The sequence below is a fragment of the Prionailurus viverrinus genome, chromosome A2, assembly GCF_022837055.1.
Source record: "Prionailurus viverrinus isolate Anna chromosome A2, UM_Priviv_1.0, whole genome shotgun sequence".
Lineage (NCBI taxonomy): Eukaryota > Metazoa > Chordata > Mammalia > Carnivora > Felidae > Prionailurus > Prionailurus viverrinus.
The window spans coordinates 56,545,644-56,606,591 of NC_062562.1; the positions used below are offsets into that span (position 1 = coordinate 56,545,644).

The following is a 60,948-nucleotide window of genomic DNA, read 5'->3' on the forward strand; positions in this document are numbered from 1 at the left end:
AAATGGAGTCTGGGGGTAACTGAGATAACCCACGGAAGTATGTTGAGTTCTCACTTGAGAAGACGTAGGGCAGAGCCTTAAGCAACGTCAATGTCTGATGTTGTGAGAAGAAAGCATCTAGCAAAACAGTAGCTGAAAAATTAAGTGGGAAACCAGGGCAGTGTGACCCCTCCCCCACAGAAGCCAAGGAAAAAGAGAAGGGGGTGCAATGTGATATCTACAGGCATCATTGGGCTGGAGCATATGTGGTTTTTTTTGGTCTGTCTTCGTGGCCTGCACAATATTTTAAAACATTTTGAATTAGTTGCTAAAATTTCAACTATGTATTTCTTTTTTTTTCAATACTTTCTTAAAAAGGTTTATTTTTATTTATTTTTAGAGACAGAGAGAGAGTGTGAGCAGGGGAGGGGCACAGAGAGAGGGAGAGAAGGAGAATCCCAAGCAGGCTCCACGCTGTCTGCATAGAGCCACATGCGGGGCTGGAACTAACAAAACAGGAGATCATGACCTGAGCTGAAATGAAGAGTTGGATGCTTAACCAACTGAACCACCCAGGCGCCCCTTAAACTTTTTTTTAAGTTTACTTATTTACTTTTGAGGGGTGGGAGGGGTGGAGAGAGGGAGAGAGAGAGAGAGGGAGAGAGAGAGAGAGAGAGAGAGAGAGAGAGAGAGAGAGAATCCCAAGCAGGCTCCACTGTCAGCCCAGAGCTGGGCTCAATCTCACATGAGATCATGACCTGAGCTAAAATCAAGAGTCAGACACCTAACCCGACTGAGCCACCCAGATGGCCCCAAAATAAGAGTATTTCTTTTGAAATCTCTATTCTAGTTTCCCTGGAAAAAAATGGAATATGGGCCATTCTGGGCCTGAATTCCTGTATGCCAAGAGCCAGATGCCATAAGTCATAAATGGCTGTCCCTATTAGCTGAGGTGTGAGGCCTGGCAGGTGTCATTCACCATCTGTCCTAGTCAGCCTGAGCTGCTATAACAAAATATCATAGACTGGGTGGCTTACACTGTAGACATTTATTTCTCACAGTTCTGGAGGCTGAGAAGTCTACGATGAAGGTGCTGACAGATTCAGTTCCTAGTGGAAGCCTGCTTCCTGGCCTGCAAATAGCCACACCTTCTTGCTGGGTGCTCACGTGGCATTTCCTTGGTTCTTATCCATGGAGAGATCTTTCTTCCTCTTCCTATAGGGCACTAATCCCATCATGAGGCTCCCAGCCTCATGACCTCATCTAAACCTCTTAATACCATCACGTTTGGGATTAAGGTTCCCATATATGAATTTGGGGGGGGGGGGGGACACAAACATTCAGCCTATGACACCATCTCAACTGCATTACTGCTTTTCTTCTAGTAGAGTTAAAAGAAAGGAGAGGTTTTCTTCCTTATTTTAAGATTTTATTTTTAAGTAATCTCTACACCCAACATTGGGTTCAAACCTACAACTGCAAGATCGAGAGCTCATGCCCTACTGACTGAGCCAGCCAGGCACCCTGAAAGGAGAGGATACCTTAAATGTATGTTTCTACCGAAAGTAGGAAAACAAAAGATAGACTAAGACAGTCAAGCACTTCTTGAAAAATGGGAGGGAACATATTTCTAATTGGACATGCCTTCTCTGCCTATGAGATCTATTTTTTTGTTTTTAATTCTTAAAAAAAATTTTTAATGTTTGTTTTTGAGAGAGAGAGAGACAGAGTGTGAGCAGAGGAGGTGCACAGAGAGAGGGAGACACAGAATCTGAAGCAGGCTCCAGGCTCTGAGCTGTCAGCACAGGGCCCTACGCAGGGCTCAAACTCACAAACTGTGAGATCATGACCTGAGCCGAAGTTGGATGCTTAACTGACTGAGCCACCCAGGCGCCCCAAGATTTCTAAGATAGTCCCCAGGGATCCTTGCCTGCTGGCGCTCATGCCCTTGTCTAATCTCCTCCCTATGAATGTGTGTGTGTGTATATATATATGATATATGATATATATCTTTATATATAGTTATCATACATACACCTTTATTAAGGTGTAAAGGTATATGTATAGTATATGTATATATTATACATGTTTAAAGTGTGAGATAATATAAAATATACATACATATATACATATGTATATATATATATATATAAAGTATGAGATAATAAAGATATATATGTATAATTGTGATAAAAGCACCTAACATAGACTTTATCATCTTAACCATTTTTATTTTTATCATTTTTTTTCATCTTAACCATTTTTAAGCATACAGTTCAGTAGCATTGGCTATATTCACATTGTTGTATGACAGATCTCTAGAACTTCTTCGTTTTGTAAACTGAAGCTCTGTATCCACGGAACAACGTCATTTCTCCTTCATCTCAGACCCTGGTAACCACCATTCTACCTTCTGTCCTTATGATAATTTTGACTACTTTAGATGACTTATGGAAGAGGAATCATACAGCATTTGTCTTTTTGTGACTGGCTTACTTTACTTAGCATAATGTCCTCAAGGTTCATCCCTGCTGCAGCATGCGTCAGCATTTCCTTCCTCTTTTAGGCTTAATCATATTCCATTGTACGTACAGACCACGTTTTGTCTACCCATTCATCCATCAATGGATACTTGGATTGCTTCCACCTTTTGGCTATTATGACTAGTGCTGCGATAAACATTGTGTACAAATATCTCTTTTAGATCCTATATTCTGTTCTTTCGAATATATCCCCAGAAGTAGAATTACTGGATCATATGGTAATTCTGTTTAATTTTTTTGAGGAATCACCATACTGTTTTCTACAGCAATGGCACCATTTTATATTCCAGCTAGCAGTACCTAAGCGTTTCAATTCCTCCACATCTGTGCCAACACTGGTTTTTCTGGGGGATTGTTTGTTTTGGGTTTTTTGTTTGTTTGTTTTTTCTATAGTGGCCACCCCAAAGCACATGAGGTGGTATCTTACTAAACGTGTGTTGTTTTCGGCAGCTGAGTTTTGGGGTGATTTTTACGTAGCAAGAAATAAGTAATATACCATTTCATTCTGTGAGTTGCAAGAAGGGAGTCTGGTTTCCAAAGCAGCTGAAAGGTTGAGCAAGAGAACTGAAACAAAAGCTCCCGCAGTCATCACATAACAAAGGTGGGGACCTTGGGCAGAGCAGACTCTACTCACTCGAAGGGTGGGGGTGGGGTGGGCAGGGCTGGGCAGCAGCAAGCCTGAAGGCAAAGAAGAATAAGGACAACTTTTTAAGTCGTGGTCTGTAAAATTTTTATGGCTTGTCTATGTTCTTTCCAGACAGGGTGAGATAAAGGGAAGATGGTAGTAGTCAGGAGGGTTTTATCCTTTTTTCCTTTTTAAAATAGGAAGGAATTGGTCATGTTTAAATGCCTATGGCACTTCTGGTGGGACTAGAACTGGAATCCAGCCTGAGTGGCTATCGAGCTTGCACATTTGCCAAAAGGTTTTGCTTGCTTGCCTAATTCTGAAGCAAAATAAAAAACAAGACAATGTAAACCAGCAATGTTCTAATTTTATTCCCCTTGACTGGCTATTTTGAGTGTTTTTTGGGTGGTAAATATTAAAGATTTAATTATTTCGAGGATTCTCCTTCTCTCTTTCCTCTTGGTGCCCCTGTTTGGCTGGGTCGCAAATACATGTTCAATCTGTCTCTTGGGCAATCCAGCTCCCTACCCTTCCTTCCCCAATGCACCAAGTCTTGTCAAGTTTCTTCCAAGCAAAGCACAATGCATATGCATAGTAGGTCCCCGATGACATTTTTTGCAAGAGACAACAAAATCACCCCTATGGCTGAACTTCCTGGGGGTTCCTGAGTCAAAGGTCCTTCACAAACTGTACCATAAACATCCTCCAGGGGGGTGCCGGAGCCAAGTCCTTGCACATGAAGTGTGTTCCTGCTTTATTCACACAAGTGTAATTTGTGTGCACTCCACCACATCATGCATGTGTATTTTAGCTGTTTAAGTAAAGACAGACTTGTTCTGGGGGCCTTCTGACTACAGAATCCCCAGACCCAGGCACAATCCAATGTTTACTGGGCCCAGGTGTTACTGTTGACATAAAGCAGTCACGGGGGTGGGGGTGGGGGGGGGGGAAGGCTGGGCCTCGGAGCTTATCACAGATACTCCCTTTGGATATACTGGAAGGTCATTATTCTTCCGTCTGATGGGTGAAGATGTTCTAACCCTTTCTATGCACTGTCACCAGCTGCTGATGAATCACTAATAAGTATTCAGCTACTCCACCCCTCCTGTGGATGCTTCTCCTCCTACCCCGCAGTGACAGGAAATCATCTCTCAGTAACCTTGAAGCTCTACTACAGGTCTACTGGGCTTGCAGTTGGCTCAGGGTCCCACACTCAGAGAAGAGCAGTACGGGTGTTAATTTGTTGCTTGGGAACCAAGGGTCCCCAAGAAGCTGAGTAGTGCCCTCAGACTCCCAATCTGGGGCTCTGTCATCACACACAAACACACACACACACACACACACACACACACACACATATCATGTGCTTGCACACAGACATTGATTTGACTTGAGATGTTACATCATGATTTTCTTTTCAGGAAACCATCAGTGATCAACGTGAAGTAATTTACTACAGAAAAAGAATAAATGTGGAATTGCTCAGACCAGGGCTGGAGTCTAGGCTCTGCCATTCATTCATTCGACTGCTGTTGCCGAGTTCTTACTATGGGCCGGATGCCAGGGACAGGGCAGTCAAGGAGCTGCCTTAGCAGCTAAAGGTGGAGAGATGACAATAAACAAGTGTGATGGTTAATTCTGTGTCAACTTGACTGGGTTATGGAGTGCCCAGATATCTGGTCAAATATTTTTCTGGGTATTTCTGTGAGGGTGTTTTGGAATGAGATTAATATTTAAATCAGTAGACCAAGGTGTGCCTGGGTGGCTCAGTCAGTTAGTTGTCCAATTTCGGCTCAGGTCATGATCTTGCAGTCAGTGAGTTCAAGCCCAAGAATCGTGCTCTGTGCTGATAGCTCAGAGCCTGGAGCCTGCTTCAGATTCTGTGTCTCCGCTCTGTGCCCCTCCCCTACTCACACTCTGTCTCTGTCTCAAAATTAAATAAACGTTAAAAAAAATTTTTTTTAAATAAATCAGTAGACCGAGTAAAGCAGATTGTCCTCCTCAATGTGGGTAGGCCTCATCCAATCAGTTGAAGACCTGAATAAAACAAAAATGCTGAATAAGAGGGAACTACACTTGCCTGATTGCCTTCAAACTGAGGGATCAGCTTCTCTTCTGCCTTTGTATTCGAATCAAGACATCAGCACTTCCTGAGTCTTGAGGCTACCAGTCTTTAGTTGGGAACAACTCAATCAGCTCTCCTGGTTCTCAGACCTCTGGACCCGAACTGAAACTAAATCATTGGCTCTCTTGAGTCTTCAGATTGTCAGCTCCCCCTGCAGATTGTCAGAACTTCCCACTTCCATAACTGTGTGAGAAAATTCCTTACAGTAAATCAATTTCTCTTTCTCCACATGCACACACCCTGTTGTTTCTGTTTCTCTGGAGAATCCTGACAAATACAGCAAGCAAATCAATGATCGATCTGACAATGACAAACTGCTGTGAGGAAAATAAAACAAGGTCGAGGAAAAGAGGAGGGTGGTACTTTAGCTATGGAGGTCAGGGCCACCTCTCTGAGGAGGTGGCCTTTCAGCTAAACCAGACTGAAAGAGCAACGGCCATGTAAAAGATGTGAGGAGATGGTTGGGCAAAGGCCCTGGGGTGGGCAGGATCCTGGAGAGCTGGAGGGACAGAAAGAATACCAGTATGGTTGGAAGGGAGCATGGTGGGAGAGGGAGGAAGTATGCAAGGCATTAGGGATTCACAGGCCGTAGGGGGGAGTTTGGATTTTGTTCCTAGTACAAGGGTAATGTTTTGGAAGATTCTAAGAAGTGTTAACACTCTGGCTGCTTGCATTTCTAGCTTGCTATATGATCCTGGGCAAATGAATGTTCCTCTCTGAGCTTTAGTCTCCTGACATTATTGTGAGGATCAAATGAGATAACGTAAGAGAGTAAGTTAGTACTCTGTCCCACCCAAAGAAGTGGCAGTAGAAATGTCAGTTTCTTTTCCTGGTTGTTCACTAGGGGCAGTGCTGGTAAATGTTGACACTAAAACAAGCCGGGAAAGTAGAACTGACGTGAACTTTCTGGAAGGCAGTATTGCCATATCCTTTAACAAGGGACTACCTCCCATGTGGCCCAGGAAAACAATGAGAAACAGAGACAAAATGAATACCAAAGATGTTCATCACAACATCACTTACATAGAGGAAAACCGGAAACAAGTAAATGTCTGAGCTAAGGGGTGGTTTAAAGACACTTTGGTACATTAAAGCTAGAGTTTTGAAGTCGCAGAGACATGGCTCTTCAAGGGCGCTCCCTGGATGACTTCTGGCAAGTCATCAAATCCTGTAAAGCTCAGTTAACTTGGAAAACGGAGACAACAATAGCACCCCTGCCACCTAGGGTTGTGATACGATTACATGGAAGTGCACATGTGACCCACCACTCAGCAACTGGCACCCATCAGGCTCCAGTAGGATGTGGGATCCCTTGGGGAAAATGCAAGGACCCCAGGTCAACTTTTAAAAAGCCAAAAGCTACATACATATATAAAATCGATAGCTGTGCCTCAGATTACTTAAATTGACCTACAGATTAATGCAATTTTAATTAAAATCCCACAGGTTTGTTTGGTTTGTTTATGGCATAAGCTTTATTTGGAGGATTTCTATGGAGGAGGAGAGGCCAAGAAGAGGCAAGGCATTCTCCAAAAAGGATAATAGGGAAAGCCTTGTTCTACCAGATATTGATATCAAGACTTATTCTAAGACTATGATAACTAAGACATTGTGGAATAGACACAGGGATAGACGGATTGACAGGGATAGAGAACAGGGAGCCTAGAAACACACCCATGGAAATGGGGCTTTGATATATGACCGGATAAATAGAATATAAGTGAAAGACTGAGACAGGACAAAAGTGGCAGTCCAGATCAGTATGGAAAGAAAGGATTATTCAATCAATTGTGCCGGGGCAGCTGATTATCCATACTGGAAAAAAATGAAATTGGCTTCTTGTCTCACACCATACCCAAAATTTTCAGATGAAGTCAGAAAGTAAACGTGAAAAGCAAAATTTCTTCTAAAGAAGAAAACATAAAACTGTACTGTTTAATACATCAGGCACTAACCACATGTGGCTATTTTAAATTATTTTTATTTTGGAGGGCACCTGGGTGGCTCAGTCGTTTAAGTGTTGGACTCTTGATTTCGGCTCAGGTCATGATCTCACAGTTTGTGAGTTCAAGCCCTGCATCTGGCTTTGTGCTGACAGCGTGGAGCCTGCTTGGGATTTCTCTTTCTGTCTCTCTGCTCCTCCCTGCTCGCATTCTCTCTCTCTCTCTCTCTCAAAAATAATAAAATAAAATAAAGAACACCTTTAAAAACATTAAATTATTTTTATTTTTTTTGTTCATTTATTTATTTTGAGAGCCAAATGCTTAACTGACTAAGCCACCCAGGCATCCCTCAAATTATTTTTAAATTAACATTAAGTAAAATGTAAAATTTAGTCTCTGGGTCACACTAGCCACATTTCAAGTGTTCAGTAGTCACATGTGGTTAGTGGCTACTGTCCTGGATATCACAGATAAAGGACATATCCATCACCGCAGAAAGTCCTATGGAACAATATTTGATATAGAAGAATATCTTTCCATCCTTGGGAAAGGGAAATATTTCTCTAAAAAGACAAAAAATGCTACCCACAAAGGGAAATATTGATAATTCAATTCATTAAATATTCACACTTCTATTTATCAAAACATACCATAAAGCAAATGAAAAGATAAGTCATGGGGCACCTGGGTGGCTCAGTCGGTTAAGCATCTGACTCTTGGTTTTGGCTCAGGTCATGATCTCACAGTTCGTGAGATTGAGCCCCGTGAAGGCTCTACATTGAGAGCACAGAACATTTTTGGAATTCTCTCTCCCATTCTGTCTCCCCACCGCCCCCCCCCCCCACTGCACACATTCTCTCTCTCTCAAAAAATAAAGAAACTTAAAAAAAAAAGAAAAGACATGTCAAGAACCGAGAGATTATCTGTAATAAATGTAATTGACAAAGATTAGCGCTCACAAGATAAAGAGAACTCCTACATATTGGCGACCAAAAAACAACAACAAAAGACATGAATGGGTATTTCAGAGACGTTTCATAATTGTCCAATAAACAGATAAAAGATTTTCAATCTCAGGGAAAAGCAAATTAGACTTCAGTCATATTCCATTTATAGCCACTAGATAGGCAAAAACTAATTTTAACAATACTGACTTGGAGAGGATGTGGATTCATGGTGTGACTATATAAATTGGTACAACAACTTTGGGAAACAATTGGAAATTATCTTGCAAGGTTTAATATCCTAGGCAATTCCTCTCCTTATATATATGCAAGAGGCATTCCTACATATATGCATAGAAAACAGGCACAAGAATGTTCATAGCAGCAATTTTGGGTAATAAAAAAAACCCGGAGGGGTGCCTGGGTGGCTCAGTCAGTTAAGCATCTGGTCTGACCCTTGATTTTGGCTCAGGTCATGATCTCAGGTGTTGTGGGATCAAGCCCCACATCAGGCTCTGCACTGACATCTGCTTGGAATTCTCCCTCCCTCTCTCTCTCTCTCTCTGGCCCTCCCCTGCTCCTGCTTACTCACTCTCACTCTCTTTCTCTCTCTCTCAAAATAAATAAACACTTTAAAAAAAAAAAAAACCTGGAGGAGAGCCTGGGTGGCTCAGTCAGTTAAGCATCTGACTTCAGCTCAGGTCATGATCTCGCAGTTCCTGAGTTCGAGCCCCTCATTGTGCTGACAGCTCAGAGCCTGGAGCCTGCTTCAGATTCTGTGTCTCCTTCTCTCTCTGCCCCTCCCCTGCTCGCACTCTGTCTCTCTCTCAAACATAAATAAACATTAAAATTTTTTTTAATTAAAAAAAAAAAACCTGGAAACAAATTAAATGTCCAGCATTGGGAAAACAAATAAGTATGTTGTGGTATATTCACAATGGAATATTATAAAGCCATGAAAAGGATAAACTACAGTTACATGATTTTAAGATAAATCTTCGATAATGCTGACTACATTAAGTCCTGGAATACTACTTATGGTGTGATACTATTTTTATAAAGCTCAAAAATAAACAAAACTTACAAAGTTCATTCTTTAAGCATGCATACATAGATGATTTTTTTTTTTCAAAAGGCAAGGAAACAATACACTAAAAATTCAGGGTGTTAGTGACTTCTGGGGGGTAGGTATGGCATGATAATGTAGAGGGATTCTGGTTATTGGTGATGTTCTAGATCTGCATTTGGGAGGTGAGTTCAGGAGGGTCATTGCATTATCATGCCCCCAAACTTACACATGCATTACATAAACTCCTTTGTATGCACCAAATGTAAATAAAGATGTAATAAAAAGGGAATAGTTTTCTCCTTTTCATTTTACTTTTCTGTATTATGATTTCTTCCCCCCAAATATATATGCTTTTTCTTCCTAATCAGAAAAAAAAAGAAATATATTACATTATCTGGGAAATGTCTCTTGCTAAATTCAGGAATCACTTATAAATAGAACTGTGTTAGGATACTTGGAAGAAATGGTGTAAGAAAAGCATATCTAAGAGGCTGACCAATTTCCCTGGTCATTTAATAACTATGTGTGGAGTACAAACCTTCCTGATGGTGGCTTCACCCTGAGATTTCCTTTCAGTTGATGGCTCGGAGTTCAGGAGAAGAAGCATCAGTCTTTGGCAACCTGACAACCTAGCTGTGAATGCCAGCTCTGTCATTCAGTAGCTGTGTGTCCTTTGACAATGTACATAACTTCTCTGAGATTTGGATTCTTTGTGACTGTAAGAGCACAGTGATGTTTACTTTGAGCTTTGCTTGGGTGGGTTAAGGATAAAGTATATGAAGTGTCTGTCTTCTGGTCTGCCCGCACTTATATTGTGATCCTCCTGCCCCAATAATGATCGCACCTTATTATAGTGTAGCCCTTTACAGGTTGCAAAAGTGTGTGGGGAATTACAGTCATTATCTGATCCTGAAAAAAGGCCTAACTTTATTAAAATAATACCTTACATGTATAGAATACTTGCTATGTTTATAAGAATAATATAATAGTGGGTGCTCAGTAAGTGCTGATGGAATAAATGAATGAATGCTTTCAAAGGTGGGTGTAACAAGAGAAAAAATAGTGGACTGCTCCTTTTGGGAATTCATTTTATAAACTTTTTTTAAAGTTTTATTTATTTATATTGCGAGAGAGAGAAAGCATGCATGAGTGGGGAAGGGGCAGAGAGAGACAGAGGGAGAGAAAGAATCACAAGCAGGCTCTGCGCTGTCAGCACAGAGCCCAACACAGGGCTCCATCTCACGGACTCAAGTCATGAGTTGAGATCAAGAGTCAGAGGCTTAGCTGACTGAGCCACCCAGGCACCCCAGAATTAATTTTATGAGGCTAGAAGCTGCCTCTAAGGCAAAGGTAGGCAGCAGGTCTGAATCTCCCTGTTAAATTGAGGGGAACTTCAGGGCAGGCCAGAGCCCTGAAACAGCCCCTGAGTCATTCTGGTGAACAGCCAGAGTCTGGCAAGGGGCCTTGCACTTGTCAAAAGACCCTGGCAGGGCCTTTTCCAGATCTTGCTTGTGAAAAACTAGAAGTAAAAAGAGAGAGTTGGTGCCACCTGGAGGGTGAGAGTAGGCAACTCAGACAAAGGCTAGAAAAATTCTTAGAATAAGACAGGTCTTTTAGTTCAGGGGTACAGGTGGGGTGGTGGTGGTAAGAATGTACCTTAAAAATAACCTGTGCTTTTTAAAAACTAAATTGTTATTGAGATAACTGTAGATTCATGAGCAGTTGTAAGAAATAATATAGAGAAATGCCAGGTGTCCTTTACCCAGTTTCCCCCAATAATAACATTTTGTGAAACCATAGCGTATAGATAAATGGAACAGAATTTAGAGTCCAGAAATAAAGCCGTACATTATTGTCAATTGATTTTTTTAATTTTTTTAAATGTTTATTTATTTATTTTGAGAGAGAGAAAGAGAGATAGAGAGTGAGCAGGAGAGGGGCAGAGAGAGAGGGAGACAGAATCCTAAACAGGCTCCACACTGTCAGCACGGAGCCCGACGCAGGGCTCAAACCCACGAACTGTGAGATCATGACCTGAATCGAAATCAAGAGTTGGGCGCTTAACTGACTGAGCCACCCAGGCACCCCAAGTGTCAATTGATTTTTGACAAAGGTCAACACCACAATTGTCAAAGGTCAAATTGACCAAACACAATTCAATGGGTGAAAGAACAGTCTTTTTGACAAATGGTGCTGGAACAACTGGATATCCAAAAAACAAAAAAAAAAAAAACAAAAATGAAGTTGGACCCCTACCTCACACCATATACAAAAACTAAAATGAGCCAAAGATCTAAAATTTAAGAGGTAAAACTATAAAATTCTTAGGTAAAAAAACATAAGGATAAATCTTCATGACCTTGGCCTAAGCAATGATTTCTTACATATGACACCAAAAGAACAAGCAACAAAAGAAAAAATAAACTGGACCTCATTAAAAAAAAAAAAACTTTTCATCTTCAAATGACATTGTAAAACAAGTAACAAAAAGACAAGCCACAGAATGTAAGAAAATATTTGCAAATCATATACATGATAAGGATCTAGTATCCAGAATATATAAAAATATCTTACAACTCTAGAATTAAAAAAAAAAACAATTTTAAAATGAGCAAAGCATTAAAATAGACAATTCTTCAAAGTAGAATGCATACAAATGGCATGTAAGAACCCAAAATATCATGAACCATTGAGGAAATGCACATCAAAACCACAATGAGATACCATTTCACACCCACTAGGATGGCTATAATCAAAAGACAATCAAAAGATCAAAAAGACAATAAGTGTTGGTGAGGATGTGGAGAAACTGAAATTGAAATTGAAATTGCTGGTGGGACTATAAAGTGGTGCTGATGCTTTGGAAAACTAACTGTTTAGGGGCGCCTGGGTGGCTTGGTCGGTTAAGCGTCCGACTTCGGCTCAGGTCATGATCTCACGGTCTGTGAGTTCGAGCCCCGCATCGGGCTCTGTGCTGACAGCTCAGAGCCTGGAGCCTGTTTCAGATTCTGTGTCTCCCTCTCTCTCTGACCCTCCCCCATTCATGCTCTGTCTCTCTCTGTCTCAAAAATAAATAAACATTAAAAAAAATTAAAAAAAAAAAGAAAATTAACTGTTTATAATGTTAAACTGTTATCATATAACCTAGCATTTCTACTCCTAGGTATACACCCAAGAAAAATGAGAATACATGTCACATAAAAACTGGTATACAAATGTTCATAGCAGCATCATTCATGAAAGCCAAGAAGCAGAAACAACCCAAATGCCTGTCAACCAATAATGCATGATAAATGAAATGTGGCATATCCATAAAATGGAATATTATTCAGCAATAAAAAAGAATGAAGGACTCACTCATGCTATGACATGGCTGAACTTCAAAAACATTATGCTAAGTGAAAAAAGCCAGATACACAAAAGGCCACATACTGTATGATTCCATTTATATGAAATATCCAGAGGAGGAAAATCCACTGAGACAGAAAGTAGATTAATGGTTGGGGAAGGAAGGGGAGTGAGGAATGCAGATTGACTGCTAATAGATACCAGGTTCTTTTAGGAGTGAGGTCTGCAATTAGCGGCGATGGGTACACAATTCCAAAGACACTGAGAACCATGAGTTGTATATTTAAAAAGGTGAATTTTAAGTAGTGTTACAGCTCAATTTTTTAAACTAGTAAAATTAATAAAACATAATATCACAACCAGTGTATTGAATATTGGTACAATCTACCAATGTTATTCATTGTTTCTCTTGTACTTTCAGTATTCTGTGTCTTTATAAAGGACTTAGCAATTATCATGAAGACTGTATATTAATATTTAAAAACAATAAAAACCGTACAATTATATATATAAGCCCTTCCTTAGAGCCCATACGATTATCTATACAAGCCCACCCCCTACAATTCTCATTCTCGGAAAGGTATTTGTAAAAATTGTACATTTTGGCCTCGGTATACGGTTTTATAGAATATTAAAACATAAAATTATATTTTAGCATATCGCCTCCCAAATCATCAGAAATATCCCTTTAGAGAGGGTGTGGAATATTTCATCGGATAGATACACCATAATTCCCTCAACCATCTCATTTTTGCTGGTCATTTAGAATGTTTCCAGGTACTTTGCTGCACACTGCCGCAGTGAGCAACTTTATTTTCTTGAGGATGATTTCCACCAGATAAGGGGTGGGTTACTGGTTAAGGATTTTGAACATCTTTCTGGCTCTTAACAATTTCGTCTTGGCTCAAGATCCCCCTCCCCTGCTTCCTCCAAGTCCCCAGCCTCCGTCTCTGCAAAGCCAGACCCTAGAGGCTGGCCCCTCCCCCTTAGTCCCCTCCTCTCGCTAAGCTGTTACCTCCTCTTTCACTTGTGGGCCTCAGCCCCAGACCCCTGCCGCTCGTGTCCACTCCTGGCTCACCAGGTCTCCTTCTCCCCCGCCCGGTTTCGAGCAGCCCCCTCCTCAGGCAAGCCGATTGCCTGCCATGCGTCAGCTCTCGGCCACCCTGACTCAGGTTTGCCGTAGCCAAATGCAGTTTGGCACGCTGGCACGCACCATCCTTACCTTAGCTTCAGGGTGTCCCGCGCAGATGCCCAGGAAGACCTAAACTGTGGGTGACGTTTCGTTTTCCCCTTTCAGCCCATTCCAGCCTTCTGCGCTAGGGCGGCGCATCTAGTAGGCGCTCGATAAGTATCCAAAGTATTTTAAAAGCATATTGAAGTTCCTATGCTGGCTTTTTACTTTCGATCCCTGAAAGTTAATAAAGTACAAAACAATTTGCACCAGGATTACATGTGATGGGGGATGGGGGTGGGCAGATAGGAATTATAAGAGAAAGTTCATGCATTCATTCAGTTAACAGGAATTGACTTGAGCACCTACTGTATGCCAACACTAACCACGACAGTGAATAAAAGACAATAAAATCGATAGTGTAAAAATACAGTGTGTTATATGGTGGTTCGAGCCAGGGAGAAAAAAAATCAGGCGAGGTAAGGAAACAAAGTGAAGCCACCCAGAAAAGGTGAAAATAGTAACAGGTAACAATTGGGTGTCTACTGAGGGCCTCACCTTCGAAAGCCCCTTTAAAATAACGCCACAACGCAGTGAGGCAGGAACGACCGCTCCCATTGCACAGATAAGGAGGACGTAAGGTGCAGAGTTGGGGTGGTCAGCCCCGAGTCTAACGCCTCCGCCCTTCCCCCCGAGCCCCCAGCCCTGGGCCCGCCCCTCCCCGGCAGGGAAAAGGTTAACGCCGGGCGCAGCGACGGAGAGTGTGCGCATGCGCAGAGCGCGGATTGCGCTTGCGCGGAGATCCGGGCGACGTGGCCGGCCGGAAGTGGTCTGTGCGGAACCGCTGCCGGACAACCCCTGCTCGCTGAACACGGCTAGCGCAGGGCTGCTGCTTTGGGCCCCGCCAGCACCACCATGCTGAAGAAATTTGATAAGAAAGACGAGGAATCGGGTGAGAGGGCGTAGGCTTGGGGGAGGCTGGACCCTCTTACAGGCTCTCTGCACCCTCCTTGGGTGCCTCTTTCGGGGCCTCTGCCTAGACCTGAAGCCGAGACTCAGTGAGGGGCAGGGGCTTATTCCAAGGTCCGCAACTGGTCAGCGGCGGGCCTCCGAGTGCCCGAGCATGCTCCGCTGCCCCCACTCGTAAGCTCGGACCACGATTCGCTCGGTGACCTTGGGAGGGTCACTCTCCTGTGGGCCTCGGTTTCCCCAGTTGTCAGGGGAAGGGGCAGGGCCTGGTGAACCACTGTGACTTTCGCCGGGTGACCTCTTGGGATTCGCCGGGCTGCGTTGCTACTGGCCAAATGGGGCATAATCTGTGGAGCCAATGTTCTGCGCTGAGAACCCTCTTTAATGTAACTACTCAGCAAATATGTATTGATCGCTTACAGTATTCCAGGCACTGTACTGTGTCCTGATACTGCAGTGGAACAAATGAGACACTCAGTGCCTGAGCTGGGAACATTAAAATGGTCACAGGCGAAGTCAGAGAAGATAGACATCAACCAGATAATGACACATACAATTAATTACAAATGTGACATTTGCTGTGAAGAAATCCTAGTCACTAGATGATGGTTCCCGCATATTGTAAGGGATTCAGTTAAGTACAAGTTGCATAAATGAATGCAAGACATGATGCTATGAGAGGCACAGAGGACTATATCAGGGTTGCTAGGTGACTTAAGGAAGTGGTTTGAGGTAGAGTGGTAGGACCTATATGCAGGTTGTAGAGCTTTGATTGCCATTCTGGAGTAGTTTGAACTTGACTAAGCAGACGGTAATGACATCTTTCCCTTCTCTATGTTTCTGTATATGCAATTCAGGCTTACAACCTATACTCACTCTTCTCCGTTCTCTGACTTTAGGTGGAGGCTCCAACCCATTCCAGCATCTTGAGAAGAGTGCAGTACTCCAGGAGGCAAGTGTCATTTGTCATCTGCCATTCCAAGTGTTCACAGTCAACGTGCTCAAAATACTATGGTTTAAAGAACAGTAGGGGAGAAAAACCTGTTCCTGGAAAGACAGGAACGCTTTGCTCCTGGAGAGAGTTCAATATGCTTGCAGTTGTTGTTGTTCTGTGTTTCTCTTTCCAGGTAACACATGTTTATTGAGTATCTGTTAGTAAGTCAGCATGTCCCTAATTGATATTTAGGGCAGATTTCAGGAGTTCTTAATAGATGAATTAGGGAGAAAGCAAAACAAAACTTTCCTTATGAAAATAAGCTTATCGAGGCAAATGTATTTATTTACCCTGGGACTTCTCAGAGCTTGAATGTACTTGAGAGGCAGTCAATGGAAGGGAAATAAACTAAGTCAGAAGGTAATGTTCTTGGTTGCTTCTTTTTAGGCCCGTGTATTTAACGAGACACCCATCAACCCTCGAAAATGTGCCCACATCCTCACCAAGATCCTTTACCTCATAAACCAGGTAAGAGAGTGAAGTTTGGGGGCAGGGAACATGGTGCTGGGAGTTGTTGGGGGCGTTAGCATAAGTCACATAGCCCTTAGGGTATTTGATAGCTCCTGTGTGGATATAGCCCAGCTCTGGGTTCCCTCAGGGTCTAACTCTGATGTGTTTCCCCTTGATGGAGCCTCTGTAGGGTCTGTGGATGTGACCTGGGCTGATCTGGCAGGAAGAGCCTTCTGGCCTCTCTGTCCCAAGCTGAGACTTCGTTTTTTATTAAAACAGGGGGAGCACCTAGGGACCACCGAAGCAACCGAGGCCTTCTTTGCCATGACCAAGCTCTTTCAGTCCAACGATGTAAGTGCCCACAGTCAGTATGGTCTACCTTTGTGTGGATTGGAGTTTTCCTGACCTTGGCTTTCATGTTGAGTCAGTGGTCATAGGCTTTTCCTCTCTCTTTCCCAGCCCACACTCCGTCGGATGTGCTATTTGACCATCAAGGAGATGTCTTGCATTGCCGAGGATGTCATTATTGTTACCAGCAGGTGAGTCTTCGGGTCTGTGTGTGGCTCCTTTGACGGGTGCCATTGACACAGAAGCCATTTTTACTCATGTGTATCAGGTGATGAGACTTTTGTTTGACATAATGTCAGGTGCCCCTTCCTCTTCTGTCTCCCTCACCTTTCAGTTACTGCTGCCCCTCCATGGCACTCTAGAGTGTGCAGTTTCCCTAGCCTTACCTGACGCACAAACCCTTCCTTGCCTTGATTCCTCTCAGTCAACTGAGCCAGGGTGGAGCTTACGAAAGACTTTAGTGAGTGCCAAGAGAGAACACAAGAAAAACAGACATAGAGAATGCAGGGGGTATACAAACAGGTTCACTTCCCAAGTACTGGTTTCTGTGTTAGACTGAGTTATTCAGGGGAAAGGTGTGTCTAAAATATAATCCTTGTCCTTAAGAACTGGAGCTCAGGGGGTGCCTGGGTGGCGCAGTCGGTTAAGCGTCCGACTTCAGCCAGGTCACGATCTTGCGGTCCGTGAGTTCGAGCCCCGCGTCGGGCTCTGGGCTGATGGCTCGGAGCCTGGAGCCTGTTTCCGGTTCTGTGTCTCCCTCTCTCTCTGACCCTCCCCCGTTCATGCTCTGTCTCTCTCTGTCCCCAAAATAAATAAAAAATGTTGAAAAAAAATTAAAAAAAAAAAAAAGAACTGGAGCTCAGTTCTCTTCTTGCCACAGTTTATGGGGGGTGGGGAGATGCTATACATTCCATTGTAGGTTGGTTTAGAAAGCATTTTTTGAACATCTACCAGTCCCTGTGCATAACTTTGGGAAGCTAGCAGCAAGTAAGGTAGACATGGCCTCTGCAGTCCCAGAGAAACAACCAAGGAGACAGGCATTAGAATATATAACAGAGTTTATCCGGGGAAGTATGATAGGCTGTGAGAACAGACCAGAAGGATATACAACTTGAATTTGGATCAGGAAAGGCCCCCTAGAACTGTCTGAGCAAAGTGCTGAAGGATGAGCAAGAAATAGCAGGACAGTGCTCAGTTCAGCAGCACATATACTAAAATTGGAACAACTCAGGGAAGATTAGCATGACCCTTGCACAAGGATGACAGGCAAATTCGGGAAGTGTTCCATATCCCCCCCCCCCCCCCAAAAAAAGAAAAGAATGAAAGAAGCCACTGAAAACTAATCTCTTCCGAAAATGCTTATTAATAGCAGGACAGAGATGGAGAAGGCCAGGAGTACTCTAGGCTGAGGGGAATAGCAGATGTCAAGGCCCGGAGAGGAGAGTCTCTGTTAAGGAGTTTACGCTTGATGGTAATGGGCAGTAGGAAGCCTTGGGAATGTTTTAATCCAAGCAGGGGAGTGACCTGGTCCATTTGGAGATTGATTGATTGATTGATTGATTGATTTTTGAGGGGGGGGGGTACAAGTGAGAGAGGGACTCACCCAAAGTGGGGGTCGAGCTCACCTGATGCGTGGCTCAAGCTCACCCGATGTGGGACTCGAACTCATGCATGTGGGACTCGAGATCATGACCTGAGCCGAAGTCAGATGCTTAATGACTAAACCACCCAGGCGCCCCAGAGTCTGGAGTTTTGTAAAAAATCTCTCCTGTTGCTGCTTGGAGTTTGACCGGGAAAGAGTAAGAATACAGCAAGAACGCTAGTTACACTCGTGTAGTAGTCCAGACAAGGGGGTGTGACTAGAGCTAGGGAGGAGAGGGTGCGGAGAAGGGCTTGGGGAGGACAGGCCATGCTCCTGCGCAGACAATGCCTTCCCCTCCCACAGCCTGACAAAGGACATGACTGGGAAAGAAGACAACTACCGTGGCCCGGCTGTGCGTGCCCTCTGCCAGATCACTGATGTGAGTCTGCTGCCCCTGCTGAGCTGTTCCTCTTTTTCCCTGCTTCTTGGGCAAGGCTCAGTCATGATCCTCTGTGCATGCATTAGGTTGTCCCACGTCTCCTGAGCAAAGCACTGAGCCAGGTGGTGTGGGGATGAGGGTAGGGTGCAGGTTCACAAGAAACAGGTTTGCTTCCTTCCTTCTTGTCCCCACTCTTCCCCACCCATCACCTGCACTCCTGACGGTTGCCAAGGATTGATTGGGTCCCCTTCTGCCCCACTCATTGTCCCCACAGAGCACCATGCTGCAGGCTATTGAGCGCTACATGAAACAGGCCATCGTGGACAAGGTGCCCAGTGTCTCCAGCTCTGCCCTGGTGTCTTCCTTGGTATGTAGCTGGGGACCCTGTGGCTGGGGCCTGGGCATCAGATTGGGAAACTGAAGAAAATATCAGAGTTGCTTTTCAGTAGGAAAAAGAAAGTTTCTATATCCCTTCCCAGATCTGAGAGTCCCACCCACCTTCTCAGTGAAGAGTGCCTGGGGAACTCTTGACCCATCCCTTGGGGTGACAGATTGTGGGGAGTTTGGGCCTCATGGGAGATCTGCCACCAGGGCAGAGAGTGAGGGTGGGAGCCGTCCTTGTGTGCTGTGTCAAGAGAACCAGGACAACGGAGAGGCTCTGGGCCATGTCTGAGGGAAGACCCAGAGCTGGACTGAACTGTGAGCCAGGGCCAGGAGGCATGATGGCAGGGCACCCTGTCTGCCCGCCTCTTAATGTGCCCTGTTTCCCTTAGCACCTACTGAAGTGCAGCTTTGACGTGGTCAAGCGCTGGGTGAATGAGGCCCAGGAGGCGGCATCCAGTGATAACATCATGGTCCAGGTGAGGTGTGAGCAGAGCAATGATATTGATGATTCTTAGGCAAATGACCTGGGACTGGTGATTCAGAAATGGACGCTCACCCCAGAGATCCTGGTGTCCTCTAGCAGGAGCAGGCTTTCATCATTTGTCACTGGATTGTGGGGAGACTTGGGGGTTTGGGGAAACGATCCAGGGTACCACTTGGGATGGTTTAAGTTATGATCTCCTTACCGGCTGGAACTAAAATATTCAAGTGTCTGATAACAAGCTGAGTTGTATTTTGGGATATGAGATATAGCAAACTTGGCCCAGGCAGCCAGAGAGCCTTTGCCGAGCTGGCTTTTTTAGTGACGCATGTAAATGTCTTGGTGGGGCTTTCAGCTACTTAACACTTTTTCAGTGACCTAGTCCAGAAATTCCTTTTATCTCTGTAAGACAAGTTTCCTTGTCTATAAAATGGGAATGAAAGTTTCTGCCTCACAAAGCCGTGAGGATAATATAAAAGAGCATCTAGAACATCTGACTTGTCGGGTGCATACCTGTAGGCGCCCCCTGTGTGTTTATCTCTTCTCTTTCTCCTCACCCCTTGTGCCGATTCTCCTCTCCAGGGCCAGCCGTGGCCCCTCAAGATCTTTCCCAGTGTCAGAGAAGGCTCTCCCATACAAGGCACCCACAGTCGCATGACTTAGCCCTTGAATGCCACCCTGGTAAAGAAACAAAAAAGAGCAGAGAGAACAGGAAATAACTCTGTGTACCTTATATCTCCAGAAGGGTAATCCCTTGACTTTGGGCCCTCCAGACCTAGCTTTGCCAGTACCAGCCATGTGTCCTTGGGCAACTCAGTGAGACTAAGAGTATCTACCTTCAGGGGTGGCGTAAGGTTTAATTCTACAAGGTCTTGTATGAGGTGTGCTGCATGGCACCTTATAACACCTGTCCATGCTCAGGGCCTGGCACCCACTTTCTCTTGTTGAAGGACACCTGGTCTTCCATTCTTTCATCACTGTGGTCTCTGTTGTCCCCTCCACATCTGTACTCATGATGCCTGTCGGGGCCCTTGCTGAACTTGAGGGCAGGAGCTAGACTACACACAACACTCACGTGGTGTGGTGAGCATTGTCCCGGGGCCATCCGTACAGAGCATCTGGGGAAATTGTCACAGCCACTCTGCGAGGTAGCTACTGTGATGCCCATCTTAGACACGAGAAGGCTGAAGCCCAGAGAGATGCAGAGGCCTCTCTCGGGCCACACAGCTGGTAGACCTGGGCTTCACGCACCTGTACTCTGCCACGACCCCCCGCTCTCTAGTACCATGCTCTGGGGCTCCTGTACCACGTGCGGAAGAACGACCGCCTGGCTGTCAATAAGATGATCAGCAAGTTCACCCGGCATGGCCTCAAGTCTCCCTTTGCCTACTGCATGATGATCCGGGTGGCCAGCAAACAGCTGGAAGAAGAGGATGGCAGGTAACGAATGGCTCTTGTGCCCCTTGGCCAGATGGCACCCTATTCTGCGCTGGGCCATCCCCAACTTCTTGCCACCCGTGTCCTTTTGTAGCCGTGACAGCCCTCTGTTCGACTTTATTGAGAGCTGCTTGCGCAACAAGCACGAGATGGTGGTGTACGAAGCCGCCTCGGCCATCGTCAACCTGCCAGGCTGCAGCGCCAAAGAGCTGGCCCCCGCTGTGTCAGGTTACACACCTCCTTCGCCCCGGCCCCACACTTCCGTGCCTGCTGGGAACTGGGCCCTGGGCTGGGGGATTGGAGGAAACAAAGAAAGAAAGAAAGAAAATGCCCTCAGATAGGCCACGTTGGGGGGTTAAGAAGAGGAATCGGGACCTAGTAAGTACCCATTTGGTGCCAGGCACGCTGTGCCAGGGTCTCTCACACTCATCACGTTTGGGTACTTTGAGTTCCATCTTACCATTAAAGAGGCTGGGGCACCACTAAGAGGCAGAGATGGGGTTCAGATCCATGCTACAGCCTGTTGGGCTGGCTAGTGATGGCAAGAGGCCCTGGTGGAAGAACCCAAAATTTATAAAACCAGGTTTTATAATGCTCGCTAGGGGCCAGGCTATCTCAGGCAAAGGAGAAGGCAATTCAGAGGGGTCATTCAAGCCTGGATACTGGAGCCCGATAGCCTGGGTTAGAGTCCTGGCTTCCCTAGAGCCAAAGCACACGGAAGGCTTTGCTGCCTGACATGCAACCATGTACGATAGGAACCAGGGCAGTTGTTTAAGGCAGGGCTGAGGTAATTCTGCTGGTCTGCATGCATGCCCCAGAAGAGAGGAGTGGAGTTTTACTTTGGGTAAAAGACTCAGGCGTCAGGTGTGGGTAGTCCTGGATTTCAATCCTTGTTCTGCCATTTACTGGTACCTAACCTAGAGTTACTTGAGTTGTTTTACCCGTGTGCCTCAGTCTCTGTATCTGTTAAGTGGGGATAATAATAATAGCTGCTTTGTGGGGTTGTGAGAAACCAATCAGACAAGGCACAGCAGCTCCTTAGCACAACATCTGGCACATAGCAGGTGCTCAGTAAGTAGCGGCCGTCATTCATGAGATCCACTGGGCTCTCATAAGCGTATTAAAGCCTCTCTGCTCGTGAGCTCTTTTCCTTGGTTGGGGTGAGGGTGCCAGCAGGGATATGAGCTGAGCAGACGGTTTGGGTCAGAACAGCTTCATAGCCCTCATGTACCCCCCATGCCCTGCCTGACCCTTCCCCAGAGGCCTGAGCTTTTCTAGCTGCCGAGCGGCGAGGGAGGCCTGACATGTGGCATGTATCTCCCCACAGTGCTCCAGCTTTTCTGCAGCTCGCCCAAGGCCGCTCTCCGCTATGCTGCTGTCCGTACCCTCAATAAGGTGAGAGTTTAGGGGTGGACAGAATGAGCACTTTGCCTTTTGAGAGGGTCGGGAGGTGCTTGATCCAGCTGGAGGCATGTCGTGGCCCCTGACCGGAGCTGCAGAAGGTGTAACACTGATCACAGTTGCTTTCTACAAGATGGCGAGATGAGCCCATCCACAGGACCTCTGACCAGGCCAGAGTCATCCAGTGGAATGACGGAAGTCCCTTTGTATGTCTGTTCTGTCCTCCCAAAACAGGTGGCCATGAAGCATCCGTCAGCAGTGACAGCCTGCAATCTGGACCTAGAGAACCTGGTTACAGATTCAAATCGCAGCATCGCCACGTTGGCCATCACCACACTCCTCAAGACTGGCAGCGAGAGCAGCATCGATCGCCTCATGAAGCAGATCTCGTCCTTCATGTCGGAGATCTCAGATGAGTTCAAGGTGCCCGGGCATGCCTGCAACACCCACCGTTCCCGGAATGAGGAAGATGCTCTGTGCCTGCTCCCTCACGTTCCCCAGCCCCCAGGCCAGGATTGACCTGGGCCTGGTAGGGCTTGAGGACTCAGTGGAAGAGGTGGCACATCGCTCTTCACAGGTCTTGGCCTTGGGAGATGTGCACATCCAGCCTTGGGGTCTTTGTCCGTACGGTTCCTTCGTAAGGCCAGTGGCAGGGCATGGAGTGAGGGCTGAGAGCAAATGTTGTCAAAGATTTCTAGTTTTCTGGTATGGGCTGATGGTGGTGCTGTTGGTCAATTTGGGGAAGGAGGGAGCGTCAGGTCCTGGGTGAGGGAGGTAGGAAGGTAATGATGGTGATCGCAGACGTGTTGAGTTTGAGGTGCCGTGGGTACCAGGTGGAGTTGTCTGGTAGACATTCGCTAACATTGGGCTTGAGCTCGGACACAGACAAATGTTTGGGAGTGAGTAGCATGGAAGAGGTGGGTTAAAACCACGGGAGGAGGTAGGACTACCAAAGACACCGTGTGCAAATGGGAGAGGGCCCAGGCCAAAGTACCCAGGGAGGAGCCTGAACAGCCTATAGGTGGGATCGTGGGGGTGGAGGTAGGAAGAGAAGCAGAACAGGGAGGCTGGAGAGGGACCAGTGGACCTACCCTGAGGTCTGAGTAGAAAATCAGAGTTTGGGGGACCCAGAGGCTGGACCTGGGGCTGTTGGGACTGATGTGCCTGCTACCCTACTTAGATGGGCTCAGGGATCGCGTGCTCCCTGAGGGTAGAGATGGAGTTCCTCTCACCTCCTTGCCCTCTGGGTCCAGGGCCTGGCTGGGCCTAAGGAAGGACTTGGTTGGCACTTAGTGAACTAAGTAACTCAAGCCTGGAGGCAGGGGCTGCTGCTTATACACGTCTGTTTGACTCAGGTGGTGGTGGTCCAGGCCATCAGTGCCCTATGTCAGAAGTATCCTCGCAAACACGCCGTGCTCATGAATTTCCTGTTCACCATGCTGCGGGAAGAGGTAAGAGCAGGCATTTGGGGCATGCCAGGTCTCCTGGTGCAGGGAGTGACCTGGCTGTAAGCTCCATTCTCAGTTTGGAGCCAAGAGTCTCTTCTTGGAAGGTATGCATATCAACCCGTTGGCCAAGTGAATTTCTTGGTGCCTACAGACCTGACAATATAAACATGCACCAATTCCTAGTAATTACAGTAATAAGTAATGACTCACCACCCTGGCTTTAAAGTCACAGCAGATGCCCTGAGGCGATGCTTTGTGCTGGAGTCAGGAAAACCTGTGTTCTCTACTGGTGCCTAGTGTAGAAATTTTCTGGGCCATTCTGGGACCTCCAGCGTGGTTTCTTCTGCAATTGATGCTAATAATTTGACATTGGGTTCTATTTTTGTTTCTCACATGTCTTAGTGATTCACTTACACTACCTTCCTTGAATGTCTCAATGAAACCAGGTAATTCAGAGGAGCAGAAGCAAAGGGTTTTTGGAGTAGATTTGGTCCCTATATCTGGTTGCCCCTTCGCCCCAGCACAGAGTGGCCCTTGGACCAAGAAGCCCTTGCCTTGGGTGTCATTGGGTCTCCTGAGATTGGAGGAGGGCACTAATACTTAAGAAGCCTTCAGCTAATGGGTCCAGTACTTTGGAGATACTACACAGCATACACAGTCTTATCCTCATAACAGGTCTTGTCAACAGACATCAATTTCTCCCTGTAAAAATCAGGGATCTGAGGGGCATCTGGGTGGCTCAGTTAAGCCTCCAACTATTGATTTCTGCCCTGGTCATGATCCCAAGGTCTTGGGATCAAGCCCCGTGTCTGGCTCTCTCCCTGGCTCGCGCTCTTTTCTCTCTCTAAAATAAAATAAAATTCTTAACGAGACACAAAATGTTTCTATTTAACAGTCCACTGTTAGATCTGGAAGGGCCCCAGCGAGCATTCAGTCCAGGCCTTTTATTTTACACAAAAAATAAGGTAGAGCCCAGGTAGCCAGGTCCCTTACCTCCATGTTCTGTTTGGACTGCTGTCCTTCCTGGTCCTGGTTAGGTGTTGGGCCTCCCAGCTCATTTCTGGAGAGAGCAGCCTCCTCGCTCAGCTTGACCCCTCCCACTGCAGGGCGGCTTTGAGTACAAGCGGGCCATCGTGGACTGCATCATTAGCATCATTGAGGAAAACACAGAGAGCAAGGAGACCGGGCTGTCACACCTGTGCGAGTTCATCGAGGACTGCGAGTTCACCGTCCTGGCCACCCGCATCCTGCATCTCCTGGGCCAGGAGGGACCCAAGACCAACAACCCCTCCAAGTATATCCGCTTCATCTATAACCGCGTGGTCTTGGAGCATGAGGAGGTCCGGGCAGGTGGGTCTGAGCCAGGGCTGAACTGGGGCTCTTTGCTGCTTCTTGAGCAGATGACCTGTCAGAGGGACCTGAGCCTCAGTCCCCAGGCACTCTGTGTTCTAGCCTCACAAGCTCCGTGGTTTATAACATTGTGGGCAGGATCTTGGATGCTTGCGTGTCACCCAGTTCAGTGGTTCCTTAGCTCTGACTTGTATTGTTGGTTTTTGATTTTTGGTTTTTAACTTTCACTATATGTTGGTGTTTAACTTTTTCTCTCTTGCTTGCTTTTTTTTTTTTTTTTTTTAAGTGTTCAGGTATTTTTTCAATGGTTAGCTTTATTGAGGTATAATTCACATACTGTAAAATTTACTCTTTTGTATGAGTATGCACTTCAGTGTGCATCCATCATATTCTTAACTTTAAATTTACTGTTCTTCTCATGCCCCCACTGGACAGATTTTTCCTCTTTCAGCAATTAATATTCATTAAGTAATGGGTCGTTTTTTCATTTATATAATACAAAGGCTAACTGAATTGAAGCCATTTGGATACAGAAGGTGAGAAGCCTGTGTGTGGCTAGCTTCTGTGGCCACGTCGTAGTCAGTGCTGAAATGGCTCCTGGAACCCAGGAATGGGACTGTCTTCTCCTTGAAACAGCTGAGGGAGTTGAGGCCCAAAGGAGGTCCACCCAGGGCCACTCATTGCACTGCAGGCAGTTGTGGGCCTCCAGGCTGAGAACTGCTTCACTCAGGACCTCTTCTGCCCAAAGATTCGTTCCAAGTACTGGAACTGTCGTGAGCTGTCAGGTGGGTTAAGTAAATTATATTTGCTTCATAAACACAGGCGCTGTGAGTGCTCTGGCCAAGTTTGGAGCCCAGAATGAAGAGATGTTACCCAGTATCTTGGTGTTGCTGAAGAGGTGAGTATAGGCCAGAGGTCCCTGATGGGTGACGGTGTTCCCCGGGGGAGAGGTTATACAACAATGGATTGTAGGGGGAAAAAAATAGAAAGCGTTGTAAAGCATGGAAAAATATCATGCAAAAATCCCTCCACCTAGGTGTGCCTATTGTTGAGTTTTTTCTTCCTTTTTTTTTTTTAATGCCTTTCTTTTTTAAAAAAATGGCTTTATTGATACACAGTTTGCGAGCCATACAGTTTACCCATTTAAAACGTATAAAGGGCACCTGGGTAGCTCAATCAGTTGAACATCCGACTCTTAATTTTGGCTCAGGTCATGATCATGGGACTGAGCTCCATGTCAGGCTGTGTGCTGAGCGTAGAGCCTGCTTAAAATTCTGCCTCTCCTTCTGCTCCTCTTCCCCACTCACACTCTCTCACTCTCTAAAATAAAAAAATAAAATTCTGGGGCAGTAGGTGGCTCTGTGGGTTAAGTGTCTGACTCTTGACCTTGGCTCAGATCATGATTTCACAGATCATGAGATTAATTAAGCCTGCATCAGGCTCTGTGCTAGCCTTGCTTGGGATTCGATTCTCTCTTTCCGGCTCTCTCTGTCCCTCCCCCTACTTGTACTCTCCCTCTCAAAATAAATCAGTAAACATCAAAAAATAAATAAAACGTATAACAAGATGTTTCCTTTTTTTTTTTTTTAACGTTTATTTATTATTGAGAGACAGACACAGAGCGTGAGCAGGGGAGGGGCAGAGAGAGGGGGAGACATAGAATCTGAAGCAGGCTCCAGGCTCTGAGCCGTCAGCACAGAGCCTGATGCGGGGCTCAAACTCACAAACCGCGAGATCATGACCTGAGTCCAAGTTGGTCGCCCAACCGAGCTACCCAGGTGCCCCTAACATCATGTTTCTTAATATATTCACAGAGTTGTGACCATCACCATAATCTAAGTTTAAAACATTTCTATTATTGCCAATAGAAACCTGATATCCATAGTGTTTACAGGGCAGAGTAAATGTCTATTAGGCTAGGACAGTATTTTCAATGTGGGTGTTAGTTTCCAGCATTAAGAATCCTTGGTCCCTGTGGTTTTTTGCAGTGTATGGAGTTTGGTGAGGCTGTTTTCAGCTGTGCCTGCTTGCCTGTTTTGCTGGTTAACGGCGGGGGGGCGGGGGGGGGGGGGTTAAAAAAAAAAAGAAAGAAAGAGGGGCACCTGGGTGGCTCAGTCGGTTAAGCGTCCGACTTCCTCTCGGGTCATGATCTCGCGGCTGGTGAGTTCAAGCCCCACATCAGGCTCTGTGCTGACAGCTCGGAGCCTGGAGCCTACTTCGGATTCTGTCTCCCTCTCTCTCTGCCCCCTTCCCTTGTTCGTGCTCTGTCTTTGTCTCTATCTCTGTCTTAAAAATAACGTTAAAAACTTTTTTTAAGTACTAAAGAAAAACCCTATATTGATTAGTAGTCACTGCCCTCTCCCCAACACCTACTCCCCCCCCCCCTCCCAGCCCTAGGCAACCACTAATCTACTTTATTTCCCTATGCATTTGCCCATTATGGTCGTTTCTTAGAAATGCTGTCGTACAATCTGCGACCTTTCCTGTGTTTGGCTTCTCTGTGATGTTTTTTTCAAGATTCATCAATGCTGCAACATATATCAGTACTTCATTCCTTCTTATGGCCAAATAATTCATTGCATGAGCACACCACATTTTATCTATTCACCAATTGACAGACTTGGGTTGGTTTCCACTTTTCGGCTCTCATGAATAATGCTGTTATGAACATTCACGTACAAGTTTTTGTGTGATGTATGTTGTCAGTTCTCAAGAGGAGATGCCTGGGAGTTGAATTATTGGGTCATATTAAATTCTTCTTTGACATATGCTGCTGGATGTAGGAGATTGCCTCCTTCACTGGGTGGGCTTTAGGGAGTGGGCCCGGGGAATATGAATATGGCCACCTCTTAGGTAATGAGCTAGAATTTTATAGGCCCCTCCGTGTGTTTGATGCCTGGATCCCACAGGCATGTTCATCTGGGGACTTGCTTCCCCTTACTACCGTCTGATGAAACCCTGCAGTGTCCCCCTGCCACCCCTGTGGGGCCACAGTCAAGATTACCGTGGGTTCCCAAGGCGCCTGGGTGGCTCAGCCAGTTGAGCATGCGGATTTGGCTCAGGTCATGATCTTGCAGTTCGTGGGTTCAAGCCCCACATCAGGCTCTGTGTCAGGCTCTGTGATGAAAGCACAGAGCCTGCTTGGAATCCTCTGTCCCCCGTCTCTCTCTGCTCCTCCCCCACTTGTGGGCACTCGCTCTCTCCCTCTCTCTCTCTCTCTCTCCCAAAAATGAACGAACATTAAAAAAAAAACAAAACAAAAAACAGATTGCTATGTTTTCTGGCTGCAGGTGCGTGATGGACGATGACAATGAAGTAAGGGACCGAGCCACTTTCTATCTCAATGTCCTGGAGCAGAAGCAGAAGGCCCTCAACGCAGGCTATATCCTAAATGGTGAGTCTCCCTGGCTATCTTCGACTAGGCCCCCTCCCAGAGCTGTGGCCCTCCTCCCCACTCCAGAGCAGGCACACCCTCTCTGGGTAGGGAAGTGTGAGGCAAGACGCTTTGGGCTGGACTTTCATGGCAACTTCATGGCATCACTGTGACCTCAGGAGACTGCGAATCTTGCAGTTCACACCAGTGTGGGTGGCAGTAGCTCAGTGAACTGAAACACTAGTCATTGAAAAAAACCTCTCTTCCCATAGTCCTTTATATAAGTCACTCTTGTATACATTTATCACCATACCAGCCCTGTGAAGGAGGATCCAGATGAGAAAGTGGAAGCCCAGAAAGTGTTAAGTGGTTTTCTCAGTGGTCTAGGGTCATACAACTTAGACCCCAGGGCCACAGGCTTCCATGGGGGATTCCGGCTGCTCATTCTGTCATGCCTTCAGGCAGTGCCTCGCTCCCACTGGCTTCTAGGTCTGACCGTTTCTATCCCTGGTCTGGAGAGAGCTCTGCAGCAGTACACTCTAGAACCATCGGAAAAACCTTTTGACCTCAAGTCTGTGCCCCTGGCCACCACGCCCATGGCAGAGCAGAGAACAGGTAAGTAATGTCTGTGCTCCTTTTAGAGGCTTTCAGGTCCAGGCCTCTGTTGGAGGGTCTGCATGGGCCGTGAAGCCACTAAACCTAGCCAGGATTGGGGGGCTTGTACCAAGAGGATGGAACAGTCCTTTCTAATCCTTTCTACGGCTGACTCCAGGATTGGAGACACATGCACACAAACACTCGCTCTCTCACGTACTCACACTCTCTCAGGGGGTTGGAAGTTATAATCCCTAAGGAACAGCTCTGTGGTCAGCCCCACACTTCCCCATTACTGGAGTTGTTGGTCACCATGTGTGTTTGCTCCTGCAGAAAGCACCCCCATCACAGCCGCCAAGCAGGCGGAGAAAGTGGCAGCCACTCGAGAAGACATCTTCCAGGGTGAGTAGCGGTGCTTGGTGGGGTGCTCAGGACTGGGCTTGGTCTCCTCAGCTTTGGGGGTGGGGGGTGTCATTGCTTTCTTCAGGGGAATTAGGAGAGACCTAATCAACGACAGTTCTTACCCTTGAGTTCTGAGTCCTAAGAGTACTTTAGTCAACACATTTGACCCTCAGGTGGCAGTTATCGGGTCCATTTGGTATTGGAGGAATTGGAAGTTCAGAGAGAGAAAGTGATATGCCTAAGGCTGCACTGCAAGAAAGTGCAGGGGCTGGAATTAAGATCCACATCAAACTGGCTCAAAGCTGCCCCTTGGCCTTGGTTCTGAGGGCTCAGGTCCCTGGAGCCCAAGCCGGTACCTGATGTCAGATTCAGCACAGTTGGGGTCCAAAGACGCTAATACTTTTTCTTGGGTTCCAGAGGCCTTCAGTCCACATTGTTTGGTAAGGTTTTGTTTGGGTGTTTATCTGTCCCTCTGGTCTAGCATCTTTTTAAGGGCTGAGGCTGTGTATCTAAGCGACAGACCATATTATCTACTGAATCCCACCATGAAGGACTGACATGTGTCCCTCTTCCTTCATGAAGAATCTCCTGTTCTCATCACTTCTACTCCCAGTCTTCCGCCTTCCCTCAAGTAGTTCTGTGTGGTTCTTTGTAGGTTCTGTCCTTTATATTCTCCATCGTAGTACTTAGCACAGTGCCTTCCTTCCTCACAGTGAGCTCCCAATGATTGTTGAATTAAATTAAATCCTCCACCACCACCCCCGCTGGGGCACCTGGATGACTCAGTTGGTTAAGCATCAGATTCTTGATTTCGGCTCAGGTCATGATCTCACGGTTCATGAGAATAAACTATAAAAATTAGTTAATTAATTATGGGGCGCCTGGGTGGCGCAGTCGGTTAAGCATCCGACTTCAGCCAGATCACGATCTCGCGGTCCGTGAGTTCGAGCCCCGCGTCAGGCTCTGGGCTGATGGCTCGGAGCCTGGAGCCTGTTTCCGACTCTGTGTCTCCCTCTCTCTCTGCCCCTCCCCAGTTCATGCTCTGTCTCTCTCTGTCCCAAAAATAAATAAATGTTGGAAAAAAAAAAAAATTAAAAAAAAAAAAAATTAGTTAATTAATTAAATCCTCCCCGCCCCCATTCCATTTGAGAATCCTGTCTTCTATCAACACATCTTTCAGATTGAGCAAAATCTGAATCCTGAGGTAACTGGGATCACCCTCACCCAAAACTTTCCCTTCTGTATTACTTCCCCTTTGCTGTTCTTGCAAATCACCACAAAGTTATTGCCTTAGCGCAGCACAGTTATCTTACAATTCTGAGGGCAGAAGTCCAAAATGGGTTTCATTGTATTGGCAGTGCTGAGCTTCCTCTGTAGGCTCCAGGGGAGAATTAGGTCTCTGCTTTTTCAAGTTTCTGGAGGACTCCATTCCTCTCCTGGTGACCCCTTCCTCCACCTTCACAGCTAGCAGCATGGCCTCTTCAAATCTGACTCTGAGCCTTCTGCCTCCTTCTTATAAGGACACTGGGCCCATTCAGATAATCCAGGATAATCTCCCAGTCTCAAGATCCAATTTAATCATATCTGCGAAGTCCCTTTTACCATGTGGGTAAAAGTTCTGGGAATTAGCTTGTGCGTATCTTGAGGCTACCATTCTGCCCCAGCTTCAAAGGAAGACTCATTTTAAGCCTCTTAGAGGGTATCAATTTCATCTTTAAGCAGTCTTCCGAAACCTAACGTTTATTGATCACCTGTTCGGTTCTAGAAGGTTTGCTAGATCCTGACATTTATTGCCTCATTTATCTTCACAACAATCCTGTGAGCAAGATTATTGTATCGATTTTATCGGTGAAGAGTTGGAAACTCAGAGGCATTAACTGATAGCTTCTAGCAGAATCCCCCGGGGTAGTTAAGTGTCAGGTCTAGAAACTTGATATCCCAGTGAAATCAATGCCCACAGAAAAGCACTCTGGTGGCTAATGATCACAATGGCCCAAAAGTGCCTCCTGATTTCTAAGCTGGCTCTTTCTGGGCTTTTCACTGCCTGCACATTCATCAAATATAATCCTTCAGGCGGCAGAGGGCTGAAGCAGTCACAAAGCCTAACTCTTTGTGGGGGAGAAAGCCAAATAATAATAATAATAATGCCTACTTTCTGTCTCTATCCATGAAACATGAATGAAGTACCTTCTAAGTTCAGGGCAAAATACCAGATCCCTGGCCTCAGGGCACATTTTCTGTCCTTATAGAGTTCAATTGATTTGGGAAGACAAGTTAAAAATGTTAGAGCAGTGGTCTTCAGATATCAGCTTACATCAGAATCAGCTGGCAAAATTTCTTAAGAATGTAGATTCCTAAAAAAAAAAAAAAAAAAAAAAAAAAAATGCAGATTCCTGAGTCCCAAGCCCAAAGATTCTGATAGACTGTATTTAGGATGGGCCCAGAATCTGAGTTTTTAATAAGCCCCGACCCCCAGGTAATTCTGACACTAGTGATCCATTGAGGAACACCGCCCCTGCCATAGAATAGGAAAGAGAGCAGTAGCCGCAGGCCGTCATAGGTAGATATTGTGTGCAGGCAGCTATCAAATGTCTCCTTCACCTGGATGGGGCCACGGGGCCACGTTGGCGGCCTGTGGGCTACTGGATCCAGCCCACTGCTGGAACCTGGCTTTGAGGTGTACAGATGGGCCTTCCCAGGTACTCACATACCACCTGAAGTGGGGTTTTTGGCAAGTCTGAATCTGAAACATCTCCTAGTACTGGCCTTTTGTCTTAACTGACAAATGTGTAGGATCAGTTCGTTCTTTTGCCTGATTCTGGGGCGATAACAGCATTCATCTCATCCTTAGAGTCTTCCTAATCTCTACTTTCTAAGAATCCTTGCTGAGCTTCTAAAGTTGTGGGAGTCTCCAGATGGATTAGGCCTAGGCCGTTGGGGATCTCCCAGTCAGTGTTCTGCGGCTGAGGTCTTTTGTGAGACAGAGGGGAAGAGAGTATTCATGGGGCGTGGTACAGCTTGAGGAAAGTTAGCGAGAGGAGAAAATGATCGGTATATTTGGGATATAGCGAGTAACCTGTCATCGTATATACATATCTATCCATCTCAGTAGGGTAAAAGCCCTGGAGAATTGGCCATGAGCATTTATTAGAAACCATCACAGGTTGGTCTGAGAATTGAAAGGCTGAGTAAACGTGTGGCCTGTGGCTTTCAGAACAGTTGGCGGCAGTGCCAGAGTTCCATGGGCTGGGGCTCCTCTTCAAGTCCTCGCCTGAGCCTGTGGCCCTCACTGAGTCAGAGACAGAGTATGTCATCCGCTGTACCAAACACACCTTCACTGACCACATGGTGTTCCAGGTGAGTGGGGAGGGCTGAGGCTTGGGCCCAGGGAGTGGTCCCGAGTGTGACGGGTCTTATAGGTCAGGAGCCCAACTTGATGCTGGGTTTTGTCACCAGCTGGTATGTGTCTTGCAGCCTTGACCCAGGACCTCTCTGGCTCCTGTGTGTCAACGTGGGGTCAGGGACCCTGTGCAGGGGCACCCGGGATAGGAGTCATTTTGGCCCATGGGATGAGTTAGGACCTCTGGGCTCTTCCTTTGCAGCAGGGCTTTGACCTAGAGCAGTATCTAAGCAATCCCTCTCCTCCCTGGTCCAGTTTGACTGCACAAACACACTCAATGACCAGACTCTGGAGAATGTCACAGTCCAGATGGAGCCCACTGAAGCTTATGAAGTGCTCTGTTACGTGCCTGCCCGAAGCCTACCCTACAACCAGCCTGGGACCTGCTACACGCTGGTGGCACTGCCCAAGGAAGACCCCACAGCTGGTGAGCCCTTCTCCTGACCCCACCCTGGTCTTCTGGGAGGCCTTGGGATCCAGATGGGGTGGGCCAGTTGTGCACCAACCATTTGTCTCCTATGAGAGCCTCAACTCCTTGATTTTAACCTTGAGAAAGGTTAAAGAAGAAAGGCTGAGTCCTGGGAACTTGTCCTATGTCATCCCATTTCACCCTCATAGAAGACCTATGGGGATGAGTACTGCTCTTACTCCTAGGACTAGGAAATTCTAAGGAAACTGAGACTCAGGTTAAATGACTCCCCTAAGTTCACGGGGCTGGTAAGAGGCAGAACCTGGGCCTATCTGGTCCTCAACCTGTACTCTTTCATTTTACCATGAACAAGCACGGAAACATCCCAGCTCCACTCCTTCCAAGGAACCCACCAGCTTCTTTTTCCAGGCCGTGGACAATGGACACGTGACTGTGGCATGGGCTTAGCCATCCTGCAGCACCCCTGCTTTCCTCTTTCTTCCTTTCCTGTGAGGGGACTCCCAGACCCATGACTTGACTCTTTTGCCCTTTCCCAAGGTACCTTCTGTCCAGATTTGTGGAGTCAGATGGCTATCTGTGGGGTTGCCACTACTGATAATGTAATAGAGGCCTGGGGAGCAGGGTGAGGCCACCTGCCCTATGGAGGAACTCCTCCCCCGCTGTGGTTGGGGTCATCCTGACCATCCAGCCTTTATTCCTTGCAGTGGCCTGCACATTCAGCTGCATGATGAAGTTCACTGTCAAGGATTGTGACCCCACCACTGGGGAGACCGACGATGAAGGCTATGAAGATGAATATGTGGTAAGAAGCTAATGTCGGGAGGCTCAATTTTGTGCCCGAGGCTGCAGAGCAACCCTGTCCAGGAGCTAACAACTAGACTTAACGTTTTTCTTGCTGTTTTGGCTCTTTGAAAGAAACCGTTTTTAAACTCAAAAGAATTCATGCTTTAAGAAAAGAAAACTTGGGAAGTGTAAAAACCAAGGATGAACAAACAGGAAAACATTACTCATGGTCCTTGGGAGTTATTTGGAGGAGTAGGCAGGAGTTACATAATAAAGGTCACTGTGTACATCACACACCTTCCAGTTTCCACTTAAAACCATAGTGTAGGGGCACCTGGCTGGCTCAGTCTGAGGAGCATGTGACTCTTGATCGTGGTGTCATGAGTTCATTGGTTGAACTCAATTGGTTGAGCGTCCGCCTTCAGCTCGGGTCATGATCTTGCAGTTAATGGGTTCGAGCCCTGTTGGCACAGAGCCCACTTCAGATCCTCTCTCTCTCTGCCCCTCTCCTGCTTCCCTGCTTACGTTCTCTCTCTCTCTCTCAAAAATAAACAAACATTTATTATTTATTTTATTTTTTAAAGCTGTTGTATTTTTTCACGTACTATATTTTAGAGCTCTTTCTGAATTAGTACATAGCTTTCCCCTACCACCCTTATTTAAAAATTTGTTTTTTTTAATTTTTTTTTCAACGTTTATTTATTTTTGGGACAGAGAGAGACAGAGCATGAACGGGGGAGGGGCAGAGAGAGAGGGAGACACAGAATCGGAAACAGGCTCCAGGCTCTGAGCCATCAGCCCAGAGCCTGATGCGGGGCTCGAACTCACGGACCGCGAGATAGTGACCTGGCTGAAGTCGGACGCTTAACCGACTGCGCCACCCAGGCGCCCCTAAAATTTTTTTTAATGTTTATTTATTTTTGAGAGACAGAGCACGAGTTAGGGAGAAGCAGAGAGCGGGAGAGACACAGAATCCAAAGCAGGCTCCAGGCTCTGTGCTGTCAGCACAGAGCCCGACCCGGGGCTCGAACTCATGAACCGTGAGATCATGACCTGAGCCGAAGTCAGATGCTTCACCAACTGAGCCACCCAGGCACCCCAAAAATAAACATTAAAGGGGGGGGGGGGATGAGTTCAGAGCAGGGGCCCAGAGGTGTACAGAGCAGGAACTCACTCCCCTGGAGGTATGTGCCTAACTTCCACCTCCATCTCCCCAGCTGGAAGATCTGGAAGTCACTGTCGCTGATCACATCCAAAAGGTCATGATGCTGAACTTTGAAGCAGCCTGGGATCAGTTAGGAGATGAGTTTGAGAAGGAGGAGACATTCACCTTGTCTACCATCAAGACACTTGAAGGTAAAATCCTTGGCTACTGTTAAAATGTGTCCTCCCCTTTCACTCCTCCCAACTTTTGTTCCCCAGGGATCCAAGGCCATGTCTAGAGCATATACTTCAGATGCCACTTCATTAAAAGCCTCTTAGAGGGGCACCTGGCTGGCTCAGTCAGAAGAGTATGCATCTCTTAATCCTGGGGTTGTGAGTTTGAGCCCCATGTTGGGTGTAGATTACTAACTAAACAAACAAACTAACTCAAAAAAGGCAGTGGGGGGTGGGGGTGGGGGTGGGCGGGGAGGAGCACCCGTGGGTGGTTCAGTTGGTTAAGCATCTGACTTCAGCTCAAGTCATAATCTCATGGTTCGTGAATTCAAGTCCCACATCAGGGTCTCTGCTGTCAGCTCAGAGCCTGCTTCAGATCCTCTGTCCCCCTCTCTCTCTGCCCCTCCGCATTCTCTCTCTCTTTCAAAATAAAAAAATAAACTTAAAAAAAAAAAAAAAGCCCTTAAGAGCAGGCTTTGGGGGTGGGGTAGTAGTGGTGACACAAAAGGGAAATGAGGTGTGGCTTAATGATGCTGCGATTTCTCCCTACAGAGGCTGTGGGCAATATTGTGAAATTCCTGGGAATGCACCCTTGTGAGAGGTCAGACAAAGTGCCAGACAACAAGAATACCCACACGTTGCTCCTGGCTGGTAAGCAACATTTCTAGATGGGAAGTGCCTGGGTAGCTCATAGCCTGGATGCCACTGCATCCTGGGCTGAGGGCTCCCACTGGGAACATGAGGATTCAAATTCGTAGCATTGAAAATTTACAGAGTTAAAAAGACCAGCAGTGGGGCGCCTGGGTAGGCTCAAGTCGGTTGAGCGTCTGACTTCAGCTCAGGTCACGATCTCACACTTTGTGGGTTCAAGCCCTGTGTTGGGCTCTGTGCTGACAGCTCAGAGCCTGAAGCCTGCTTCAGATTCTGTCTCCCTGTCTCTCTGCCCCTCCCCTGCTCATGCTGTCTCTCCCTCTCCCTCTCAAAAATAAACATAAAAAAAATTAAAAGATATTTAAAAAAATTTTTTTTAAATAATAAAAAAATACCAGTAGTGAAATGCCCTCTGACCCTCTCCTCTGCCTCTCATCCAGTTCCTTGCAACAGGCACCGAAGCACTGTTATTACAAACAATGCTACTATATCCTTCCAGTCATTTTATGGATATGAAAGCTAGGATGTATACATTTCCCTATTTTAACTCAGATATTTATGTGTAAATGGTATATACATTGTTCTGCACTTTGCTTTTCACTTGACAGATCTATCTTGTCAACACATGGAGTTTTCTTGGGTGCCTAGCTGGCTTGGTTGGTAGAGCATGCGACTCTTTATGTCAGGGTCATGAGTTGGAGCCCCACGTTGGGGGTGGAGATTAGATTAAAAATAGAGTTTCCTCTTTTTCTTTTTTTAATTGTGGTAAAATCTACATAAAGTAAAATTTACCATTTTAACTTTAGGTGTGCAGTTCAGTGGCATTAAGTATATCCGTATTATTGTGTGGTTATCAACACCATCTGTCTCCAGGACTTTTTTATCATCCCAAAGTGAATACTCACACTTTTTTGTAGCTTCCTCATATTCCATTTTATGGTTGTGCCATATTTTATAGAATTAGCCTGTATTGATGAACATTGAGAGTGTTCCAGGCTTTTGCTATTATAAACAATGCTGTAGTGAATAACCACATACATACATACATTCACACATACTTTATTTTGTATGTGTGCCCTAAGGATGTCTATAGGAAAAATTTCCCAAGGCATTACCAGGTTAAAGTGCATTTCTCATTTTGGTAAAAATTTCTAGTTGCCTTCCATAGGAACTGTTTGCCTTTCCTCCCACACTGTGGACAACGCAGTATGTATTATCAGTAATATACACAGCATATTATCAAATCATTAGCAAATGATTTTTCACAGTCTGGGTGAAAAATGGGATCTTAGTGTCGTTTTTATTTCACATTTCGTACATATTGGATGAAGTTAAGCATCTGAAACGTGTGTGCCATTTGTATTTCTTTTTCTGTGAATTATTTCCATATCCTTTCTCTACTTTTCTACTGGGTTGGTTGGTCTTCTCTAATAGGAATGGAATTTTAAGTCAACATGGAAATTTTCAGATACACACAAAAACTGAATGGTATAATGAACCCTCGTGTGCTCATCTTCCAGCTTCAACAACTAACAGCATGTATACCGCCACTCATTCTACTCCCCGCCCTGGGTTATTTTAAAGAAAATTCCAGATACAGCATTTTGTATGTAAATATCTCTAGATCTGGATGTCTCTAAAGTCTTTGTTTAAAGGGGTGGGGAAGGGAGTGCCTGCTTGACTTAAACATCCGACTTCAGGTCAGGTCATGATCTCAAGGTTTGTGAACTTGAACCCCCACATGGGTCTCCCCTGCTGTCAGTGCGGAGCCACTTTGGATCCTCTGTCTCCCTCTCTCTTTCTGCCCCTCCTCTGCCCTAGAGGGTGCGTGTATATGCGCTCTCTTGCTTGCTCACTCTCGAAAATTATAAACATTTTAATTAATTAATTAATTAATTAATTAATTAAAGGGGTGGGGGCAATACAGTCATCACACCGAGAACTGTGAACAAAAGGAAGTCAGAGATTTTTTTTCTTTCTGAGTATTTATAATCAGGGTTGGGAGGCAGCTCTGCTTCAGTGCCCTGCTCACAGCTGATGGACCCCAAGCAAATCATTTCTGGCCACATTGAAGCAACTCAGTCCCCTGGGTCTGGCAGACACCTGCTGTGCGGTTTTGTCATAGAGGGGCTGTCCCTCCATCAGTGCTCTTAGATTTAGCCAACATGCATGAGAGCCTCTCCCGTGCCAGGTAGAAGCCTTGTATGTCCGTTAATTCATTTGTACCTGGCAGAAGCTTAAACGATGGTTAGTATCTCCTCTACTTTGTAATTGGCAATACTGTGGCTCAGAGGGATTTCAGCCCAGCTCCCCAGTTCCCAGACCCCTTCCATTTCACTGTACCACAGCTGCCTTGATCAGTTGCTACAGCTGCCACCCTCAGCCTAGCCTCTGCAGCTCACTTCTGCCTTACACACTTGTACTCCTCTCTTCCCTCTAGGTGTGTTCCGGGGAAATCATGACATCCTGGTGCGCTCCCGACTTCTGCTTTTGGACACAGTAACAATGCAGGTGACAGCCAGAAGTTCGGAGGAGCTGCCAGTAGACATGATCTTGGCGTCTGTGGGCTAAGAGGCCAGCCTGCATGGGCCCTACTCCTACCCTCTTCTCCCCCCTGCCCCGCCCCCCGCCAACACTACGCAGAAGTCACACCTTCATCCTGAACGCAGTGGAAACTCCATCCTAAGTCTCTGTATTCAAAAACAATTAGGAATCACTGAAAAAAAATTTTTTTTTTTTAATTTAACCCCTGCCCCAGGACGACTAGGGGGTAACTTTTTTTTCTTTTTTAATATAGGGGATGATTTTAGCTTGTCCTAGAACCTGCTGCCCTGTCTGTCACGGTAGGGACATGGCAGATGAATAAAACGCACCTCCTCCTGAAATTATCCCCAAGGAAACCATCTTATCCCTATAAATAAATCCGCATGTATTTATTGAATGACTACTACTTCTGTAGACTCATGCTTAAGGGTTCCCCTTTCCCCCTTCTGAGCCTCCCCACTGAGAACACTTCTATCCCCTTCACTTCCACAGCCTTTTGGCTGCTGCACTTACCTTGAGGCCAGATTGCTCTCACTCATCCCCATCCAAGCCCCAGGAACAAGAGCTGAGGGTATAACAGCAGGCACTGAGGTCATGAACCTGCCCTTGGCATCCTCACCACCACCCTCCTGCTCTAGGTGGTGAATGGAGGCTGCAGAGGGTTTGGGTGGATCACTTGGGTATTACCTAGCATGAGGTTTGAGGTGGAGTGTGCATTGGGGTTTCCCTGCTCCCAGTTCAGTGAATGCACAGAGAACAGACAGGCCTTAGCACTCTATTGGCTGAAGATACAGAAATCCTTGGTTCACGACCCAAGGCAGCAGGCTCGGAGGCCTGCCCTTTTAAACTCAAGCCAGGCGGCTTTGCTAATTTCATGGCTGAAACAGGCCTGCAAAGCCTGTTTTCTAAAATCTAGGCCTGACTCTTAGGAATTCAGATTTGGGGTTGGGAAGGTAGCCAAAGGCCTGGAAAGTCACATTCTGGTGCCCACTGAAGTTTAAGAGTGACTTGTATGATTCACGTAAGTTTTCCTGATGGTTTCTCAAAGTTTGTCCCAAACTCTGAGGCAGTTAGCCTCACTGCGAAGTAAATCAAATGTTCCGTTATCATCCCTACAACGACCCAGTGCTCTAATTCCGGCTCCCACTATACAGACCAGGACACCTCACGCTCCCTGGGCCCCACCCCATTCCTACGGCAGGGAGTGGGCCTTCACGGAGGAGAGCTGAGCTTCAAGAACCGGGGAGTCCCCAAAGCCAGTGGTAGTCTTCTCCCCCCCCCCCCCCCCCCCCACTTTCAGATAGCTGGACGCCACGGGAACCTCCAGGCGCGTGGGGGCGGGGCTAGGCGCCGTCGCCGGGGGCGGGGCTGACCTGGCTGGGGGTGGGGCCTGGAACCGGGAGCGCTGGCCAGCCGAGCCGAAGCGCCCGCGGGGGAAGAGCGTCGCGGGCTGCCTAGAGGAGGTGAACGTGAGGTGAGACTAGGCGGGCGGAGGTGGACGTGAGGCGAAGTGAGACGAGGTGAGGCGAGGCGGGACTGCGGGGCCGAATGGAGGAGAGGCGGGGCGGCCGGCCGAGGCGGCCCGCGGCCCGGGCGCGGAGCCGCGAGGTGGAGCGGGCGGGGACGCGGGGGCCCCGGACCTCTCCTCCGGGAGGGCCGGCCCCCTGGCGGCGCCGGCTGCCGTCCTGGAGCTTTAGCGGGCGGGAGGCCCCAGTCGGTGCCCTGAGGGGAGAGGAGGAGCGGGGCCGGGGAGGGTCACGCAGAGGAAGTGGCTCCAGCTGTGACCGTACCCGTCCCTCCTCCTCCCCCCGCCTCGTGTGTTTCTTGGCCGCCCCGCTGAGCTGCAAGAATAGCACCTCGGAGCGGGCCGCCTCCCCGCGCATGGGTGCCCGCGCGGCGTGGAGAGAGGGCCGTGAATACGCGAGTGCGACCCGCCCCCGGTGTGTGTGCTCTCGTCTTCAGGGTGTGCGGGGCCCCGCCGGAGGATGTGCGGCCGAACCTCCTGTCACCTGCCCATAGATGTGCTCGCGAGAGCGTGTGCCTATCGGGACCGGCAGGGCCGGGAGCGGCTCCCCGAGTGGAAGGACCCCGACAAGTACTGCCCCTCTTACAACACGAGCCCTCAGTCGAACAGCCCCGTGCTCTTGTCACGTCTGCACTTTGAGAAGGTAACCGCGGGTCTCTGCGCCACACCAGCTTCCGGCCCATCCGCTTCTGTAGGGTTTGGCGTCTGCTCAGCCCCTGACATTGAACTTGAAAACCAGCCGTTGCTCATATAGTCTGATCCCCAGTTGAGAACCACTCTGGACCTTACTGCAAGAAGTTTTATCGCTTTCTTCTTACCTTAGAAGAGGATTCCGTATTTATTCTTCAGGCTCAGTTGAAGGCTAGTCATAATACATGTCAAATTTATTTGAACACGCCCCCCCCCCATTTGAGTACTTTTTTTTTTTTTTTTTTAATGTTTTTATTTATTTTGAGAGAGAGAGACAGAATCCCAGGCAGGCTCCGAACGTCAGCGCAGAGCGCAATATGGGGCTGGAACTCACTAACCTTGAGATCGTGACCTGAGCCAGAGCCCCGCGCTTAATGACTGAGCCACCCAGGCGCCCCTCGAAGGTTTTTTAAGATCACATCTTTCAAACCTCACTGATCATCAAGGTCATTTGAGTACCTTTGGAAAAAAAAAAAGATTTCCATGCCCCTTTACCAGCCCAGTTGAACCAGAATCTCTAGGCCTAAGGCAGGATTAAGGCTAGCTAATGTGAAACACTTGTGGTGCTTCTTGAATGTTGAAGTTTCTATTTTTTTCTGCTTGTGTTTTCAGTCGGTTTATGTTTTGTCTTTTATTGAAACTAGGAACAGATGCATTTGGTTTGGTTATCTGAAGTTTAATTCCACCTCATTGTTTCTACAGTATTTACCCATGTAGTGTTGGAGTGACCAATAATTCATAATCATGTTTTGGTTCTTTGCTTTATCTCCTGAATGTGTGTGTTCACGTGTGTGCGTGCAACTGTGTGCCAGTGCTAGCATGTAGTAAATAAAATGCTTAATTCTAGAAATGAATGGTTGGTTTCTCCATGTCTTAAGCATTTTAAATGCCCTTGAGAGGCTATGAAAAATTATGATTGTTTTCCATCATGGGTATTTATTCTATTGGACCATAATGCTTAAAGCACTTTATAAAGTCAATTATACCCTTGCTACTTACTCTTCAGAACTCTTGTGATAATATTGTAGTCAAGATTCATTTTTATATTACTTGAAATAAATGGGCCCCCGGGTGGCTCAGTCAGCTAAGGCATCCGACTTTGGCTCAGGTCATGATCTCGTGGTTCTTGAGTTCGAGCCCTGCATCAGGCTCTGTGCTGACAGCTTAGAACCTGGAATCTGCTTCAGATTCTGTGTCTCCTTCTCTTTCTGCTCCACCCCTGCTCGCACTCTGTTGCACTCTTTCTCTCTCTCTCTCTCTCTCAAAAATATAATATTTAGAAGAAATAAGCATACTAAATAACATTGATCTTTTTTGTTGAATGAAATAGTAAATGGCTTATTCTTGAGCCATTTTTACTGGGTGCATACCTCCCTGTTGAAACTAAAAAAAAAATTTTTTTTTTTTATGAGAGGGAAATCAAAATAAATATCATGGGGGATCTTAACTTGGAAAGGAAAGAATTAAACATGTCTCAGAGGAAGACCTAATTTGAAGTGAAAAGAGAGACGGATTAAATGTGTGGTCCTTATTCTTTTTTATAGCCTTGGTTCTCTTTATATCCCCTCTTTAAAATTATAGAATGAATGTCAACTGGAAGAAAATATTTGTTTTAGCAGATGTAAAGAAATGTAGACATATTGTGACTTGTCCTAGGTTACCCAGCAAATGAGGGACAGAGCTGGGACTGAGGTCCAGACCACTTTCCCCACTCCAGTGGATGCTTCCCCGAACTAGGAATGGGGAAGGTGGAGCCTCTAGCAAAAGTAGCCCTCTCTTTCCGTCAGTGGTATGAATTTGCTGATGTAGTGTTTTGATTCCACATCTCTAATAAATTTTGTTCAGATTTCTGGGGTTTCCTAATTTTGATAAAATTTGAGGTTCCATTTGTCTCAAACCTGTAAATTGTAAAACAAAATTAGAATCATTTCAGCTGTTCATTAAACCTTATCATCAACGGCCAACACGTGTACAGATTGCAATATTTGCATTTGAAACCACTGATTTGCAGATTACTTCCTCTTTCATTTATCTACCCCAGCTCTACCAGCTGTTCTGGTCACAAGTCCAAAAGGGTAGAGGAAAAAGATGACTAATATTGAGCAATATTTTCAGTATTTTGGCTTCTCAGCCACCTTTTATTTCTTGTTCCCAGTAGGGGGCAGCCTCATGTTTAGGTTTAGTTTTCAATCGTCCAGTGAACACACTAGCATTAAAGGTGATCAGTGGGATTTGTAAAAGTAGGATTTCTCAACCTAAGCAGTATCAACATTTTGGGTGGGAAAAGTCTTTGCTGTGAAAAGCTGTCCTGTGCATTGCAGCATGTTTATCAGCATTGCTGGCCTCTACCTACCAGATGCCGGTAGCATTACTGGCCTCTAACCACCAGATTCTTTGTGGTGGGAAGCTGTCCTGTGCACTGCAGAATGTTTAGCAGCCTTGCTGGCCTCTACCCGCCAGATTTCTACCCCCTAGATCTTGGTGGTGGGGAAGGATTGTCACACTTGCCACATGTTGCGAATCTCAAATTTAGAGTATTGTTGTCTTGCAGATTCCTGATGAGAATCCATTTAGTTGACCATTGTATAATCTCTCATTTATGCTTTGGGTAGGGGGCTTGGAAGGCACGTTTGATTCTGGAAAAGAGGACTTACAAAAGCTCTGTTTTCATACTTTCTTTCTCTTCCTATCTCAGATGAGATTAACACTTGGATTTTCATTGTCTACCCTACTGTAAACAGAAGGAATGAGGGGCCCCCAGAAAAAGAAAGATGAGACATAGCTTTGGTGACACAAGAGAAGTCATTTTAGGCCCCTACCTATTTTCTGTGATCTACGCCCTACTGGCTCCACTTGCCTAAGCACACTTCTTGCAGAATTTCAAAAGGAGGTGTCAGAATTACAAAGAAATAAAAAAACCTCCTGTAGTTAAGGATTTTAAGGGAAAAAAGGGAATGCAAAAACTAACACTCTCTACCAGTCCAGGAAGTAGCCTAACCATACCAGTGGTAAAACTCCCAGTGCTGTTTCAAAAGTAAACAAGGTCCAGCATTCCTTACCTGAAATAATGAGCCCAAGCCCCATGCAGTTCACACACTGCTGTCCCTGAGCCTGCCCTTAACCCCTTTCCCCTTGTCCTACAGTTACCTCTGCTTCCTTATAAGGAGCACAGGCTTCTTTAATGTAATATAGGTTGCATGTATAGGCATGTTCTCTAAGTACACCTGTGCAGCCTTATGTCCACTTTCACATGCAGTGACAAAGCTCCCCTTTCTGAATGTTCATCCTAACCCTAAAATAAACCCAGTCACCACCACCCCCATCTCCACTTCCCCCATCTTACTCCCTCCTCCCGTCTTATTTGCTGCAAATAGTTTCCTTTGTGTGACTCCACCTGGTATAGTCTCTATGTGGAACTCACCAAGGAGCGAAGTCAACTGTTAGTTCAGTTATACTACCATTTCTTCTAGGGTAGTCTTTTCCTTAGTTACGTTGCACGCTCATCGGTTGCTTTTGTTTTTCCTGCCTCTTGGCATACAATATACCCAGACTGCCTCTGTCTTTAAGCGGGAAAATATACACACGTGTGCATATGTATACACACACGCACAGTTGAAACTCATTATTTGTAGATTTCATGTTTGCAAATGTGTCTGCTTGCTAAAATTGTGTATATTCCACAAAATAATACTCATGTCACTTTTGAAGTCTTTCACAGACCATAGACAGGAAGAAATTTTGAATTACCCAAAGTACACATTCCCAGCTGAGGTTGAGTAAGGCAAAACTCTACCTTCTTGTTTCAGCTCTTACATTGTAAACAAGTACTCTTCTTGGAGTTGATTTAGTGCTATTTCTTGCATTTCTCTGCATTTTGTTGGTGATTTCACTGTTTGAAATTGCCCCCAAGCTGGGCACCTGGGTGGCTCAGAGTGTCTGACTTTGGCTCAGGTTATGATCTCATGATCTCATGGTTTCTGAGTTTGAGTCCCCCATGGGGCTCTGAGCTGACAGTGCAGAGCCTGCTTGGGATTCTCTCTTTCTCTCCCTCTCTCTCCACCCACTTGGACTTTTTCTCTCTCTCTCAAAATAAATAAATTTAAAAAAAAATTGCTCCCAAGCATAGTGCTAGAGTGCTGGCTAGTATTTTATTTACTTACTTATTTAAATGTTTGTTTATTTTTGAGAAAGAGAGAGAAAGAGAGCATGAGCAGGAGGAGCAGAGAGAGAGGGAGACACAAGATCTGAAGCAGGCTCCAGGCTCTGAGTTGTCAGAGATATCTGGCTTATTTTACTCAGTGTAATGTTTTCAAGGTTGATCCATTTGATAGAATGTGTCACTACTTCATTGCTTGTTTATGGCTGAGTAATAGAATTCACTCTCTGCTCATGGTCTCTTCCAACCTGTATTGTACCACACCACATAGAATAGTGTGTGTGTGTGTGTGTGTGTGTGTGTGTGCGCGCGCGCACGTGCATTTTAATCTGTAGATTTCATCAAAGTCTCAAGGGGCCAATTACCCCAATAAAGTGTAATGACTATGTGTCAGAGGCCCCTAAGAGTACCCTCACATTTGGAGATTCGGTTAGAAGGACTTAGCGTATAAGGCTCAGGTTTATTACAGTGAAAAGATATGCAATAGCATTAACAAGGGAAAGAGACATAAGTAGGAGTCTGGAAAAAAATCCATGCATAGGCTTCCTTAGGTTCTCTCCTTCCTGTGAGGAGATATACTAGGAAATATCCTTGTCCAGCAATGAAAAATACAGTAATGTGTGGTGTTTCTGCCTGGGGCAATCCATTAGAAACTAAAAGCCCAGGGTTTTTATTAGGTACTCTGCCTAGCAAGTACCTAAATTCCAGAGTCTCAAAAGGAAAGCAGATGTTCAGCATAAACCTCATTTTTGTACAGACTAGGTACAGTGAACCATCCTGTATCTGTTAGGAAAAGGGGAACACTCAAAATCCAAGGTCCCAGATGCTAAGGGCCAACCTTGTAAGCAGGCCTTCCTGAAAATAGCATCCTTGGACTTGCTATAACTTTTCTGCACAAAACCACTTCCTACACATTCTTGACATTGCCTCTTTGTTCATTTAATTTTTTTTTAAGTTTAGTTGCTTTTTTTAGTAATCTCTACAACCAGTGTAGGGCTGGAATTCATGACCCCAAGATCAAGAGTTGCACACTCCTCCAACTGAGCCAGCCAGGCACCCATGTTCGTTTAATTTCATATCTGGTCTTCCCTCCCATTCTCTTCTTTGTCTGCATTTTGTACCTCTTGTGGGATCCAATTTAAGAACTACCCCACCCCTGTCCTTTCTGCTTCCTCTAAGGAGCTGATACTTTTCCATTCCATCTCTCACGGATCACTCTCTGCTGAACTCCTTTGTGACTCCTTGTTTGTACCACTTCTTTTTTTTTTTTTTTTAATTTTTAAAAAATGTTTATTTATTTTTGAGAGACACAGAGACAGAATGAGAGTGGGTTAGGGGCAGAGAGAGAGGGAGACAGAATCAGAAGCAGGCTTCAGGCTCTGAGCTGTCAGCACAGAGCCTGACACGGGGCTCGAACCCACGAGCTGTGAGATCATGACCTGAGCCGAAGTCAGACGCTCAACCGACTGAGCCACCCAGGCGCCCCTTGTATGTACCACTTCTATGGCCCTTAGCCTATTGTATCTTACATTATTAATGTTTTGTTGTATATTATATTATTAATGTTTTTTTTTTTCATTTTTTTTTTTCAACGTTTATTTATTTTTTGGGACAGAGAGAGACAGAGCATGAACGGGGGAGGGGCAGAGAGAGAGGGAGACACAGAATCGGAAACAGGCTCCAGGCTCTGAGCCATCAGCCCAGAGCCTGACGCGGGGCTCGAACTCCCGGACCGCGAGATCGTGACCTGGCTGAAGTCGGACGCTTAACCGACTGCGCCACCCAGGCGCCCCTATTATTAATGTTTTTATGTCTTTGTGGCCTCATATGTCATCGTGCAAGTCCTTTGAAGTTAAGCACTCTTCTATGTGCCCCCACAGCACCCTGAGCATCCCTCATCCTAGCATGTCCCTCATTGTATTATCGTTGTCTGTAACATGTGCTGACTTATTTATTTATTTTTATTTTAGAGAGAGAGTGTGAGTGGTGTAGAGGAGAGAGAGAGAGAGTGAGGAGCTTTAAGTGGCTCCATGCTCAGTGCCGAACCCAACGTGGGGCTCGATCCCACAATCCTGGGATCATGATCTGAGCCAAAATCAAGAGTTGGACACTCAACCAACCAAGCCACCCCAGCTCCTCTGTAGTATGTGCTTTTTAAGAGCTGGAACCACATGAACTGCTAGGCCTAGCACTCTCTCTCTCTCATAGCAGGCACTAATTCAAAGTTTACAGGGACTAAACTTCTTTGTATCCCCCACCCTACCCAAGCAGTATGTCTTACATTCTAATAAATACTAAAGAACGTCAATTGCTGAAGAGTTCAAGTTACTCACATCATGATAGATAAATCATTAAAATTGTTTTTCAAATAGATCTTTCCCTTTTAGTGTTCTTCTCGGTACTTTTTGTATTTTGATATTAATAGTAACATAATGCATGTGCCAAATTTGGTTTTGTAAATTTCATTATGCTCTATTCACTGGATCTTAACCTTTTCCCATGGCAGGGTGCAGACCCATCTGAGCGTATCATTGCTCCCATGCGATGGGGCTTGGTCCCATCTTGGTTCAAAGAGGATGATCCTTCCAAACTTCAGTTCAACACTACCAACTGTCGTAGTGATACCATAATGGAGAAACGGTCCTTCAAGGTAGGTAGCTGGTCTAGAGAAAAGGCACATATTCTGTTCTGTTTTCCGACAGAGTTGTTAGTATCTTATACACCTGAGAAATAAAATAAGGATCTCCTGGAAAGTGTGTTCCCAGTCGCGAATAATGTTGAGGGTGGTTATGCATATTACTGCATGATAAATCATGCCAACACATAGTGGTTTAAAACAAAACTATTACTTCTCATATTTTGTAGGTTGACTAGGTTGAGAGAGAGAGAGAGAGAGAGAGAGAGAGAGAGAGAGAGAGAGAATGACAACTAGACAGTTTCACTTGGAGGTTTTCATGCACTTATAATCAAATGACAGCTGGGGCTGGAGTACATTATTTAATCTTTTCAACATCTGCATAAGGAAGTTATGCATAAGGAAAGTGAGGCACACAGACATTAAATAATTAAGGTCACACATTGGTGGATGTGAGATTTTTCGCTCAAGTACATGAAACATTCTGTCACCAAGACTGTATCTTGCTCACGTTTTTCCTCAGGTCCCTCTTGGAAAGGGAAGACGCTGTGTCGTCTTAGCAGATGGATTCTACGAGTGGCAGAGACGTCAGGGAACAAGCCACAAGCAGCCGTACTTCATCTATTTTCCCCAAGCCAAAACAGAAGAGGTATTGTCAACAGCATTCACAGTTTGGAAAGGGACAGAGAAACCGATGCAAAAAAGGACATTTTGTATCTTTCCTCATAGAGTTGTGGGTTATTTTTTTTTGACATAACTGCTTTATGTTATGAATTATGTAGCCATACATATATATGTAGCTATATATATATTTTTTGACATAACTGCTTTATGTTATGAATTATGTAGCTATAATTCACCATAAAATTCACCTTTTTAAAGGATGCAAGTCAGCGGTTTTTGTAGTATAGTCAAAGTTGTGCAACCATCACTGCTGTCTAATATTACATTTTCATTGCCCCCAAAAGAAATCCCATATCTGTTATCTGTCACTGTCCATTCCCTATTCTTCCCAGTCCTGGCAACCACGAATCTTTCAGTCACTATAGATTTGCCTAATTGGACATTTAATATATTTGGAGTCGTATAATATGTGGTCTTTTGTATCTGGCTTGTTTTACTCAGTATAAGGTTTTCAAGGTTGATCCATGTGATAGAATGTGTCACTATTTAATTGCTTGTTTATGGCTGAGTAATAGTCCATTGTATAGAAAGGCCACATTTTGTTTATTCATTCACCAGTTGATGGACACTTGGGTTGTTTCTACTTTTGATGGTTATAAATAAGGCTGCTATGGACATTCGTGTACAAGTTGTTACATGGGTATGTTTTAATTTCTCAAGTTTATACCTAGGGGTGAATTGGCCAGGTCACATGGTAACTCTATACTTCACATTTTCCTCGTAGAACTTTCTTTTTTTTTTTTTTTAATTTTTTTTTTTTAATGTTCATTCATTTTTTGAGAGGCAGAGAGAGACGGAGCATGAGCAGGGGAAGGGTGGAGAGAGAAGGAGACACAGAATCCGAAGCAGGCTCCAGGCTCCGAACCAACAGCACAGAGCCCAATGTGGGGCTCGAACTCACAAACTGTGAGATCATGACCTGACCGAAGTCGGACGTTTAACCAACTGAGCCACCCTGGTGCCCCTAGAACTTTCATTTTAAGACAAATGGTAAATTTAGCCTGTTCACATAACATTATGAGGAGATTGAAAACAAATCAGATGTGCCAACATCATGTTTTCATTTTAATCAGATTTACTGCTCTAATACTGCTAAAGCCTTTGCATTCTCACTGCAGTTTGCTTTGTTAAAATTGCAAATTATGGGGGGCGCCTGGCTGGCTCAGTCAGTGGAGCATGTGACTCAATCTCAGGGTTGCGAGTTCAAGCCCCACATTGGGTATAGAGATTCCTTAAAAATCAAACCTTTAAAAATAAATAAATTAATTAATTAATTAAATTAAATTGAATTACTAGTAAGTCAGAATTCTGGGGCTCTCTAGAGGAATCCACTCCAAAAGATTCCTAGTGCTTAGCTTTTCCATCTTTAGGAATTTCCTATCTTAAAATTGCAATTTCCTCGGACACTGTTCTTGAGAGACTACGAGGCATTTGTGTGGATTAGGATGGGACTTCCTTCAGTCCTATACAGTTTTTTTTACCTATAAAAATGTATCTGTTCACTGGACTTTCATTAACCACATACGATTGTATATGGTCCTGCTACTAGTCTCCTGGAAGTTCAGTGAGACAGGATTTCTGTCCTTGATACTCGATTACCAAGACACACACAAGTCAACAGTTGCAGGTCAGCGGTGAGTGCTCACTGAAGGCATGCGTGTGAGGTTATGGCGGCACAGAAGACAGCACTTAACTGAGACTGGGGCGTCTCAGAAGGCTTCCCAGAGGAGGGAACTTTGTAACGTTTAGAAGATTTGCACTTGATCTAGTTAGCAATCTGGTGGGGTTAAAAATTCAGCATTCTGCTAGTTTGCTAGTTGTTTTCATTAGCTCGTTTTTCCTTTTCTCATGTTTTTCCCGGCTGCTTTTGGATTCAGTACTTTTTATGATTCCATTTCGTCTCCACTGTTGGCTGCTTACTTTTACTTCTTTTAAAAATGTTAAGTCGGTTAGGTATCCGACTTCGGCTCAGGTCGTGATCTCACAGTTTGTGGGTTTGAGCCCTGAAGCCTGCTTTGGATTCTGTCTCCCTGTCTCTCTGCCCTTCCCCTGCTTGTGCACACGCTCTCTCTCTCAAATTTAAATAAACATTTAAAAAATTTTTTAAAAATTGTTTTTGGAGGGCATCCGGGTGGTTCAGTTGGTCAAGCATACAACTCTTAAAATTCAGCTCAGGTCATGATCCCAGGGTCATGGAATCAAGCCCTGTGACAAGCTCTGTGCTAACAATGCAGACCCTACTTGATACTCTCTCTTTTTCCCTCTACCCCGTCCCCTGCTCTCTCTCAAAAAAATTTTAAATAAATAAGTTTTTGTGGGTCACCTGGGTGGGTGTCCAGTCGGTTAAACATCCAACTTCAGCTCAGGTCGTGACCTCATGGTTCGTGGGTTCGAGCCCCACATTGGGTTCCTCACTGACAATGCAGAGTCTGCCTGGGATTCTCTCTCTCTCTCTCTCCCTCCCTCTGCTCCTCTCCCACTTGAGCTCTCTCTCACTCTCAAAATAAATGAACATTAAAAAAAAGATTCTTTCTTCCCCTCTCTCCCTGCCCCTCCCCTGCTTGCTTACACACATGTGCTCTCAAAAATAAAATAATAAAATTTAAAAATAAATAAGATAAAATATAAAAAGCTTCGTTTAGTTAAAAAACAAAAATAGAATAAAAATGCTTTTGGTAGCTATTCTGTAATACACATTTTCTTGCATTTTTTTTTTGAGAGAAAGAGAGAGACAGAGCACAAGTGGGGGATGGGCAGAGAGAGAGACACACACACAGAATCTGAAGCAGGCTCCAGGCTCTAAGCTATGAGCACAGAGCCCGACCCGGAACTTGAACCCACCAACCGTAAGATCATGACCTGAGCCAAAATCAAGAGTCAAATGCTTAACCGACTGAGCCACCCAGGTACCCCCACTATTTCCATTTTTGAACGGTGTTTTCACTGTGTATAGAATTCTGGGTTGGCAGTCTTTTGGTTTTTTTTCCAGCACTTAAAAAAAGTACTCCATAGGCTCTGGCTCTTCTAGGGTTTTTTTGAGAAGTCTACTCTAATTTTTGTCTTTTTTCTTCCATTTGTAATGTGTTTCTATCACTCCTCTTTCCCTAATGCCTTCAACATTTTCCATTGGTTTTTAGCAGTTGTTTTTTTTTTTAATTTTTTTTTTTCAACGTTTATTTATTTTTCGGACAGAGAGAGACAGAGCATGAACGGGGGAGGGGCAGAGAGAGAGACACAGAATTGGAAACAGGCTCCAGGCTCTGAGCCATCAGCCCAGAGCCTGACGCGGGGCTCGAACTCACAGACCGCGAGATCGTGACCTGGCTGAAGTCGGACGCTTAACCGACTGCGCCACCCAGGCGCCCCGGTTTTTAGCAGTTTTAATATGATGTGTGTAGTTTTGTGCGTTTGTATGTTTGGCATGTTCACTGAGCTTCCTCATATCTGTGGTTTGATGTCTCTCATAATTTTTGGTAAATTTTCAGCCATTGTATATTCAGATATTTCTTCTTACTCATTTCTCTTCACATTCTGTGATTCTAATTGCACGTTAGACCATTTGATATTGTCCCATAGTTCTTCAGTGTTCTGTGTATTTTATTTTATCTCTGTGTTTTAGTTTGGGTAGTTTTTACTGTCAAGTTTTTAAGTTCACTGATATTTTCTTATTTTGCCAACATTTCTTAACTGTTTAATGTATGCTGTTCACCTTTTCTACAAGAGCCTTTAACATTGTTTTTAAGCAGACTTCACACCCAACACGGAATGTGAACTCATGATGCCAAGATCATGACCTGAGCTGAGATTAAGAGTCAGATGCCTAAGCCACCCAGGTGCCCCAAGAACCTTTAACATATTAACTAAACATGTTTTAATGTTTATTTTTGAGAGAGAGACACAGACAGACAGACAGACAGACAGACAGACAGACAGACAAAGCGTGAACGGGGAAGAGGCAGATGAGGGAGACACAAAATCTGAAGCAAGCAGGCTCCAGGCTCTGAGCGGTCAGTACAGAGCCTGACACAGGGCTCAAACTCAAAAACCATGAAATCATGACCTGAGCTGAAGTCAGATGCCTACTGTCTGAGCCCACCCAGGGGCCTCTAATTAAACTTATTTTAAATTCCCTCTGATAGTTGAGCATTTGGGGAAAGTGGTGTCTTGAGTCTGGTTCTGTTGATTTCTATATCCCTTGACAGTTCATTTTGTTTTCTGGCTTTTTTTTTTTTTTTTTTTTTTTTTTTAATTTGAGAGAGAATTCAAGCAGGGGAGAGGGGCAGAGGGAGAGAGAGAAAATCTTAAGCAGGTTCTACACTTAGCATGGACTCCAGTGTAGGGCTCGATCTCAACCCCAGGGATCATGATCTGATCCCAAATCAAGAGTCGGATCCTCAATTGACTGAGCCACCCAGGCACCCCATCTTGTAACTTAAAAAAAATTTTTTTTAATGTTTATTTATTTTTGAGAGGCAGAGAGACAGAGTGTGAGCAGGGGAAGGGCAGAGAGAGAGGGAGACAGATTCTGAAGCAGGCTCCAGGCTGTGCACTGTCAGCACAGAGCCCGATGTGGGGCTCGAACTCAAAAAGGTGAGATCATGACCTGAGCCGAAGTCAGATGCTCAACTGACTGAGCCACCCAGGCACCCCCGATCTTGTAATTTTTGATTGATTGCCAGACATACAGGCTGAGATAAATTTTTGCCTGGAAATGGATACACTTATCCTTCTAATAGGGTAATGTGTGAGGTTGAGTTGATCTTATCAGGAGCTGAACTGGTTTTGTTGATACGATTACCTTTGTTCATTACAGGTTTTAAATTTCTCTGTGCCGTTTTGTGTTCATGGTAAGGGTGATTTTCCAGAGAGTTTTTCTCAGTAGCCCTGCTTCCTTCCACTGTAGTACTTCCCTTTGAGCCTGTGCTGTGGAGAGGCTCTGTCTGTGCTCTTGCTGCTTCCCCAGAATTAGGCTGCTGTTGCTGTCCATGTGGTGCTTGCTGATCTAAAGGGTGGGAGAGCATTCTTTATTGTCTTCATACAGCCTCAAATCTCAGAACTGTCAGGCTCAGGCTTTCTCAGGGATCCTGCTCTTTCCCCAGGAGAGTAGAGGGATTTTTCTTTCACCCATCCCCAGACTCAGTGGGTCTATACCTGTATCTTATGGTCAATAGGGTTTATAACCCATACTCTGGCCCTTAAGGCTTTTGCTCCTTAGAGGAGAAATGATTGGGTGAGACTTCACGCCTTTCCTGATGCAGGAGAGCTCCCCTCCTCTAGGCGCATACCAGCAAGGAAGGCTTTCTCTAGTCTCCTGCTCTGCCTCCATCTTTCTTGTGAGCAGCTAGGAAGGTTCGTGGAGAAGAGTCTGCAAGCTGATGCAAAGTCCCTGATGTCTGCAGCTCCCACGGGTTCTAGACTCCCAGGCTAGCCCACACAGTGCTTTTAAACAATTCGGTAATAATTTTGTCTGAATGAAGGCCTTGTCTTCCTCCTATTGCCATCAGTAAGCCAGTACTTATGTCTTGTCTTCCCTTGGAGGCCCCTGTCTTTCTGTAAAGTTCAGGCCAGTTTGTTGCCCAGTGACCTCAGTTTTCTGATGAATTTTTTTCAAGTTATGATTTTTGTAGATTATCTAGCTTTTTTCTTTTTATATATATATTTTTTTCTTCTAATGTTAATTTTTGAGAGAGAGAGAGAGAGAGAGAGAAAGCAAGCGCACAAACGGGAGGGGCAGAGAGAGAGGGAGACACAGAATCCGAAGCAGGCTCCAGGCTCTGAGCTGTCAGCACAGGGCCTGATGTGGGGTTCGAACTCACAAGCCCTGAGATCAGGATCTCAGCCAAAGTTGGATGCTTAACTGACTGAGCCACCCAGGTACTCCTAGCTTTTTTTTTTTTTCATGTTTATTTATTTTTGAAAGAAAGAGAGACAGAGTGTGAGTGGGGGAGGGGCAGAGAGAGAGGAAAACACAGAATCCAAAGCAGGCTCCAGGCTCTGATCTGTCAGCACAGAGCCCAACATGAGGCTCAAACTCACAAAACCGTGAGATCACTGACTGAGCCACCCAGGTGCCTCTCCTAGCTTTTTTTCTTATTGTTAGGGTGGAGGGGAATGACAGGCTAGATCCTGGAAGACCTGAATGCCTACTGATGGTGTTGGTTTGTATTCTGAAAGCATTAAGTAGCCATAAATCCATAGCTTCAGTGGGTACTTACACCAAACCTCTTTCTTTTGACAACAGTGGATCAAGAACAGTTAATAACACATGGGCTGAAGTACCTCTAAACATTGTCATGTTAAGTTTATAGTAGTACCCAACTGTGTGTAGGAGGGGGCTGCTGAATATCTAATCTGTCCACATATTTTGCTTCCAGTCAGGTAGCACTGATGTTGTAGAGAGTCCTGAGCACTGGAAGAAAGTCTGGGACAACTGGAGGCTGCTGACAATGGCGGGGATCTTTGACTGCTGGGAGCCCCCAGAAGGAGGAGACCTCCTGTATTCCTACACCATCATCACAGTAGATTCCTGCAAAAGCTTGAATGACATTCACCCTAGGTAAGTCACAGATCTTATCCCTGGGTCCAAAAGGATTCAGAGGAAGATTTGTTTCCTGCTTTTAGATAGGTAGCTTTTGGATTTAGTGTTTCTGTATGCACAAATTTTTTTTTTTTAACATTTATTTATTTTTGAGACAGAGAGAGACAGAGCATGAACAGGGGAGGGTCAGAGAGAGGGAGACACAGAATCTGAAACAGGCTCCAGGCTCTGAGCAGTCAGCACAGAGCCCGACACGGGGCTCCAACCCACAGACAGTGAGATCGTGACCTGAGCCGAAGTCGGACGCCCAACCGACTGAGCCACCCAGGCACCTCTGTATGCACAAATTTAGAGAGTAGCAGTTGTTTTGCAAAATACAGTTACAGTCAGTTTCGCTATAATATGACATGTGTTCCTAAAAGTCACACTATGCAAAACTGTACAGTGGAAACCCAAGAACTTATGAGAAAAGTGGGGTTTTAAGGGGCAACACCTAAAAATTGGTCAGGAACACATGAAGAAATAATAGGGATCTGTATATTAAAAACAGTACTATTGTTGTCTATGTAGATATTACATTAAATATGGCACTTTACCTTAGAAAAATTTGCTTCTGGAAATGAGTGTTGGAAAAGTTGTAGCTTATGAGCTATTATGAAATGAAAGGAAGATTATTTAAAATTTATGATCTTTTGCGGTCTTAAATCCTGGGGCATGTCTTTCTGCCTTTGAAGTGTTGCTCCTTCAAGACATGCATTTATAATAGGTATGTATTTATTCAGAATTGAACAATTTGATCCAACGTATAGCCTCCTCCTGCAATTAACTTCTGTATCACTGCTGAGAAAATTATTCCTAACATCTTCTGGGTCCCAGGAGGCATCTTAGGCAGCCATTTTGCCTTCTGAGGCATAGGCGTAGTTCACAATTATGGGAATAACTCTTTCATACTGTAAATCTAGAGATTAATATTGTAAGTTTTCCCTTTAATTTCCCTTTAATTCTTGGCTGAGGCATCGTGGGAAGTTTACCAGTTGGTTAGCATGTACACTGGAGTGCTCTGGATCCAGTCATAGCACCGTTCACTGTCTTTGCCATAAACCTGTGTAAGCTCGTTCTCCTCGTGGTGAATTTCGTGCCCTGTCAAGTTGTGGTCAAGGAGCACATGGCAACAATCAGCACGTGAGGTGCAGAGGAAGGACGAGCTTCTCCTTAGGATGATTTGCACTGACTCAAGTCTCCCTTCTGTCCCTACCCTCACTCTACTCTACCTGCCAACTAATGTCTCTACCTCACTGGCTAGGATGCCTGCCATATTAGATGGAGAGGAGGAAGTCTCTAAATGGCTTGACTTTGGTGAGGTCTCAACTCAGGAAGCTCTGAAGTTAATCCACCCCACAGAGAATATCACCTTCCATGCAGTCTCTTCCGTGGTGAACGACTCCGGGAACAACACTCCTGAATGTGTGACTCCTATCAGCCTACTGGTCAAAAAGGTAGGGGCCTGTGATTCTGACAGTCCTTTCTGAGCTTTCTGTCTTCTGTCAAGATATCTTTTTCTTTTAGGATACGGCCTTTCCCAATTAGCTTTATGTTTTTTTAATTTATTTATTTATTTATTTATTTATTTATTTATTTATTTATTTTTATTTATTCATTTATTTTTTTGAGAGAGAGAGAGAGAAAAGTAGGGCTCACCCAAAGCAGGGCTCGAACTCACAAACCTAAGCCGAGGTCAGATGCTTAACCGACTGTGCCACCCAGGCACACAACAATTAGCTCTAATTTAAAACACCCAATGCTCACATTTCCTTGGGTATGGCAAGGTTGAACAGAGCAGTGATTCTCCAAGCTGGCTGTGACTCAGACTCCTCAGGAGAGCTCTTTCAAAATGTAAATGCTGGATCCTATCTAGACCTATTGAGTCAGTATTCAGGGCTGGGCTTGGGCTTCTGTGTCTTTAAGAAGCTTCTGAAGTAAGTCTGATAAGCCAAGTTTGAAGATTCCTAATCTAGAGGGTGATTATAAGAAAGACAAAGGAATCCTTGTCCATAATTGTATCTTTGCCTCCCAGCTGTGTAGTTGTTTTTCTCTTTTCTGTATCTGCTTTCCCAACTACAAGTTGGAGGAGTTCCAATCCTTGTACTCCTTTAGGAGGATTTGAGAACATTCCTGCCCTGAACTTTAACTTTTTAGAATTGGCAAGGATCCAGTTGTATTTTCAAGGGAAGGTGAGCAGACCAAAGGCCTCCAGTGGGAACAGAAGTTCCAGAGCAAAAAACTGGCTTTTGCCAATATTTGGGGATGAAGATTTAGGAGTAGCAACTGTTTCCAGGTGGCACAGAGGGACTTAAGTAGGACATGGCTGGGCGCCTGGGTGGCTCAGTCGGTTGGGCGTCCGACTTCGGCTCAGGTCATGATCTTGCAGTCCGTGAGTTCGAGCCCCGCATCGGGCTCTGTGCTGACAGCTCAGAGCCTGGAGCCCGTTTCAGATTCTGTGTCTCCCTCTGTCTCTGACCCTCCCCTGTTCATGCTCTGTCTCTCTCTGTCTCAAAAATAAATAAAAAAAAAAAAAATGTAAAAAAAAAAAAAAAAAAAGTAGGACATGGCTGAGTGTTCCAAGAATAGACATCTTAGAATGCCTGAGAAGTGTTAAGGACAATGATTACAAAACAGCTCTCCCCCCCCCCCACATTTTTATTCAGGTTTCTACGTTTTCCATACTCTGTGTCATCATTTTCTTTTGTCGCAGTTCTTTGCAAACTCCTGCAACCCTGATCTTTTATTTCTTAGATGTCTCTAAAAATGTAATGATACGCATTCATTTTGTACTAGACTCTGCCCCATTTCTGTCATGGTCTTTACTCCTGAAGAACTCCCATTCTGGAGAAGTAGCATTATGCAAATTCAGAACCTTCAGTTCAGCGTTGGGGTGCAGGTGTGAGAGAGCAGGAGGGAGCAGGCTGGTCAAGGAGAGGCTGCCCAGCGGGGAAACAAGTCAGCCTGTTCAGCCTTAGCTGAATCCTTAATCATGGTGACTCTTCAAAGCCATACCTCTCCAGTGTCATTTCCCCACGCTCAGTCTGCTCTCACTGAACTACATCCTCTTCCCTAAGAAAGCTTCTTTCTCTGCACCTGTTTGAAATGCTCATCAACTCTCTTTTCTGACCAGTCCCACGCACCTTATATATGAAGCTTGCTCTGAGAGCTGGTCCCTGCCTGTTTGTACCCCTTGGAGCATACTCGGTTGCTCCTTCCTTCCCCTCACTCCTGACCAGTCATCCCCATCTGGCTCTTAATAACATTTTCTAAGCCTGGGTCAGTACCTAGTGCCTCTACCCCTGTTTCTTCCCTTGGAGTTGGTGTTTTCCTAAAAGCTAGAGCTGGGTGGTTTGAGCGTTCTTTGTCCTAGGAGCCCAAGGCAAGTCGTAGTAGCCAGAAGATGATGCAATGGCTGGCCACAAAGTCACCCAAAAAGGAAGACCCCAAAACACCCCAAAAGACAGAGTCAGATGTGCCCCAGTGGTCCAACCAGTTCCTGCAGAAGAGCCCACTCCCCACCAAGAGAGGTGCCACAGGACTCCTGGAGCGATGGCTGAAGCAGGAGGAGCCCTTGGCCAAGCGGCCGCACAACAAGTAACAGGACTTTCAGAGACTGCTGCCACGATTTGCTGCATTAAATATTGTTGCTGGTGACAGGTGCTTGCGTTGTATGTTTGTGGATTTGCTTTGGGATGCGGTAGCACAGTAGTAGTTGACAGTTGTGGGTTTATGAATGAGTAGCTATCCTGCCTGCACCATGAACCCACAGGGGGGCAAAGGGGCAGCCTACAAAGAGGAGGGGCCACCACCATCAGTGCATAAGGGGCTTTATGGCTGTGGCCCTCTGCTGGTTTGACTGGTGGACCCTGCTGGCAATTCTCAGCCCTGACCTGGTACTGCTTACAAAAGGCTGTTTTCTACCAGCTTTTGGAATTAAGTTCTTAAGATGTTGTCTTTTTTTCTGAATAAATTATATTTGATAAACTGTCTACATTCCAGAAAATGCTGCTGTTAGGGGAAGTTCTGGATCTTACTGTTTTCTCCTAGGATCAGTCCTAGGGAATGGACTTTGTCACAAATATGGAGCACTGGGGCTTTCTGTGGATAAAACTGCTTTCTTGGAAATAGTAAGAAGGTTCAGTGGGGGTTAGGGAATGTTCTTTATTGAGTCTCTTTATTCTTAATACTTGTAAGTTTTGTGAATCCTTTAGCTTAAAAATTTTTAATGGTTTTTTAATTTATTTTTGAGACCGAGCATGAGCAGGGGAGGGGCAGAGAGAGAGGGAGACACAGAATCCTTAGCAGGCTCCAGGCTCTGAGCTGTCAGCAGAGCCTGATGCGGGGCTCAAACCCACCAGTTGTGAGATCATGACCTGGGCCAGAGTTGGGACGCTTAAACCAACTGAGCCACCCAGGCACCCCTGTGAATCCTTTAGCTTAAAACCAACCTGGGTGCTTGCCGAACACAGGGGACTAGGGGGAGAATACTGTAGAGGCCAAAACTCTGTCCTGACCACAGGGAGCATAGGATCTGGTTGAGGAGAAGCCCCCCGTCACAGCCCACCAAGCCCTATCCAGATTCCCAGCCTCAGAGCAGAGCAGGGTACAAGGGTGACATGGACTTGGGGACCGGAGCAGGGCTGACCATCCGCCCCAGCCTGGTCAGAGCCCCTGTGATTTACTCTGCAGACTCCTCCTTCGCACTGAACCTTCTTTATAATTATTTAGAATGGTTATCTATTAACCTCTCCCCACCCAGATGATTAGTTCTGTGAAAGCAGGGGCCGCTTTTTCACCGTTATTTTCTCCCAGTGTTAATGTTCGGTGTTTAAGTACTTGTTAGGTGAATGTGAGCACTTACTATATGCCCCACCCTGGGCAAGAAGCGGCCTGCATTAGACAGATAACCACACCTGGCAATTGTGGGTGTGGGTGTGGGTGTGAGCACGCGCCTAGCGCCTATATCCAAGGGACTGGAAAAGCCAGAGGGCCGCTGTCAGTGGGGTCTCCAGCAAACCTCTGGGGAAGAAGAGGGTGCACGGACCATGGAGAACAAGCGCGGGGCGCTGGTGAGACAGGAGAGGCCCTCCCACAGGATGGGGCACAGAAGAATCTCCAGGAGCGCTAGGGCCGCTCCGCTACTTCCTCTATGGGGCATCAGGGAGACCAGGAGCACAAAACGCTGCGCTGGGCTTTGCAAGGAAGTGGGCCGACGAGAGGAGGAGGAAGGGCGGGGCGGACCCATCGCGCTCCGCGGGTGGCAGGCCGCCCAGTGCGATTGGACCACCGCGCAGACGCAGCCCGCGAGAGGCGGGGGCGCTGGCTCCAAGTCCTATGCAAATCAAGGATCGCAATTCTCACCAATCAGAGGGGAGCTCCGGCGCTGTTCCTGCTAATGAGAGCGCGCGGCACGCCTTCGAGTTGGGAGGGGGGGCGGGGAGCTGCGCGGGGGCGGGGCACGGGCTAGTCGGTCGTCTCGGAACCCAGACCACAGCGGAGGCCCGCCTTCCCCCGCTCTCCAAATTCCTCTTTGGAGCGGCCTCCCTTCCGGCTGAGGGGGCGGAGTTGGCCCTGGGTGGTTAGCGCTCCGGCTTCCTGCACCCTGCAGGCGGGGGCGTTTTCACTGTGACCTCGTTTTGTTTGGGCTGATTTGCGTGGGCTTTTGGTTGTTAGTATTACCAAGAAATTTAAAAATACATGTAACTAACCAGAGATTGACTGTTACGACTATTTTGTCATATTTGCTTCAAATTTAATAAGCAACAAAAATGAAATTCCCTTTGTTTTTTATTACCATCTCCACTATTTGTCAGTGTTGGAAATCACTGTGGTGGGGACTTTTCTTTCTTTTTTCTTTTTTAATTTTTAGTTTTGAGGGAGAGAGAAGGAGCGGGGTAGGGCGAGAGAGAGAGAGAGAGAGAGACATGGAATCACAGAATCCAAAGCAGGCTCCAGGTTCTGAGCTGTCAGCACAGAGCCCAATGCAGGGTTTGAACCCAGCAGAGATCATGACCAGAGCTGAAGTCAGATGACAGAATGTCCTCAGGCGCATGTATCCTTTTCACTCAGGTTTACTTGCAAATAAATGTGATGT

At 45.7% G+C, this 60,948-nt stretch overlaps 2 protein-coding genes and 1 non-coding gene across 4 annotated transcripts; all 3 read left to right on the plus strand.

Annotated features, from left to right (window-relative positions):
- The first annotated feature begins 14,549 nt into the window (after positions 1 to 14,549).
- Positions 14,550 to 38,984, plus strand: COPG1 (COPI coat complex subunit gamma 1). Its single transcript, XM_047827474.1, has 24 exons — positions 14,550 to 14,699; positions 15,616 to 15,668; positions 16,098 to 16,178; positions 16,440 to 16,511; positions 16,620 to 16,699; positions 18,454 to 18,529; positions 18,804 to 18,896; positions 19,303 to 19,389; positions 20,677 to 20,834; positions 20,926 to 21,059; positions 22,159 to 22,226; positions 22,467 to 22,655; positions 23,588 to 23,683; positions 24,787 to 25,030; positions 25,853 to 25,928; positions 28,321 to 28,424; positions 28,893 to 29,018; positions 29,331 to 29,399; positions 32,614 to 32,756; positions 33,055 to 33,226; positions 33,934 to 34,031; positions 35,230 to 35,368; positions 35,942 to 36,040; positions 38,481 to 38,984. The coding sequence occupies exons 1-24, from the start codon at positions 14,663 to 14,665 to the stop codon at positions 38,609 to 38,611; spliced, it is 2,625 nt and encodes an 874-aa protein (XP_047683430.1). The 5' UTR covers positions 14,550 to 14,662; the 3' UTR covers positions 38,612 to 38,984.
- Positions 17,696 to 17,802, plus strand: LOC125161333 (U6 spliceosomal RNA). Its single transcript, XR_007150549.1, has one exon. It is a non-coding gene; the product is annotated as a U6 spliceosomal RNA (small nuclear RNA).
- Positions 38,985 to 39,950: 966 nt separating the features above from the next.
- Positions 39,951 to 58,838, plus strand: HMCES (5-hydroxymethylcytosine binding, ES cell specific). Of its 2 annotated transcripts, none has more exons than XM_047827499.1 (7): positions 39,951 to 40,058; positions 40,547 to 40,752; positions 47,462 to 47,605; positions 48,114 to 48,239; positions 54,649 to 54,830; positions 56,116 to 56,308; positions 58,225 to 58,838. In XM_047827499.1, the coding sequence occupies exons 2-7, from the start codon at positions 40,570 to 40,572 to the stop codon at positions 58,450 to 58,452; spliced, it is 1,056 nt and encodes a 351-aa protein (XP_047683455.1). In that variant the 5' UTR covers positions 39,951 to 40,058; positions 40,547 to 40,569; the 3' UTR covers positions 58,453 to 58,838. The 2 variants fall into 2 exon arrangements, with proteins under 2 accessions (XP_047683455.1, XP_047683445.1); XM_047827489.1 differs by having other exon boundaries at positions 39,976 to 40,104.
- Positions 58,839 to 60,948: the final 2,110 nt, after the last annotated feature.

Coding starts and splice junctions, on each gene's coding strand:
- COPG1 (XM_047827474.1), top strand. CDS start 14,663: ATGCTGAAGAAATTTGATAAGAAAGACGAGGAATCGG. Junction 20,835..20,925: donor CTGGAAGAAGAGGATGGCAG/GTAACGAATGGC, acceptor GTCCTTTTGTAG/CCGTGACAGCCCTCTGTTCG. Junction 36,041..38,480: donor CCACACGTTGCTCCTGGCTG/GTAAGCAACATT, acceptor TCTTCCCTCTAG/GTGTGTTCCGGGGAAATCAT.
- HMCES (XM_047827499.1), top strand. CDS start 40,570: ATGTGCGGCCGAACCTCCTGTCACCTGCCCATAGATGTGCTCGCGAGA. Junction 54,831..56,115: donor TTGAATGACATTCACCCTAG/GTAAGTCACAGA, acceptor CTCACTGGCTAG/GATGCCTGCCATATTAGATG. Junction 56,309..58,224: donor TCAGCCTACTGGTCAAAAAG/GTAGGGGCCTGT, acceptor TCTTTGTCCTAG/GAGCCCAAGGCAAGTCGTAG.